At 33.2% G+C, this 63,015-nt stretch overlaps 2 protein-coding genes across 3 annotated transcripts in view; both read left to right on the forward strand.

The window, feature by feature from the left end:
- The window catches only part of LOC145269475 (uncharacterized), a 30,419-nt gene extending 17,846 nt beyond the window's left edge, over positions 1-12,573 (forward strand). Inside the window, exons 4-7 of the mRNA XM_080125190.1 lie at positions 3,178-3,333; positions 6,105-6,253; positions 10,846-10,994; positions 12,430-12,573. Coding sequence (XP_079981316.1) covers positions 3,178-3,333; positions 6,105-6,253; positions 10,846-10,994; positions 12,430-12,514 — 539 coding nt within the window. The 3' untranslated portion in view covers positions 12,515-12,573. The remainder of the gene's footprint in view (positions 1-3,177; positions 3,334-6,104; positions 6,254-10,845; positions 10,995-12,429) is intronic.
- Positions 12,574-24,959: 12,386 nt separating this feature from the next.
- Positions 24,960-51,792, forward strand: LOC145269476 (uncharacterized). 2 transcript variants are annotated; one of them, XM_080125192.1, is made up of 8 exons: positions 24,960-25,393; positions 30,730-30,800; positions 38,337-38,410; positions 40,644-40,703; positions 41,820-41,975; positions 47,257-47,396; positions 50,484-50,623; positions 51,638-51,792. In XM_080125192.1, exons 2-8 carry the CDS (start codon positions 30,739-30,741, stop codon positions 51,762-51,764), a joined length of 759 nt encoding a protein of 252 aa, XP_079981318.1. In that variant the 5' UTR covers positions 24,960-25,393; positions 30,730-30,738; the 3' UTR covers positions 51,765-51,792. The 2 variants fall into 2 exon arrangements, with proteins under 2 accessions (XP_079981318.1, XP_079981317.1); XM_080125191.1 differs by lacking the exon at positions 24,960-25,393 and adding an exon at positions 25,409-25,594.
- The last annotated feature ends 11,223 nt before the right edge of the window (positions 51,793-63,015 follow it).

Consider the following 63,015-nt stretch of genomic DNA (forward strand, 5'->3'; position numbering starts at 1 on the left):
TTTTCGTCGTGATTATATCGTGGGTGTGGCGTTCGCACCGGGGTCGCTACCCAACTTAAGGAGAGATGTCTCTGAGGATAGGGAATTGAAATAATCTGAATTCTTGTAGATCATAAATAGCCAGTATGAAGAGAGTTTAGCGCCATATTTGTTTATTTTTTGTTGTTTTTTTTATCCACGGAATCGGCCTCGGGGTTCGTCTGAGAGGGAGGGGGGCCTGTCACTGCAATGTGTGCTGGGTGGTGACCGGTACGGGCCCGGCCAGGGGTCATCCAGTGGCGGAGGTGGCCTCCTCACTCCCCTCCGGCACACTTCATCAATGTGGGTGTGGTTGGGTCTGGTGTACGGGAACGGAGGTATGAATGATATGTATGCTGCTGGTGATGATGGTATGCGTGTTGTTGACTGTGAAAAAGGGACGAATGTAATGAGAAAACGAGGCGACAAGCATCTCGTGGCTGGTTGCGTGGATAGCAAGAGAAACTCTGGTCCGAACCCGCCTATAGTTCCGGAGGAGGATGCAGTTCCTGATGCCGACACAAGAGAGACCAATATGCGCGCCGAAAACCTCCTCGACGCCGAGATCCAGATGCACTAAAGGACGACTTGGATATATATATATATATATATATATATATATATATATATATATATATATATATTCTCTTTCTTTTTTTTCTTTCTATTTTATGCGCCGAAAGAAATCCCAACTGTAACCAGTTGAAGTGAGAGCAATCCCCCTAGCTAAAAAAAAAGCGGTTGCGGAAGTACCCTGATTAGGGTTGTACGCCTTCTATTGTGAAATCTGTTGTTAATGAAAAGAAAAGGGAATCTTGTAAATTGTGACTGAAAAAAAGGGAAATAACTTTTGTAAACTGGAAAAATTCGAGTAATTATTCTGAAAAAAAAGGCCCTTGAACAAGTGAAAACAAAGAATAAGATTTTAAACAGAGGTGAGATTTATATTATAGAAGACTCTTTCGGGTAGTACACAATATCCGATCTGTGTTCTCGTCAAAATAAAGTGCACCATACATCTTCTCTTGCCCATAACCTAAAGAGACACCAGGTGCTTAGCATTGTTTTCTGACTACGGAAGTGAATGCCGTTCTTCGGCCCCGCATTATTCCCATCCCCTGAAACTATGACACATTAACATGACTGGACTGGACAGATTTGAGAATACCAGTTTGACAGTTTATCTGGCTGCTGTATTCCGACTGAGATGCTCTAATTCTTTGGTAGCGGTAAGAGCAGCTGTTGTATAATTTTGGGATAGTTGTACTGTCATGTGGCGCATGGAAATGGGTCCTACACCCATCTCCGGTTGGCTTTCCCAAGGTCACAATCCTGTGGATGAATAGTCGGCAAACGGTCTACTTGTATTGCATTTGGTGTTTATGTACATCCACTTTGTCCAGCATCTCTCACCCTAAAACTGAAATTATTAACTAAAATAACATCCCAAACAAAAACTACAGTCGAACTAGGCACAAACTCAAATAAAACTAAACCGTCTCCTTCCTTGATTTTTGCATTCACAGGTATCGGCGGACTTATAATTAATTTAGATAATGTAGAATCACATTTCATAGCAAACTCCCCGGATATCTTAGTTTTAAGTGAAACTAACTTACACTCCTCCATCCCTTCTAACCAGTCTAACATGCTTGGTTATCTCCCCATCTGCCGTAAGGATTTAGACAGAACTGCACGGACTTGGACTCTATATTCGAAACCCACTCCTTGATTAGAGAATCCAAGCTAGAATCAGACGACCCGACCTTTATGTTCTTTAGACTTAACCTGTAAAAATAGCTACTTATATTTTCTTTACAGCATAGATGAAACACTCTTTCTAGACATTGGTGCCCAAGTACATGTATTTGGTGACTTTAATGTCAGCCAGAGTAATTTGGTTAGTTTCTCACACATACCTTTTCCATATCCCATTCCCTATCTAAGACAGTCACGTTCCTGACCCCTCTCCCAGATCGACATGATCAGCAAGTCTCACTTATAGATCTATTTCTGATGACAGTTTACGGGAATTATGTAACAAATGCTCATAGTTCACTCCAGAATTCCGCTCACGTTGTGATAATTACGCTAAACTTTCGACCCGAAGCTTAAGGGACATTATTCAAAACGACAAAGTACTATATAAAAAGGCCGATGCTCCATGTAATAGTATCTTTTCTCTTTTCTCTTCCTGCGGAACAGTTTGCAAATGAGGCTACTGAATCGTTCAAAGCAGCAATTGAAGCATTCTCATGAGAAAGTTCTTTTGCAAACCACACTTTCCATAATAATTCACTTCTTATTGTGTGGTTGCAAACTAGGCATATTAGATATAATTCCCATGCAAATACACAAAAGTCTGTAGAAGCTAGTTTTGAATTGATATGCAGAAGTTCAAGTGTAATGTGAACAACAATCTCGGTGTCCAACTCCCTATAAAGTATCCCTGCAAATCTGATCCCAAATAAAGTCCCTTATGAGTTAGTGGGTGAAAGAAAAATAGTGACAAATCTAAAAAAAAAAAAAGAGTAAGAATCGAACTGTATAGAATTGAATGTTCTAAACTGCCGAGCAAATCGCAGATTTACTCTTAAACCCAACGTTTTATGCACAAAACAAATTAGGCTGAGAAAGTATCGTGCTATTTAAAAAAAATAGTATTTTCAAGTAAAATCCAGGTTTTACTCTATCTTTCAAATAAATTGTTAGGTGAAAGTAGAGAATAGTTACAAAACACCTTTTTCTCTTCATGTTAAGAATGGTATGTACGACATAATCACGTTGCCACACCGGTTCCTGCTGTATCACCCAAGTTAAGCACCATTGAACCTGGTCAGTACTAAATGGGTGACCATTTGAGATCAAGGTGCTGTATGTGCTCTCTGCTTATCTCGGCATTGTTTCCAGTCGCTCTGGTCTTCTCCTTGTCACTGGACTCAAACAGTGCCGATTTAGGAGAAGTGTGGCTGGGGGATTGCGTAACTCTTGCCTCACAATTACACTCGCAGCGGCCCTTACAGGGGGTATCCTTTGTCTTTCGACTGAACGGAGACATCGAAGAATGGGTTTCTACATAATAACATTATTATTTCAGCACGGTATCGTCTCTGCATAAGTACTTAATTTTAAAGGTTTTAATTATTTTTCCTTTTTCAGTTAACGAAGAAGATTTTGTGTTTGTTGATCGAGGAAAAGTTATTGACGGGGAAAGTGGACAGAAGATGCCTGTCACACTTCTTTTCCCCGGTGGTCCCAATTGGGTACAAGCCGCAGTATATTCTAAGAACACCAACAAAGCTTACTTATTTAAAGGTAAATGTATTTCTAATTACATCTTCCAGGTATGACTCTTATAAAATACGAAATACGGTTCCCTCTGAAAGTTTTGTAACGTTTATAATTAAAATCAGGAAGTACATAGTATATTAAAATGTGGTCTAATATTTATTGCTTGTACGTATTGAAATGAGTTTGAATTATAAATGGATGTACGAAAATATAACTAAAGATTTATTCATCATACGTTTTTTTTTTCATTTTCATACAAAGCTAGGCACAGTGTCACTTTGATGTAGGGGTCTACTATCTGGAGTATAAATTGTAGGGATACTATGGAAGGAGTTGAGCAGCAAGATGTGTGTTTGCATTACAATTGAACTTCAATTTAGTACAGTCAGGGAAACAGGGACCCGGACGGAAATTCCAAAGTCTAGTATGTCTGGGGTAGAAACTATTAGAGTAGAAGGTTTTCTGGCATCTGAGGATCTCTAGTGTGTAGGGGTGGATTTTGCTGTTGTCGAGTCTGTTAGGTGCTATTTACGACGAGGTGGTGCTAGAACTTGAACTTCATCGGAGAATCCACGATTAAAACATTTGTAAAACAGGCCGAGGGATGCAACGTTTCGTCCATGGAACAAAGGCTGAAGCTTCAATATGACTTAGGTGTACCAACTTGAACCCAACGTGTTTACTCCAAACAAGTTAAGAAGTTTTAATGAGTAGAAACATTGTTATTTTTCTGTTCTTTTTCGTTCTTTTTATTTTCTTTTTAAATAAGTAGAAAAAGTGTTATTTTTATTTTCTTTTTAAAAAAGTAGAAAGAGTATTGTTTTTATTTTTATTTTTTTTAAATAAGTAGAAAAAGTGTTAGATTTAATTTTCTTTTAAAATAAATAGAAAAAGAATTATTTGTTTTTTGTAAATAAGCAGAAAAAGTGTTACTTTCATTTTCTTTTTACATATATAGAAAAAGTGATATTTTTATTTTATTTTTAAATAAGTAGAAAAAGTGATATTTTTATTTTCTTTTTAAATAAGTAGAAAAAGTGATATTTTTATTTTCTTTTTAAATAAGTAGAAAAAGTGTTATTTTACTTTTTCTTTTTAAATAAGTAGAAAAAGTGTTATTTTTATTTTCTTTTTAAATAAGTAGAAAAAGTGTTATTTTATTTTCTTTTTAAATAAGTAGAAAAAGTGATATTTTATTTTCTTTTTAAATAAGTAAAAAGGTGATATTTATATTTTCTTTTTAATAAGTAGAAAAAGTGATATCTTTATTTTCTTTTTAAATAAGTAGAAAAGTGTTATTTTATTTTATTTTTAAATAAGTAGAAAAAGTGATATCTTTATTTTCTTTTTAAATAAGTAGAAAAAGTGATATTTATATTTTCTTTTTCAATAAGTAGAAAAAGTGATATTTATATTTTCTTTTTAAATAAGTAGAAAAAGTGATATTTATATTTTCTTTTTTAGTAAGAAGAAAAGTGATATTTTTATTTGCTTTTTAAATAAGTAGAAAAAGTGATAGTTTTATTAGCTTTTTAAATAAGTATAAAAAGTTATATATTTTTTTCTTTTATATATGTAGAAAAATTGATATTTTAATTTTCTTTTTAAATAAGTCGAAAATGAGTTACTTTTTATTTTGTTTTAAATAAGTAGAAAAAGTGTTATTCTTATTTTCTTTTTAAATCAGGAGAAAAAGTGATCTTTTCATCTTTTTTAAATAAGTAGAAAATAAGTTATTTTTATTTTATTTTTAAATAAATAGAAAAAGTGTTGTCTTTATTTTTTTAAGTGGTATTTTTCTTTTATTTTAAAATAGGTAGAAAAAGTATTATTTATTTTTGTAAATAAGTAGAAAATGTGATATTTATATTTTCTTTTTAAATAATTAGAAATAGTGATATTTATATTTCCTTTTTAAATATGCAGAAAAGGTGATATTTATATATTTTTTAAATAAATAGAAAAGGTGATATTTTCATTTTCTTTTTAAATAAGTAGAAAAAGTGTTTTCTTTATTTTTTAAGTGGTATTTTTCTTTTCTTTTAAAATAGGTAGAAAAAGAATTATTTGTTTTTTGTCAATAAATAGAAAAAGTGATATTTATATTTTCTTTTTAAATTAGTAGAAAAAGTGTTATTTTCATTTTCTTTTTCAATAAGTAGAAAAAGTTATATTTTTATTTTATTTTTAAACAAGTGAAAAAGGTGAAATAAAAATAACACATACAGTTACCCATGTTTGAGGGATTCTGTTGTAGGCAATCTATGACATTGATTTCTTCTTCTTCTTCTTCTTATTTTTATTATTATTATTATCTCATAAGCAGCTTTCACGCAGGTCATCAAATATATCTCCCTGAAAACAGCGTGTGGGTTTCCCTGGAGGCTAAGTGACAACAAGTTTCCCCAGATTTCCAAGACTCCCCTCCTCTTTCAATAACCTTTGCAAATGAATTTGCATTATCGCAACAGTCGCTTCCCATCGATTTCTCACTGGTAGTGGCCATTGGTCCCCACTGGGATTTGAGTGGCAATAAGCCTTCCCAAGGTTCCAGTTCTTTTCTCACTTGTCCAGCGGAGGCTTGGTCAGTGCTCTCTCCACTGTCTTTCCATCCTCCTTGACCCATCTCAGCTATTTAGTATCACTCTTTGGGGGGCGGAGATGCGGAGGGGGGGGCGGATAAAGAACTTATAGATATGCAGCGTTTATGTTCTATTATTTTTATTATTATTATTATTATTATTATTATTATCATTATTATTATTATTATTATTATTATTATTATTATTATTCAGATGAAAAGGTATGGGCATTTTCGGCAAATTCTACATGGCCATTCAGGTTGTCTGAAAATTCTCCAAAAAAAATTGCAAACGAAAAGAGCTACAGTCCCGAATGTGCAATTCAGTATAACGATGGCACTGAACGCATTTTTCTTTACAAGGTTTGTACAATTTTACACACACACACACACACACACACACACACACGAACACACGCACACACGCACGCACGCGCACACACACAGGGGACGATTCCAATATTTCTCGATTCCGATACAATTACCGATTCCGATTTCGATTTTTTATTTAACTATAACATGATAATTTCCCATGATTTTCGTAAAAAACACATGTTAAATATGCAGTAATTTTCCTAAACATCAAAATACATTTGTGGGGGGATGATCTATCGATTTTAGGTTCACTGACAATTTAAAATCAATAGATATTTATTTTTGTTATCATTATTACCAGTAATGGAAGATTGCTTTAAATAAAATCAAATAAAAAATGCGTATAAGCCTGAAGAATCCTAAAGTGGATGAAACGCGGAATATTCAGTGTAGCTTAATCGGCATATATATTTTATAACTTCGTGTATATATATATATATATATATATATATATATATATATATATATATATATATATATATAACACGGCCGTTGTAGGTTCGATCCACCGCTGGGAAAAGATGTATGTTTAGCTGCACTGATCAGTTGTGATACAACGAAACAGTACTGTAGGTTAATAACTAATAAGCTCCACTCTTTGGGTTGAGCACTTTATAAATATATTTCCACCCGACCCGTATTTAAGCAAATAAGCAAAGCCCACTGTTTGTTTGTAAACAAACTGACAGTTTGAGCACTGTGCGACGGGCAAATGCTAATTTAATAGGCATTTGAGGAGAAATATTTATGGGCACTGATTCGTGGTCCGATGGTTAGGGCTGCCGACTGTCAACGCGAAGGGTGTAGGTTCGATCCATAGTATATAAAAACGATAAACAACCACAGAATTCGCGCATAAGCCTGAGGAGTCATAGAGTGGATGAAACGCGGAATATTCAGTGTAGCTTAATCGCCATATATATATATTTTATTATATGGAAAAATGCGCGCATGAAAAGTAATATTCTTAAGGTTTTATTAAATCTGGAAAAGTAAAGGACAAGAAATTCAACCTGGAAAAGTAAAGAACAAGATATTCTAGTAAAGTAAAAAATAAGAATTTTTTAGACTTAAAATATTGCAGCTAAAAATAAAATTTGAATATTGGTAAATATTTTATTTATTATTGGCATATGTTGTTGTTTATTGTTGAGTTAGAAAGGGTGTCAGTCGCTGGATTGAACTTATTTCCCCCCTATTATTTGCATATATTTATTTAGTGAAAATTGTTTGAATAGAATTAATTCATTAGTTAGTTAGTTAGTAGATGGAATTAATAATTTTATAATTTACATAAAAATGAATTAAATGATCCTAATTATGATATAATAAAATTATTAATTTTTATGTAAATTATACCTATACAGTATTTCCTAGTAAGTTTAAATAAAGTTGTGTTGTTTTTTTCTTTCATTTCTTCTAATAAAATAAAATAAAAACTAAACCTTTTATTTTATCCATTTTTTTCTGGCTTCTTCTGATTGTCTCTGCCACTCTCACTAGTATTTTCTTCTTTTTAGTCTTTTAAGTTCACATGTATTATTCGACTTATTTACTTCCGAAACTAGGCAAGCAGGTTCACTGCTGCTGATGATAATATGGACAAGACACGATCTCACAGCAGCAGCAGCAGCAGCAGCAGCAGCTCTAAGAGTAGTAGTTATAATAATAACTTGGAACCGGCGAATTATTAGCATATTAATAGTTCGATTTTCATCGGTTTTTGATTTAAAAAAAAACCATTACACGGGATTGAACCTAACATCTTTCCACCAATCCCGGCTCTATACCCGTTACGGTAACATATAACATTTTCAATTTAATTTCGAATCACAGTAGTTGTTATGAAATGACTACATTTTTCATCAAATGTGATAACGAAAAATTTGAGTCCATTCAAAGAATATGCATATCATAGAATTCACTAATATTTTTAATCGACAAATTCACCATTTTTTGCTATAAAATCATTAGGAGAGTTAAAAAAATTAGTTATTAAAAAAAAAGTTCGGTTTTTTAATTATAAAAAAAACGATACACGGGATTGAACCTAAAATCTTTCCACCAACCCCCGGTACTCTAACCGTTACGCTAACATGTCATATAGGCAAAATCGCAGTAAAAAATATTTATATACAAAAAAAGTTATGCAATATAAAAAAAAGCGTTAGTCACTTATGTACTTACTCTCCTGTTTGTGAACCCACATATTTTGTTGTAACTTTTTTTCTACTGAACAAATTTTCGAAATTTATTTTTCAAAATGTAGCTAATGAGGTGTTCTATCCAACTATATAACCTGTTTGAAATTTGGTTGCGAACGGAATTAGTGATGGGGGTTTGAATGTGTCTCGATTACTTTCAATTTCGGACTTAAGTATATATTCAACCACTACCGTGGTTGAATGACAACCACTACCGTGGTTGAATGATAAATTACTAACTAGCTCTATCTACGTATTGAGCACTTTTGAAGTAAATACTTAAAGTTTACGCATGAATCTATACTTTCGTATATTAATTTTATGTGAGTAAATTAAGTAGTTTATATATATACACATATATATATATATATATATATATATATATATATATATATATATATAAAGAAAGAGAGAGAGGCCGAGAGAATGTAGTAGAGAGGAGGAACATTCTTTTATTGTTTAAATCACCTGAAAAGATGCTCCCCGTTGACATCTATGCATTTCTGAGCAAATTTAATGTTTGCAGATATTGCCTGTAAGTTTTCTCAGGTGATACTCCCGATAGCGTTGGTAATGTTCTTCCTTAGTTGATTTAGATTGTGAGGATTATTTGCATAAACTTTTTGTCTTAAAGTCCACCAAAGATTTAATCACATGAGGTCAAGTCCGGGGAACGTGGTGGCCATAACCCTTTGCTCTCTCATTTATGTCATGAGTTCGTATCAGTGATCTGTGAGACGTGTTAGAAAAAGAATTGGATTTTGTCTGGTGGTGTCAGTGTGTCGTTAAGAGTAAAATTAGATAGATCGGGCTACTTTTAAGTGGGCCAATCTTTATATGAAAGGAGAAAGACGGACGAGATTACGTTGCTTACGAAGTCTATACATAGGCGTAATTAAAGAAGGATAATATGTGACCGATGGTAACACAATTTTATAAATTGACAGCCGATAGAAGCATAACATTAAACAGAATGCTCGCTACAAACAAAGAGGAGAGACACCACAAAAAATAACTCAGCTGAATATACTACAATTATGGTGTTATTCACCAGATAACGGTGTGGGATGGATTCTTACGATAATCAGAGTTTATTCTACAACTGTCGAGTGAACTTGAACACGTCATGACACATCTCCAGGCAACTGCAATAAGCACCATTTCATCAAAATATGATAATCTACATCTATAATATAAACGTGTCTGTTTAAATGTATGTATATGTGTATATGTATGTATGTATGTATGCCTAAATCTATCGACAGAGGCGACAGATTTTACGCTCAGTCCCTTGGACGAAAAATTAATTTCTTCACCCTCAACTGGGCACTTTTAAACAGGGAGGAGTCGCCTTTTTCGCCGATATTTTACAAAAGTTACTCCGTCTTTTCGATTGACTAGCCTTAATTTAAACCTACATTACAGTATAGCCATGGGCGTAACAGCAAAGACGTCACTTTTCTATGTTGTTTTCCTCCTTCAGGGTACGGGTTCGAGCCTGCCTGCCTACTACAAATTTTTTTTTTTTTTTTTTTGCTCAACACACACCTCCAAACACCGGGCAACGCCGGGCACCCAGGCTACTTATAAATAAATAAATAGAAAGCTACAAGTGTTAGAGTTCGGCCTGACAATACCGAAAGGTATTCTAATCGACGAATATTATGATAATTATTAATATTTGTAAAAATAAAATGTCAGAAAAAATGTCATCTTGGCGAAATAAATATTTCCAGATGAAATTATTCATGTTAAAATGTTTTAATAGAAAAGGAATGTTAGTTTTCATAACTAGCACAAATAAAAATGTTAACTTGATGAAAAAGAATATTTGAACATGAGGAAAATGGTGTCACCAGATATCTTAAAAATACATATATCAGTTAGTCAAGAATTGGGAGTCAGAGAGAGCAGACCTAGTTGGTGGGCAGAAGAAAGACGGTCCACAGGCCGTAATGGCTCCGACTAGAGGAAACATCGATAGTAAAAATCTAATGGGCAGTGTTACAGCTTTCCAATGAGGGAAACATAAAAAAATAAAGCTGCTGAAAATCTAATAACACTGTTACAGCTTTCCAATGAGGGACACATCAAGAGTAAAGCTGCTGTAAATACCAACAAGACTTTATTTTCCGAGGATCCGTCAAATGAACATGAACCCAGATGGATAAGGTATGTTTCTTTATTGACCGATGTGAACCCTAAGAGACTGTTATTTGTCCCTGTTTGTTATAATTGTTATAGACGATCAAATATATCGATACGTAAGCAATATATACTCGTTTATATATACCCCCGACAATTTTTCACAATATTAAAATGTAGAAATGTAGGCAGTTTAATTAATTTAAAAATATATTTTTTGCATTTTTGCAGGAGGGGCATTTTTACATATTCTACCCGTATGAAGAGGACGTCGAAAGGAGGTTTAGGTACCCAGTAAATCAATATTTCCGTGGTATTCCCAGCAAAATAGACGCCGCAATTTCTTCCGATGAAGAAATAAACTTCATAGTGAACAAGCAGTAAGTAGCCGTGTGGTATAATTACGGATACTATCTTTGCTCATGTACAAGTTGAGTTAATAGTTTATACACCTACACACACACACACACACATATATATATATATATATATATATATATATAGTAAGTTGTAAAAAATATATATGGCAATTAAGCTTCACAGAATATTCCGCGTTTAATACACATAAAAGAACGGTCCACTGAAAATGCTATCATTTGACTCGCTTCGCACCTCTCTGTGACCTTGCATCTCCTCCGAGATGTATTCTGTAAAAATGGCGACAGACAGACAGACAAACATGGTGAGTTTTATAAATTAGACCATCTTTGTCTACATGAGCTACGTCTGTAATTGAAGATAATAAAAAAGATTCGTGATTAAATGCATTTTTCACGATTTGTAATTATTAAAAATACGAGGCGCCTTAAATAAGTTTCCAAACCTTTTGTACAGGTACTTAAAATTGTTATAGATTCTTTAAAATTCGATATGTTATTGCTATATATATTATAAGATGACTGATCAATTTTTATGATTTAAGGTTCAAATGAACAGCTACAGCAGGAATTGGAATACACCCTACTAAAGCTGGATTGTCACAGTTGGTGAATTTCAAAAATGTAAGCTAAACATGAGGACACTTTCGAAGAACGTTATGCAATAAAGTTCTTATTTAAACTTGGTAAAAAAAATGCCACAGAAACGTATGGAATGCTTCAGACTGCTTTTGGACAATCTTTTATGAATCGAGCATCAGTTTTTGAGTGGCATAAGAGAGTCAAAGAGGACAGGGAGTCTGTGATGGATGATGAGAGGAGATGGAAGAGTAAAGAAGTTAGAAGATTAGAGTTGATTGGCCAAATAAAGAATTTCATGGATACGGCCGTCGTGTGTCTATAGAGACAATAAGTGCACAGTTTGATATCAGTGTGGGAACTGTACACACAATTATTTGCGGGAAACTGAAGATGCGGAAGATTTGCGCGAAATTTCTCAGAAGGATGTTCAGAAAGAAAGAAAGACGTTGCCATGACAGCAGGAAGATGGCCGAGTTGATCAATTCAGATTATCACCCTCCCTATAGTCCAGACCTTGAACCGTGTGGCTTTTGGTTATTCCCTAAGCTCAAGGAAACTTTAAAGGCTGTCATTATGAGATAATTGAGGAGATGAGAGTGGCTGTGAGGAGGGTGATTGACATACACAAGAGGACTTCCATTGAGCCGCGCAGACGTTATTGGAACGGTACAATAACTGCATTGCAACCGGGGGAGATTACTTCGAAGGGGACTAGAGTTTAATGCATGCACTATCAATAAAAGTTCACATACGAAAAAAGTCTAGAAACTTATTGAAAACATCTCGTATAGTTACACGTTTGTAATGAAGACATTGTTTCAGATTTATAATTGTAGATATTTTCCCTTTGTTGCAGGGCGTTCAAAATGCCAATCCACACGCGTACTGTAAGCAAGGAAGGAAAACCAGTGGAGTCGGTTTTCAACAAATGCAAATCTTGATTGAATTTTAATTTAAAACAAGATGGTTCCATGAATAAATGAGTTTAAATAAAAGAAAACTTTAGTTTAATTTTATTTGATTTTGTGTCATTGATTTTTTTTTGAAAATTATTTTGTTGTAGAAATTCTTTGAAATTGTTAACTGCTTTATTATTTTTGTGTGTTACAAACAGTAAAAAAGTCAATATCTTAATATTTCATCGAAATGAATGTTTTGACGATAATTACGGGTTTCAAAAGGCGAACAATTAAACGATACATCTGCCTTACTTAAAAATGCTAGGTTTATTCATGGTGTCTTTTATATATATAAAAAAACAATACTTTTGCTGATGAGGAGACTTTGTTTTAAAAAAACTATATATCAAGATTTTTGTTCGTGGTTTAATGTCTATCCCAATAAAAACATCGTTTCCGAAACGATCGTACAAATTATTGACTTTGTTGTTGTTCCTTCTTATGAAACAGATTTTTAATTCTAATTTGAATTTTAAATTATCAATCACGTTACTAAATATATATATATATATATATATATATATATATATATATATATATATATATATATATATATATATATATATATATATAAATTATAAAGAATATATATATAAATTATAAAGAATGCAGTTTAAATTCCCGGAAAAAAAGAAACAAAAATTAACCTGTCGCAAACTTAGAACCTACATAAGCTGACTTCTAAAGGTTTATCATTACAAAACATATATTAGGATGAAAACTGAACTATAATTGTGAAAAGGAAAAAGACATAGCACTTGCAAAAGCCGATTTCTCAAAAGCCTTCAATTGTAAAAGAGAATTTAACTATATAAGGATAGAAAAGAAAAGAAAACCTTAACTAAAATACAAAACGAGAATCCCCAGTTGCCCACCATATAGCTGTTTCGGATATTCAAAATATAAAAATAAAATAAAAAATAAAATATTAATAATATATATAAGTAAAATAAGATTACAACAAGTGAATTATTGTCCAAACACGGAAATTAATAATTGCCATTTTTTTATTGCCCTTTTATTGCCGCTTTTTGTTTTTTGTTTTGTTTTTTAATTCTTGCTTGCTTTTTCCATTGTGAACCCGTGCTAATAAAGAAATTATGGCTAACTCCGTGTTAAAAGACCGTGTAGACAAAATGTCCGCGTATTCAATCACCGCGAGCGGATATTTTGTCAACACGGTCTTTTAACAAATAAGAAATAATATTTTTATTATGTTTGAAACAACTTTAATAGTTTATTTTGGAAGTATATTCCATAAAGAAAATAAACAACCCACTTTAAACACAGAAATTACGAGTTTTTTTATATTTTATTCGCAGTTTTGTCTTAGTGGTGTCAAATTTGCAATGGCGATTTTCTCAAAGATTCTGACACTGCTACTGGAGTGGTACATTTTTCGAACACGGAAAATTGACAATTTCAACAATTTTGCAAATAATGTTCAACTTCGTAAGAAAAACTCCCGCTACAGGCTCGGAGAATGTCATAAGCATTACCTCCTCCCTCCCAAAAAACGTGTGTTCAGTGGTGTTAATATTGCAGGGATGTATGCTCCAGTAAAATTATGAAAGACATGGAAATGCTATGTGGTCCGGGACATGTTGTGCAAATAGATGAAAGTCTATTGTTTAAACGAAAAAAAGAAAGCAAAAAAAAAACAACAACGTCGGCCGAGTTACCAGTCAGATATGGGTTGTAGGCTTTTACGGGGTGATGGTTGTACAACTCCGCCAATTTTTATTTATATTCTCCACTTTTCCCTTATACATTTTGTCGATTAAAAAAATTCCATTATTCTTTGTTTGAAAATGTCAGAAATAATACTCGAGGACAAAATTAAATTAGATGAGTACATCCTATGCTGGAAAATGAAAAAAATCTTATAAGACAATTAAAAAAATATGAATTAAATAAACAAAATTTGAATGCTATCAGAACGCCTAATGACAAGTATTCGTCGATAGTGTATTTTTTTGTTTTTACAAGGTGTTCACCACTTATCAAGGCCCGGAAGCCACTTGGGGGTAAGGGTTATTGCGTGTAAAGTACGTTAGTATTGGAGATTTGATAAAGTGTCTTACTTAAGGGGGCGGTTCATCAGGAATTTGTTTATGTTGGACTTGAAGACATCCAGGTTGTAGTCAAGTGGGAAACAGGAAAACGGAAGAGAGTTCCACAGGCGTGCACTTCTAAGAAACAAGCTTTGTTCATGGAATCTACGTTTTGATTTAGGCACAGATAAAGAGTGAGGAAAATTATGACAATGGTTTCAGCTAGATGGGTGTTTTTCGGGAAAGATTGGCGAGGGGGGGCAAAGATTGGAGCTCAGACGAGCACTTGTCATGGAAGTAATGATAAAACAAAGATAGGCTCGCAACGTATCTTGTGTGGGAGAGAGGTTGCAGGGAAGAGAAAAGGGCATTCCCCACTAAGCCACCAAGTCTATTTTGTACTCTGTCCAGGCAGGATAGGGTGTTTTAAGCAGATCCTGCCCAGATATGGCAGCATGTGGGTGCGTGTGTGTGCATGCATGCGTGTGGGGATGTATATCTGCAAATATGTGCGTATGTGTGCATCGATGCACATCAAATTATTAAAAAACCTCCACTAATGAAAATATTGTGTCTATGTATTTGCTTCTACTGTGATTGTGTGTGTTTGTGTATCCATGTATATTCATATCTACGTTTAACGAAAATATTACGTCTATATATCCATGAATGAATTTTTGTCTACCTCTATGTAGGCTGATATGTCTATACCAATAACTGTCTGTATATCTGGGTACATGTATATATACGTATGTGGGTCCGTGTGTATGTTCGTATGTACATGAGGGTATCGGTATATATACGTACCTATGTATGTGTATGTATATGTGAGGGTATATGTGCCCATTATCTGCTGTTCACCTATGGATATATGCATGAGTATGCGGCTGTGTGTATGTTTTATTGGTATAAGTATCTGTATGTGCACGTATACTTACGTATATGCGTGGGGATGCATGTATGTCTGGATCAATATATGCGTATAAGCTCATATATACGCATGCATGGGTGTGTGGGTGTCTGTATGTGTGTGTGTATGTACGCGTTCGTGATTACACATGCGTACTCAACTTAACACTTTAAGGTCAATTGAGGTCCACGGAAACAATGCGGATGTATATGTATGTATGTATGTGCGCGTGTGTCTACATATTGAGATGGGGATGTATATATACATGTGCGTGACTTTTATGTGTATATGTGTGTGTATGTGCGCGTTTGTGTGCCTGCGCGTACGTGGCCAGGCTAACCTTCTCAAAGCACTCAACAACAAATAAAATCAAATGGATAAACCTAATCGTAGCCCCCCCCCCACCTCTCAACCTAAACGAACACCCAACAGATCAAAACATACTTATCAAGAAACCATCTCACTAACTAGACACATGCGAAATCGCCAATTAATTATCCACTGACACGCGTTTCGTCGTCTACGAAGATACAGCCACTCTGATGAGTCGTAGATGACGAGACACTTGTCAGTGGATAATTATATTTAAAGAATATTATATATATATATATATATATATATATATATATATATATATATGTGTGTGTGTGTGTGTGTGCCACGCCCCTCGTGGTGACGTTAAGCAACTGACTTCTGATCGTCTTCGGACTTTGGCTCGTGATGTCTAGTTCTCCGAGAGGTTATCACATTTAATTCTGCACGCCTCTGTGTAGAATTCTCTGGAAGCGGAAAGCGAAAGCGGCATTCACCAGAAAGAGAAGACAAACAACTAAAAATTCTATTCTGCTTTTCACAAAAATTACAATCTTTTTGTCGGGAAACTCATTAATAAATATTAGGAATGATAGAGGTCCAAGGATAGACCCCTGAGGTACTCCCGTATTTATATCATATTGTTTAGATGTACGACCGTCGAGGACAACCTAGTTATTTCTCTTATCTAAGAAGGATGTAATTATGCTAAGTATTCTACCAGTGATACCGTATGATCTAATTTTTCTGCGGAGACCTTTATGCCATACAGTGTCAAAAGCCCTCCCCCGCTTTGTCCAGTGAATGGTATATACGTTCAGTGATTACAGTTAGGATGTCTGCTGTGGAACGGGCTTGTCTAAATCCATATTGTTTGTCAGTCAGAAGTTAAACAACTGTATGGTGACGGACTAATGCATGGTTAATTATGGTCTCAAATATTTTGAGAAAAGTGGGAGGAGGCTAATGGGGTGATAATTTGATGGATCAGTTCTTTCGTTCAGTTCTTAGCGCATTTTTAAATTCACAATCTCTCTTCTTCGTAGATGGCACTCAGGCGGAATGGAGAGGGGGTGGTCAGGCGTTGGGAGCGATGTTATTATCCCGAGATGATATCTGTTCTCATGATCTCAACGCCTGTCAATTTTCCTTGCCTAAAACTCAAACACCGCTCCGTCCTTTCCACAGTTCGCGCCTCCCTTATGAAGAATTCTTGATAAAATTATTTATAAAAATTAAATAGATTACTGGAATGCCATCACTTATAATCGAAACCGAAACCAAAACTAATGAAGAATACTTGGTAGAATTATTTATGACAAGAAATGGCAGTACATTCTAATTAAACGACCCGGATATAAATGCGACACAGAAAAAGCACACACGCTATTGTATTAATATATAGATTATCTGGAGTATCCCTACCGGAGAGTACATTCCAGCCCATTTACGTTGATTTTGTGTCGGCTAGAGTCTACACGCATGTTAACAAGAGTTGTAAAGCTTTCGACATATGCTTTAAAAAGGTGCATGACATTTGCTTTATCTTGAATAGCAAAAAAGCAACAAAAAATGAAACTTGATAAATTAATTGTAATTCAAACGTTAAAAAAGATCAATGATAAGGAATAATTCTAATTAATTACTATTCAACTCAACTTATTAATCGTCAAATGTTTGATCTGAATATATTAAAATGAGACTGCTCGTATAGTCAGTTCTTATAACAGGATGAATTACTGATGTCAATAGCACCTGTGCTACCACAACTGAAAATAACTTTCTTTCCTTTTTTTACAAGGTGGTCACCACTTATCAAGGCCTGAAAGCCACTCAGGGATAAGGGTTATTGCATGTTCGGTACGTTAGTGTGGGGATTTAATAAAGTGTCTACTTAAGGGGGAGGTTCATCAGGAGTTTGTTTACGTTGGACTTGAAGACATCAAGGTTGTAGTCAGATGGAAAGCATGCAGACGGAAGAGAGTTACACAGGCGTGCAGTTCTAATAAAGAAGCTTTGTTCGTGGAATCTACGTTTTTATTTAGGCACAGATAAAGTGGGGAAAATTTTTGACAGTGGTTTCAGCTAGACAGGTGTTTTTCGTGAAAGATTTGCGAGGGGGACCTGAGATTGGAGCTCAGACGAGCACCTGCCATGGAAATAACGATAAAACAAAGATGGGCTCGCAACGTCTCTTGTGTGGGAGAGAGGTTGCAGGGAAGAGTGTATCACAACTCATAAGTGCCGCTAGACTAGCACCTCTCACAAACCAAGGATTGAACCTAGAACCATCGCGTTGACAGCCAGCAGGTCTACCGATCGACTCTCGGGAGCGGTCCCCGTAAATAATCTCGCCGAATGTATATTTAAAGAAACATCCGTCCACCACTTGTACAGTGCTTTAACCGCTTTGTTTATAAACAAAGAGCGAGCGTCAAATTTTTCACCCAATTAAGCAGAGGGTGGGATTACTTACGACAGTGTTCTACCCAAAGAGGGGGGGCTTAAAATATTTGTAGTACTACTCACATACTCACATATATATATATATATATATATATATATATATATATATATAAGCTGTACCCGGACACGCGTTGCTGTGGCTCAGTTTGTTAAAATGGAACACATGTGAAAGTAGAGAAAAGTTTGATTCTTTTTTCAAGAGAATGTACAAATTATTTTTTTTAACAGATGTCAAGAAAATAAACAGAAAAATACTTCCATCATTAATTATGCAAAAATATAGATAAAATGTTGATTTAGTGTTTCAATATGCTTATAAATTACGATAAAACTTGCTGAGTATGCACTGTTTTACGGTTGTTGTAAAAATGGAACGGAAACTTAAATTTCGCTTCATTTTAATCTTTCTTAATTTTTTAATTGTGCCCCCTCAAACGAATATAATCAAAACAGTAACATTCAACAAGAGTACTTTATGTATATAAAACACAAAATATTTATTAAAAAAAAAAAAAAAATTTTTAAGTTAATAACGAAAGGGAAATAATTCCATTTTTAAACGAAAAAGTCAGTTTGGTATATCTTTTTGTTATTTTTTACATAAGTCCAGCTTACCATTCACATTGGAAATGTCGACATTTATAGGTTGTCGGGTACGTTTACAATGAATAAACACTCCAATCTAGTAGATGTATCAGAATTTTTGTAGGAATTTTTTACACCCCTCACGAAACTGCGAATAAAATATAAAAATCTCGTAATTTCTCTTTTAAAAGTGGGTTGTTTATTTTCTTTATGGATTAATATAATAAACTATTAAAGTTGTTTTAAAAGTAATAGAAATATTTTTTATTTTTTAAAAAACAGTAATGAATTTTACGAACTCAATATTTTTCATTTTTTAAACTTTAAAAATCTATCAAACTTTTTCTATTGATTCTATTTTTACGATATTTTCAGGGTCAATGTGAAATTTTATGCTCTTTCCAATAAACCGAATATAATATTTTAGACAAACGTTTTTTTTTAAGTGTCTAGTAAAAAGTAAATAATTAATTTACACACCAAAGTTTTATATATCACAAATTGAGGAGAAAAGGTCAATAAGTAATATATTCAAATTTAAAACAAAAAAGTAGTGTGTTTTAGAAATTTACCTGTAAAGTTCGAAGTTTAAAACCTTTTTTAAACCACGTTGTTTGTTTTTTCTTTTTGTTTTTTATGAAACCTTGGTCCTTGTTCCTTTAATTGAAAAAAAATTAGGGCTTGAATTACATTTTTCGAGTAGTTATAAGCTTGGAAAGACAGGGGGTAGAATAATTCACGCCTCCCATTTTGAAATGTTTATTAAAAAGTAAATAATTTATTCACCAAAGTGTTATGCATCACAAATTAAAGAGAAAAGGTCAATAAATAATATATTCAAATTTAAAACAAAAAAGTAGTGTTTTTTAGAAATTTACCTGTAAAGTCCGAAGTTAAAACCTTTTTTTTAAACATGTTTTTTTTTGTTTTGTTTTTAATGAAACCTTGGTCCTAGCTCCTTTAATTGGAAAAAAATTAGGGCTTGAGTTACATTTTTAGAGAAGTTATAAGCTTGGAAAAACGGGGTAGAATTATTCACTATGTTTCACGAAATTTCTTACACACCTACCAATCTACCCATGTTAAGAACGGCTTTCGGAATAGACACCCCTAACCTTGCCAGAATACCCGAAAAGCTATAAAAGTTGACGTATCGAATGTGAACGATGAGTTGGACGTAATGTAAAAATGTACCGAATTTAAAAGGGAACGAAATTCAAATTTCTATTCCATTTTTGCAACCGTAAAGCAGAGCATTCTATGCAAATTTTACCTAACTTACTGTATTAAAATTAATTAAGCAAGAAAAAAAACCTAACTTACTGTATTAAAATTAATTAAGCAAGAAAAAAAGGTAAATGTCCAGATACGCTACTACAGAACACCGACCACTCTAATTTGTTTTTTTATAGGTAATTGAGGTCGCTGACAACGAATCTGATAGTCTAACTTTGGGAAAATTTACCGTTTGCATGGTATTTACCCCTGAACCCACGAACTTCTTTCCACCGTTTTTCAGCTTCCGTTTATGCTACGCGCATGCACGGCTTCACCAAGCAAACTACGTTGGGGGCAGGGGATTTTTTTTTTCCAGGACATAGAATTTTCTAATTTTCAAAAATACATCATAGCGCTTTTTGGGTGGAAAATTTAAAATTAGCTGAAAAAGAAATAAAATAAGAAAAGGAAAGCACACCAAGTTGAAGTAGGGGGGGGTTAATTTATCTGTTTTTTTTTTTACCTGGAACATCGAATTTTCAAATTTTCCGTAAGTAACGCACCGACATTTACCAATTAGAACACAATTTAACATTTTCCGAAGATTTTACTTTGTACATTGGTGGCGCGAGCGGGGGTGACGGATGTGATGTTGGGGCGAGCGCGCGCCCTAACATCACCCCCCCCCCTCAAACAAATTAGAGTGGTCGGTGTTCTGTAGTAGCGTATCTGGATATTTATCAAAAAAAATATTTAGGTTGGCTATAAATTCTTAAACTCATTTCACCCTAAATAATTTAGGTGACTGAACTAGGAATCTAATTGAATCTTTAATTTCCTGAATAGTATGCGAGAATTCATTTTTCGTAGAGTTATATCGAATTCATTAATACGGACTTTAGGGGCTTTTTTCGTAATGTTACTGTAAAAATTATTTTTTATTGTTACAAATTACGATGCTTTAAAAAAAGCAAAAATAAATTCTTGCGTTTTTTATTTACTACTGAAAACCATAACTTTAGTAAAGGTATTTTTTGTTTAAACAAAATAAAACATTTTCACTAAGAGTTAAGTAAACATAATTAGTTCATTATATTCTGCGATCATTATTTGAAAAATACTGCAATTTTCATTAAAATTCGTTAATTTCCTGATTTTTGGTGAATTTTTAAGTAAAGGGAGGAGTCAAAATGTGTATACACTTTGAGCGTCGGCATTCATTTTGTGTGTACCTACCAAGCGACCACGTGTGGTTAATGTAAATTAAAGTTAAATCACATGGTTACATTATCAATAATCATGTAATTAAACCCATTGAAAATTTACCGATATTGTAAACACATTCTGTTTACATTAAGCCTGTAGTGTTTCTTTAGTGATGCAATGTAGTCAACTGAGATTTTAAAAAACCCGCGAGATCAGGAGAAAGAAATGTCCAGAAAATCGCAAGATTTTTAACTTTTATCATTTGAAATTTTCAAAAATCGCTAATCCCCCCCCCAAAAAAAAACTCCCTATGTTCACTTCCTACCATAAAAAAATTACAATATATAAAATGTTCCGTGTTTTCTCACTATATGTTTCTGGAATTATATTGAAGCGGTTAGCTCCCGTATTTTATCAGCTAGTTTTACCTGTTTTTTTTTCAGAGAGGGTATTTTTTTTTTGCAGGAAACAAATAATTAACTCAAACTTTTTATAATAAAAGTTAAATTGAAATATACTGCAAATTAAACATCACAATAATGGTGCAACATATTTTGAAATTAGAAAAATAAAAACAACAACAAAAACTTTGATTTAGCATGTTAAAAGTATTTAGGTTGGTAGATAATTAAATTCTACTGTATTGATATATTTTTTTTGCTGTTGTTTCTTGCTTTTTACAATTTTCGACTAAATACTTCTAAATTTCGTATTTTAAACTAAACTTCGAAGGTTATAAGGCCCCCCACCTAAAATGTACTTGGAAAAATCGATTTTATAGCGAGATTTAAGAATGGTTAGCCGAAAAAAAGGTGAAAAACAAAACAAATAACCAATAAATAATTGTTACCAAAGGCAATAAATGCTACTTTTTCTTTACTTACATTAATGAATTTATTTTATGTTTTAAATATTTTCAAGCGCTTGCGGGTGTGTGGATGCGAAATATCTCCAGATTTTCTAGAATTTCCCGCTAAATTGTAAACGAAATCTCCAGATCTAGCAGGAACACCGCTAAATTAGAAACAGTGGTCACGTGACAGGAAGCGGTAATAAATAATTGTCCCTTAATAAAAAAAATCGCCTATCGGTACAAAGAAAAAGACCTATTTATCATAGAAAAATTAAGTATAATGTTATAATTAAAAAGAAATATATAAAAACACATATGGATATAGTAAACATATTATACCACAACGTGGAAGTCATACGTCCAGTGGTTTTTTAGACAATTAATTGCGAACGAACCAAGAGTTACATTTATACATATATATATATATATATATATATATATATATATATATATATATATATATATATATATATAGTAATTTATAAAATATATATGGCGATGCACTGAATATTCCGCGTTTCATCCACTCTAGGACTCTTCATATTTTTTATAAATTACTAACTAGATCTACCTACGTATTGAGCACTTTTGAAGTACATGCTTAAAGTTTACGCATAAATCTATACTTTCGTATATTAATTTTATGTGAGTAAATTAAGTAGTTATATATATATATATATATATATATATATATATATATATATATATATATATATATATAGTATTAATAATTAGTATAAATAGTGATATTTACAACTAAAAGTATATTCAAGGCTCCCAAAATCTGTTTTCGAACTGTCCGCAAGTACGCGTGGTGCAGTGGTTAGAGTAGTTTGGAAAATCAATTGTAAAAGCAATATTCTCCTGAAGGTTGAAGGTTCAATTCTCAATGTTGGTGACCAAAAATACAATTGCGAATTATTTAGGGCCTCTAACGAGTTATGGCTGACGGAACAAGAGCATGCTACCCCCCGTGAAGTAAATAAAGGGTTCCGTTCGAAATTTCATCGAAATTCGCGAGTTCTATAAGATGCACCCGAAGGGCTTAGGTTACATCGACTGGAACGTTTTGAAAATTAAACTCAAGATGAGAACAATAGTCCGATGGATCCAAATAATACGAATAACTAATCCTCATCTATTTTTTTAAATTCAGAAACGTAATTTAGATAAAGTTCTGAAAAAAGAAAAAGTTTAATGTTCCGTAAAGTTTTAAAAGTAAATGGATAAGTTTGTACTAAACATAGAAAACACAATGTTTTACTAATGTTGTAATAGGCAAATAATGAATAAAATTCAATTTGGAAATAAGTAATAAAAACCATTTCGAAATAGCAATTTAATCTATAGAATATTTTAACTAAACATCTTTGTGGACACATGTATTGACATTTTCTGTTGTAAGACCAATATCACCTTGAGGAGAAAAGTTAATTAGAAACCACAATACCTGTATTACTAATGTTCTTAATAATAAATAAAATTCAATAAGTAAAACAAATAAAAATCATTTCGAAATTTAAAATTTTAATAATGACCGATGTTTTAATAGTAAAAGAAAACATTCAACTATAATTCGAAAATTATAATTTTCACTAATGTTCAAAAAAAAAAAAAGAAACACTTTCGTTAAAAATATTCTACATGTAATTAATTTGAATACGATTCAGTATTTAAAAAAATAATCTTTAATATAAATCTCACCTGTAATAATAAATAAAATTCAATAAGTAAACAAATAAAAATCGTTTCGAAATTGAAAATTTTAATAATGACCGATGTTTTAATAGTGAAAGAAAACATTCAACTATAATTCGAAAATGAAGTATAATTTTCACTAAAGTTAAAAAAAAAGAAACACTTTCGTTAAAAATATTCTACTTGTAATTAATTTGAATACGATTCAGTATTTAAAAAATAATCTTTAATATAAATCTCACCTGTAATAATAAATAAAATTCAATAAGTAAAACAAATAAAAATCATTTCGAAATTGAAAATTTTAATAATGACCGATGTTTTAATAGTGAAAGAAAACATTCAACTATAATTCGAAAATTATAATTTTCACTAATGTTCAAAAAAAAAAGAAACACTTTTGTTAAAAATATTCTACATGTAATTAATTTGAATACGATTCAGCATTTAAAAAAATAATCTTTAATATAAATCTCACCTGTCTGTTTAAACGCATGTATGCATGTATGTTTGTATGTCTACCTAAAACTTTCGATGGAGGCGACGGATTTTCACGAGATCGGTTGGTGTTGTTTTGAAGGGCGACCCTTCGGATGATAAATATCGAAAAATTGGCTAAAAGCATTAATTCTTTCACCCTCGACTGCCCACTTTTCTACAAGGAGGGATGGCTTTTTTCGCCGATATTTTCGAAAGTCATCCCTCTTTTTTTGATTGACCAGCCTTAATTTAAAACATGTTCTTTTCCTCCTTCACGCTACGGGTTTGAGCCTGGCTGCCTACTACCACTTTTTTGTGTTCAACACATACATCCAAACATCCGGGCAACGCCAGGCACCCAGGCTAATTTATCATAAAAAGTATCGTATTTTCTATTCATATTCTATTATTTTATTATGTTAAAATATGACCTGACAATACCAAGCAATTGCAATAAACCAAACATTGAGTTGGTAATGCCTTGGACTCTGCAACTTAAAGGACTATTCTAGACGAAAAATCATCCGATATCGTGGCGTATTCTAATTGGATAATCACGTTGAAGTTATTAAAGACACACCTCCTGATCGATATGTCTATTATATTATTAATCTTATGAGGAAAATCAATTCCACGCCCATTTTTAAATGTTCTTATTTTTGTACATAAGCAAGTTGACTAAATGTGGATCGGAGAGAGAAATCTTGAACAGGAAACATAAGGCTGGGAATTTAATATTTTTAAAATTATATTTTTTAAGAGTAACAGGCTTTGACGAAAAAAAAAACAACTAAACCATTGATTTTCTTTTCAAACTTACATAGATATTATCAAGGAGGTCATTTATGAATATCAGTAATAATAATGGTCGAAGAATCGACCCCTGAGGCACTCCCGCATTAATGTTATGCTGTTTAGATATACGTCCGTCAATTACAACCTGTAAACTTCTATTTTCTAAGAAGGGTGTAATCATATTTAGTCTACGTCCAGTTATAACGTTCGATATAATTTTCACTTTTTAACTATTGAAACGAGAAATAATTTTAAAGAAAAAAAAATCATACCTATAACCAAGGGTAAGAAATCGCATTAACTACCCTTATTATTATTATTATTATTATTATTATTATTATTATTATTATTATTATTATTATTATTATTATTATTTAATTTTGCAAAACTTAGGAGAGGCGACCATGAAAAAAAGTGAATCGGTCTGTGTTTTAGCGTTCGCTCTTATTTTTATTGGTTCAATTTGTGATCAATTAAATGCAGAGGTGAGTATATATATTTTTTCTTACTAATTTTATTAACTAGCAAGGAGGCCCGGCGTTGCCTGGAATCGAATGAGGATCAACAAATGTTCCGCACTTCCAATATTTAATTTCAATCGAAATTGGTAAAATCGTCCATTTGTCAATCAAATCGATTGATTGCCTACTCTAGCTCAGGACGCACTGCGGTGCACCTAGAGAATTCTTCGCATACCTTTCGCACTGATTAAGTTCACAATATATTGTAGTCTATATTGCAGATGTGAGTAGATATTTAATTTCTTCTCTATCATTTTTTAAAATTCTTTTTTTCCCTCCTGATCGATATGTCTTTTCTATTGCTTTTAGGAGGAAAAACAATTCTACGCCAACTTTTTAATGCTTCTATTTTATGTACATAAACATGGCGACTAAATTAGATAAATCTTGAACATGAAATATAAAGCTAGGTATTCAATCAGATCACCGAAGTTAAGGAACGTTAAATTTGGCCAGTACCAGATGGGTGACCATTTGGGATGGCGAGGCGCCGTATGTACCGCGAGGTAAAATACAAGCCTGAGAAACTGGCGCGGTCTATCCTTCTCTCGAGAGTAGATGGGACTCTCTTAAACCATGGTAGGCGCCCCGTCTAGTGTTGACGTCACGATAAAAAATATCCTTGATAGCCCTGGCAAAGCATCAAGTATTCAGCCACCGACAAGATTTGAATTACACTACAAATTCGTGTAGTGAGTTCAATCTCGGCTACGACCGAGCTGGATGGATGGATATTTTAAAGAGTATCAGTGTTTGACAAAAAAAAACGAACTCATTGACTTTCTTTTCAAACTGATAAACAGTTTTTGACTATTTAAACCAGAAATAGTTTTAAAGAAGAAAAACAATTTCATAATAATAAACGAACGATAAAAATCGCATTAACTAACCTTATTGTATAATTTAATATATAATTTTTAAAACTTAAAATAAAGTTAGGTTGTACAAGGCGTTAACTCTGCTGAAAATTAGGTGTACCTTCTTTCATTTGATTATTTCGATTATCGATTATCAATTATCGAGTCTTATTGAATACATTTCGATAGTAAAGCTATCTAAGAACACTGCCACATTCCTGGAGTATATTTGTGTGAAATGTCAAAGAAATTTGCACAGCCGTTGTGGAATCCATATAGAAATAACTCACAGAGACACACAGATGAATTTTCTTTCATATAATACTATGTTGCTTTTATATTATCATGTCGACATTTTTGGAGTCATATAATGCCGTATCCAATAATTACTCTGAAATAATTCATTTTAAAAGTCTTAACAAAAGTATAGTTCGTTTCATTTGGTTTTGGAGTTTCCGAATCGACGTTTAAGTATGATGGACGCGGATGCCTATATTTAGTGGTGATTTGGCTAGGGTATTTCGGTATCGGTATTTACGCGAGCATATTTACATTTCAAACCATGAACGTGTTTAAATATGCTTTGAGATTTCCTGACGTGCAATCATAGACGGGAAGACTGTGTGTGTGTATGAATCAATTTACTTGCGCACGCTAGTTCCATGATATAAGGTTTTCAGTAGTTAACTGTCTGCTTTTGAGCGGTTATTTATTTAAAAAAATTTTCTTTTTGTTTTTAGCACTCGCTAGTGTGCCCTGTGGATAGTGACAGAAGAATAGGTAATCGATGTAGGGAAATCTAAGTTTTTTTTATCTGTGAATGTCTGTGGCGTTATATGGTGGTAGCAATATGTAATTGTTTGATTCTAAGTAATTAATAATCGCTAATTTCTGTTCGTTTTAACGTTAGTTCATGTGGCGGCAACGCCATGTCTGATAACTCATTCTGGAATATGAGAATATCTGGTTTCGACCAATCGTAAAGGCCGGAACATTCTAAGGGAGAATTTATTAATTTTGATGCGGAAATGGGAAATGGGAAATGGGACTATGCATGTTATTTTCCAGTTACGGAGAGTGTAATCTCACTGTAGTAGAAAAATGCAGAATCGTTCCGGATGTAAACTGGTAGAAGTGGTAGAAAAGTAAGGACTCCTTCCTCTTATAATTTTGTTCTCCAGGGATGGAATGTAGCATTTTAATCTCACGATGTGCAAAAGTTACATAAGATGGTCGGTAATAGTTTAGACATAATAAATTTGTATGTGGCATCTGTTATTATTAGGCATTTTCCTGGAGCAATTTTCCTTTATTTATATAATGGGTCCGATAAAAAAAAAATTTATACATAGGTCCAATGGATCTGTTTATTAATAAACATATAAATTGATATATTTAATATTTGTTATAATTATAGAACACGAGCTTAAATTCTACTCTAAAATAACTTTCAAATTGTTAATAAAATTAAAAATTAAAACCGCTTTAGAGGACATGGCCATGAAAAATGAGAGGAACTAAAGTGATACGAAAAACGAAAAGAAAAGGACAGCAAAATGATTACGCGTAATAAAAAAAGCGGGTATAAGAAAGATAAAACGAAATCCATAATAAAATTAGATCCACCGGATTTATAAAAAAAAAAACATTTTTACCGAACCCATTATATAAACAAAGGAAAATTGCTCCGGGAAAATGCCTAATTCGGATCATTATATTGTGATGTGGATTACTCAGAATACAGTTTAGATCATTTTACCACACGGCTTTCAAAAACATTCACTTCAATTTGGATGTAAACTTTTATATCTTTTTCTTTAACTTCCCTTACTCTATGACTTTTAATTACTCAATCAATTTTTTATTGTGATTTTCCATGTCTTATTGACTTTAGCAAATAATGTGTAAACCATTATAACTATTTGCTAATATTTGCTCCTCTGAAGAGATGGTAGACATCGAAATTCTATAGGATAAGGAGTAATAATATTTCAAATGTATTCTTTGTCTTACACAGAATAATAAAAATCTTTTGATCTGAAACTCAAACATTTCACGTCATAAATTTTAAAATTTATTGAATGACTAAAATTTTATATATACATATATATATATATATATATATATATATATATATATATATATATATATATATATACTTTCATTTAAATGAATTAAAACGAGATTATTAATATTAAGAGTTCTCAATAAAAAAGAGCCAAATATATTATTTTACTTTTATTTATATAGACAAGTATTACATACTCGATACACTAAACATGCCAATGTTTCGGCGCGAATTGATTTAATGATTTAGCGACAAGATGCTCTGAATAACAGAAATAAATTCCATTTCCCTTGACTGATGAGGAACGATTGTTTTTTATCAATTCGCTCCAAAACATTAGCATGTTTAGTGTAGCGTGTATGTAATACTTGTCTATATAAATAAAAATAAAACAATATGTGTGTGTGTGTGTGTGTGTGTGTGTGTGTGTGTGTGTGTGTGTGTGTGTGTGTGTGTGTGTGTGTGTGTGTGTGTGTGTGTTGTGGATCCGTGCTAGCGGTCACAAATGAAACAAACCTAATATAGGACAAGCATACAGGAGAAGGAAAAATCATTTGCTATCTACTGTATGCTCTGTCTTGTGGCAGCCATTGCATAAACAAAGAGCAGTAGTAATACTTTGTATGTATGTCTACATATAGCTTAAAGTAAAAGGAAAAGAGAACGTTCAATTCCACAAAGGAGACTTACCCGGATAATGCCAAGCTCAACAATAATTATTGGAGCTTATACAATAGGACAACAAGAGTATGAAATGAAGACACAAAACTATATATTGGAAGATATAGAATGGATCATTTATTTAATAATGAAATACAGGCAAAAGTTGGGAGATAGCAGAGACTCTTTATGCCAGGGCATTTCGAAGCCTAATGCTTCTCATCAGAAGAGTAGAAAAGATGCTAGGTAGCATGGAGAAAATGCGGCGTCTAGCGTAAGGTTCATTAGGGATGAAAAAGATTAAGAGGAATTATTAAGAGGATAATAATAATAACAGCAATAATAATAATAATAATAATAATAATAATAATAATAAACAATAATAATAACAATAGTAATAGCGTTAGGGGTATGAAAAGTGTATAGATATAATACAGAGGCCACTAAAGTGGTATGAGAAGAACGTGTTCGTAGTATGCGATAAAACATGGTATGAAGGTCTCTATCTAGTCACTGAAACCAATGGCCTTCATAGGACTGGTTTATTCTACTTAGTTCTCAAATAGGGTGATTTGTACTCCCACAAGAGTATATATATATATATATATATATATATATATATATATATATATATATATATATATAAATTCATCCATTGATTGTTATTCAAAGGAGAAACACCATCGCCGATGGTCAGTCTAACTTAAAAAAAACATATATAAAATATAAATAAAACACACGTGAGTGTGTAGCACAATGTGTATGTGTGTGTATATACATACATATATGCGCTTATGTATGTAGATTAAGAAAAACAAAGTCACGCGAATATCTTCTTGTCAATCCAATTGAGCCGCAGTTTTTGAGAAATTACCAAACAACGGACGACTAGACTTGCAAAAAAAAAAAAAAATACAAACCCAAAGGAGGAATATATATATATTAATATCAAAATCCGATCCCGCATTTTGCTAATTCCTGCCCTCTGATGAGAAGGAGAGTATTTCTTCGAAACTCCGCGGATTAAGGACTATCCACTTATCTTTTGCTTCCTTTTTTAAAATTAAATATGTTTTTAACTCTTTTTCAAGATGTCTTTTAACATGTTTTATTAATCATTTGTTCATATATATATATATATATATATATATATATACATATATGTATATATATGCATATATATATAAACAAACACATATATACATATATATATTTGTATATGACTCTATCACTGTGATTGTGATTGTGATTCTCTCTAACTTCGAACCGTCTCTCAATATATTGTGAATATCCTTTCTTTATGACGTCAGAAGTGTGCTGTTTCACGTGAATAAATTCAACGTGGATTACTTTTTACCAAATTACAGCTGAAGTGGTTTGATGTACATAGTTTTCTTCCACACAGACATAATTATCTTTATTAAATAACTTGTTTATCTTGAATATTTCAGATGTGTTATCGGTGCCATACGTTTCGGTTTAGATAATCAATAGATTTTTTCATTGCCGTATAGGGATATTATATGGCAACAGAACCTGGGACTAACACGTCCATCGTAAAACGGGCGGGAAATGCAATTTCAAAGTAAGTAAATTCTTTTTTAACTTGTTTATATATATATATATATATATATATATATATATATATATGCATGTATATAAATTCGTATTCCGATCTGCTTGTTTGTTTGTTCACAATTTGATAATATATATAAACGGTTTCCTACTTTACTCTCTCATTTATTTCTATATATACTATCATTTTTGCAAACTAGATACAATAAAGAGATTATCGCATTTGCATATTACATTAAGAAAAATCGATTTTATTAAATAACGGTATCTTAGTTAATGTTTCTAGCGAGATACTTGTTATAAGTGTTCTATTTAAAATCGTTATTTAATAAAATTTAAACAATAATTATGTTGATAACATATTTAATTAACTTTATTTTGAATTATTATTCCAACATCGATTTTTTTAATCTTTGTTTTAGAGTTATTTGCCCCTTCGGAACAAAAACAAAAAACAAAAACTATCACCTAATAAAATAATTTGATAATCTAAATAAATTTCTAGCTTGAAAAAATAATTCCGAGTAGAATTTTGGCTTTTATTGTTTGTTTTTTAAATATTAAAAAAAAACACACACGAAAAACGGAAGAAAAGATTTCATGTGTTTGTTTTTATTATTCTATAAACGGCTATACAGAAATCGGTAAATAAATATCTACTTATTTGCCTAAATAACCTTTATAAATAATATGAAAGAAATTTTGAAAAGAAAGAAAATTAACATTTTAGAGTGGTTGATCACTTTTCGATATTAATTTAACGTAAAATGAGCACCCACTTTTTGGCCACCAAGCGTTCAACGAGACATGTAACCTCTAGCATCTTTTTAAGTTTGGCGACCGAACGAGGAACAAAACATGAGAAATTCAATTTTTTTTTGTGGTGGTGGAGGCGGGAATTACATTTTAAACCTACTTAATTACATTTTAAACATACTTCTTTTTTGGGGCGATGTTTTTATCCGTTCTTTTATTTTTGGGAATTGTTGTGGGGGTATCCATGTTGCCCATGATGAAAATGATAAGATTAGCAGAAGTGTTCCAAACGGAACTTCATGTCGACCCAGGCAACGCCGGGTGCCCATGATAGTATATATATATATATATATATATATATATATATATATATATATATATATATATATATATATATATATGTATATATATATGTATGTATCTATATATATGTATGTATGTGTATGTATGTATGTATGTATGTATATATATGTATGTATATATATGTATGTATATATGTGTCTATATGTATGTATATATGTATTTACATATATATATATATATATATATATATATATATATATACATGTACATATGTATATATATACATATATATAGAGAGAGAGAGATAGAAAGGGAGAGAAATTTATATGTAATATACTGAGTTCGTAAAATTCGGTAAATTTTCATGTACCAATGGTTTTTAAGCCAAAGATGGTTGACTTAAAGAGTAAGCTACAAAATTATCAAATTTTATAATTGCGCATTAATATACTGTGTAAGCAAAATCAAGACTTCGAAACAAGGTGTTGATGGCAACAAAAAGTGTATTCGCATTTACGTTACAATTGTTTCCATGTCCAATTCGACAATTTCAAGCATTATATCGTTTAAATTTTTCAAAAACCAGCATTTCTTCAGACTTTATGAATAAACACACTTTTGGCAATGTAGCATTTTTTGAAGAGAAAGAAAGAAGGGGAAAATCCCTAACGGGAAAAGCCTGCAAGAAACATTTACCTTCGCTGTGGTTACGGAAAGGCATATTTAAATATTAATATATCGCGTAATTTTCGTATCATTTTTTAAGAACAGAGTCATGACAAGTTTCTGCAGAGATCCCTTAGCCATTAATTTTTTTTTTTATATCTCCCATTCGTTGGTTCTTAAATTAGATCTTTCTATTTCTTTTTTTTTCCAATAATTAATTTTTTATAAAAAGAATTTTAAATTTTTTTGTTTTTATATTTATATTATGGCATTTAAAAAGGAACCCGAGACAGAAACTAATAGAGATGGCGTAAACGGCAACAGGGTGGTGGGTACAAAAATAAGCATTAAAAATAAAAACAAAAACGGAAATACAACTGCATTAGGTGACTGGATTAGGGAACTTAACAGAAATAATGAAAATTTTGAATTAAAATGGTCAGTTGTGGACAGGGGGAGGAAGTACAGCCCTGGGAAATCAAAAAGGTGCAATCTATGTTTATTGGAAGCCTTATACATTGTGAATTCGAAAGAGGAAATTTTGAATAAAAGACCTGATGCCATACAGGGATGTCTTCATAGAAATAGATTTCTGCTATCACGCCTTAAATGTAACTGAGGCATAACCTTTTTACAACAATAAGGATCATCGGATGCCAGGATTAAATTTTAATGTAGAGTTAAATAGCTAGAATTGTTACAATCTAAATTAAGGACCCAAATCTAACATGCGAATATAGTTTCTATTATTCTAAACCGGGTAAAAAATATAAATAAAGTACATAGCTCATCTAACAATTGGAATTTTTCTCCATAACGGTGAGCATTCTTGTATTCAGTCGTAGCAGTATGGACGGTGAAATAAGTGATACCCTCTTCAAATCGATAAAACAACTTAGCAATTAAACTAGTTATTATCAAAAATTAAATTAGCAATTTGGGGACTGTAAATTTATTTAAACATTAATTCAATGGATTTTGTCATCTGACACCCTAAGTTGGTAGAATCCACGCTGACTACTTGTTTACCTACTTCACTCCTCGTTCTAAATGTTTTTTCGCCCATAAATGCAGGAGTAGACATCTTCCCATCGGAGTGAAACACACCTGTAACCATGGGTGGTCTTGCTGTCAGAATAATAATTAGAGGATATATAACATTTTATTTATTCAGACACCTAAGAATACAACGCATGAATTATATGACATGAGGGGCATAAGTGATTAATAACAGATGCGGGTTAAACCCATGAGTAAAAAACATTCTCTAAGATGAAAAACAAAATTTATATACTTAACCTGTTAAATAAGCTAAAGTAGCACTTCTGGGCAAATCTGATTAAATTAATTATCAAATCATAGACGCCTTCTAGTAATCAATGAACCAAAAACATAAAACGGCCTGAATTACCTCCCTTTAACCGTTATTGGAAATAAAAATCGACCCAGTTTCAAACAGAATCAAGTAGCAGTACTTATTTTTTTACATGGAGGTCACCACTTATCAAGGCCCAGAGGCCACTCGGGGATAAGGGTTATTGTGTGTACAGTAATCAATGGGGTAGTGTAGTAATAGTATTGGAGAATTGATAAAGTGTCATTACTTAAGGGGGCGGTTCATTAGGAATTTGTTTGTGTTGGACTTGAAGACATCCAAGTTGAAGTCGGGAGGGAAACAGGCAAGCGGGACAAGGTCCACAGGCGTGCAGTTCTAAGAAAGAAGCTTTGTTTATGGAATCTACGGTTTGATTTAGGCACAGATAAGGAGTTGGGGAAAATTATTGAGAATGGTTTCAGCTAGTCGTGTGTTTTTCGAAAAAGATTGGCGAGGGGGTGGGACCAACGAATGGCGCTCAGACGAGGACTTGCCATGGAAATAACGATAGAACAAAGATAGGCTCGCTACGTCTCTTCTGTGGGACAGAGGTTGCAGGGTAGAGAAAAGGGGATCCCCCACCAAGCCACGAAGTCTATTTTGTATTCTGTCAAGGCAGGATAGGCTGTTTTTAGAAGCTCCTGCCCAGATGTGGCAGCAGTACTCAATCCTTGGACGTACTTGGCTTTTATATAGATAGAGAATTGCATCATTAGTGAGATATCTTCTGGAGCGGTAGAAGGATTCCACCATTTTCCCAGCGACCTTGGCCACAGACTTTATGTATGTGTTCCATTTCAGATCAGGAGTAAAGGTCAAACCCAGAGGCTTATCAAAACATCGGGCCTCCTCAAGACGAGAGCCATCCATTTCAATTGATGTCAGATGGGGATCAGAGCGTTGATGATGTAAAGATAGAAGCTTGGTCTTAGATGCATTAAAGGTAACCAGCCACCTCTTCTCCCACTGTACCACGCGCTCAAGATCAGAGGAGAGAGAATCAGAGAGAGCATCGTCATTTACGGCATTTGATGTGTTGCCATATATAGTCGTGTCGTCAGCATAGATGTCAACGAAAGATTTTAGTATGTGTTTTGGCAGATCATTGATGTAGATCAGGAAAAGAGTTGGGCCCAGTATGGACCCTGAGGGACTCCAGCATTAATACTGTGGGCCTCTGATTTCTGCCCATCAACCACTACTCTTATGAGCCTATCAGAGAGAAATGATTTAATGAGCGAGAAAACATTTCCAGTTATGCCAAACCTTATCGAAGGCCTTTGATATGTCAAGAGCAATTGCCATAGAAATTATGCCTTTTTCGAGAGATTCGCTAATCCTATGAGATATAATCGTTAGCACGTCTGCTGTAGATCTAGCAGAACGGAAACCATATTGCGTGTCGCTAAGAAGGTTATTTCTGCTGAGGTGGTTGACTATTTCTCTATTTATTATGGATTCCAGCAACTTACTCATGACACACAGGAGACTTATTGGTCTGTACTGAGAGGGAGATTACTTATCACCTGAATTCGTAAATACAGGGCATGGTGATGAGGTTTTCCAGGGTGTTGGAAAGCACTTCTCCTTAAGGCAACGCTTAAACAGTTTTGTAAGTATGGGGGCAAGTTCTGGTTGTAATTTTTTTAACACTATAATTGGAATATTGTCAGGACCAGTTGCTTTACTGGAATCAAGGTTCTTGATTAGTTTGGCGACCTCATGCACAGATATTTGTATGTTGCATAGCGTGTTATGTGTTATAGGAGGGAATACGGGGAGTTGATGGCCTTCGTCGCATAGGGTAAAATTTGCTGCAAAGTTCTTGGCAAATAGTTTGGCCTTGTCGGATGCTGACGAGATGACCTCTGGTCCATTGATAATTGATGGGATAGAAAACACGCTTCTGTTCAGAATCCTATTTGCTATTTGCCAGAACTGGTGGGAACCAAGCCGCTGCTCAGCTACTTTGGATTTAACGGATTGAGCATATAGTTCCCTTGCATTTTTTATTACTCTTTTACAGTGGTTGCTGGCGATTCTGAAAGCAGCTTTCGTCTCAGTGCATCTATTACGTTGGTAGCTATGGAAAAAGTGATTTCTGTGCGCGATGGCAGCAGCACATTCAGGGGAGAACCATGGCTGGCTGTTAGGTTTTTGTTCGAATTTTTTGGATTGTATGAATCGGTCTATGCCTACAAGTAACCATTCGGTCAGGGCTGATACTATAGAGGACACATAATTTTTAAACATGGAATGGAGAGGTAGATCAGATATGAATGTATGGAAGCTATCCCAGTTCGCCATAGAATATCGGTATACAGTACGGTGGAGAGGTATGTCTGTAGATTTATTATATTTCATTTTTATCTTAACTGATACAACGCAGTGGTCGGAGGATCCCAGAAGAGATAGAACGGAACATGAGCATAGCTCAGGGGAAGTGGATAGAAAAAGGTCTAGAAGACTTGCGTACTGACCGGTAGTATCGGGAACACAGGTGGGCACGCGAACAATCTGAGTGAGGTCATAGGCAATGGCCAAATCATGACAGAACCTCCCCTCATCATCAGTCTTATTTGAGTCGGTCAGCCATTCCACATTATGGGCATTGAAGTCACCGCAAATGTGAATGTTAGCCAAAGGATGAGCAGACAGGATGTGGTCAATTTTCTCTTATATGCTCTTAAAGACAGTAATTCCGCTGTTGTGGGGGAGATAGAGGGCAAATATAAATGCGGCGGTGTAAGCAAGTGCAACACGGAAGCACATATAAGGTAAATTAGGGTCTTCTCTAGAGATATCCCTGCCACACGGGAAACCATCTTTAATGTAGGCACATATTCCATGCCCGTGGCGATCTTGGAGGTCAGATTTAGATGTTAAGTTAGAGTATCCTTTAATTATGAACTCATCTAGGGAGGTGGTCGGCCCTATTCCATTTTCGCTTAGAAAGAATATGTCATCTTTCGTCTCCTATAATTAGGTGTTAACCTCTAGAAGGTTAAAACGTAGACCCCTGATGTTGGAGAAGGAGACATGTTAGTGCGGGTCTACGTTGGAGGATGGGGTTCTAGGTTTATTCGTGTTTTTTTTTTCTTTTGAGAGATTTCATGTTGAGGATTTTGGGATTTGTGGAACAGGGCAGCATACTGGGTAAGAGCAGGACAGAGAGGGAAATGAGAGAGAAAAAGACGGGAATTTTTTTTGTAGCACATGATAAGGTAAAGCCGTAACTATTAACCATTAGTATGGCATCGAGATGCCCCACCAGAGACTACTGCATGGTCCAGAATCCATTTACCAAATGGCAATACAGAAGCCCCAGTACTTTGCACCTGCTGATAGGACAGCCTCCTTAGTGGTTATTCCAAGGTTCGGATCCCTGACTATCAGGCGGATAACGTCAGCCCAGATGAAACGTTTACCTCCAGCATCCTTACTAGTGGCATGGCCACAAGGACAGACATAGAAACAGAAAATTTCCGACACCTTAGGCTACTTTTCACAAAGTACTACTTACCTTGAAAGCAGATTTTTCTTCACCCTTAGTCAGAAAACTCACTCATTGGAAATGAGGACTGAGAGGCAAAAAAGGAGAAGCGAGAGTTTCTGAAGCTGCCGATAACACATCCACATGCATTATTTACTCTCCATTAAAAAAAGAAATAAAGGCAAGAGGGACTTAATATAATATATGCTCCATTCCAAATTTAGGACGATATTTGAAAATAGTCTCCCCTCCCATATAAATGCGTGGATGTTTTTGGCTTTATCTACCTCGAGTTAGAATTCTTTATTAATGTAAGTTATTTTTCTTTGTTAATATAAGTTATTTTCTTTATTAATATAAATTATTTTTCTTTATTAATATAAGTTATTTTTCTTTATTTATATAAGTTATGTTTCTTTATTTATATAAGTTATTTTTCTTTATTCATATTAATTACCTTTATCTATGTAAGTTATTTCTCTTTTTTAATATAAGCTATTTTTCTTTACTTATATAAATTATTTTTCTTTATTCATATAATTTATTTTTTTATTAATATTAATTATTTTTCTTTATTTATATAAGTTATTTTTCTTTATTTATATAAGATATTCTTCTTTATTTACATAAGATATTCTTCTTTATTTATATAAGTTATTTTTCTTTATTAATATTATTTATTTTTCTTTATTTACATAAGATATTTTTCTTTATTAATATTATTTATTTTTCTTTATTTACATAAGAAATTTTTCTTTATTAATATTATTTATTTTTCTTTATTTACATAAGATATTTTTCTTTATTAATATAAGTTATCTTTAAGATCTAGACACACAAATATAGAAATTAAGTGTTTGTAAGAAGACAATAAGTTGATGTACATATTTTACAGATAAAATTCAGACATCTGCAACATTTTTGATTGCTTTTTGACTTTATCTTCGTCACAGCGTACTCCTAGATTTGCACAGACGTTTGCTGCATGGAATAGTAGAGCTAATCAAGCCGAAAACACCGAAAACACGTAAGTGAAAAACTGAAAATCAATAATTATGTGAAACGTATGGATAGAAAAAGGGCAGAGGAACTGGCTAGGAAGAAAATGCATGGAAGATTCTTCCCAGGATATAGCAGAAGTGGTTCATGAAATGGCTTAGAGCTGGGTATCTAGTAAGAGTACTGAATACGTTAAGTTTGGAAAAATGAGTTAAACCTTAAAATCTATACAAAGTACTGTTAAAAACCCCATAGAATATATATTACCGTGAAAATATATTCGGTGGGTTTCTAACAGTATTCTGTATAGTTTTTTTAATTTTTAACTCATTTTCCCAAACTTAACGTAATCAACAATGCAGAGACATCTTCAGTGAAGACCCTAAATTTTTCTATATGTGGTTCCAGGTTGCACTTGCTTACAACATGCGTTTATATTTGCCATCTATTGGCCGCACAACAGTGGAGTTACTATCTTTGAGAATGTATCTGAGAAAATTTACCACATCCTGTCTGCTCATACCTTAACTAACAATCACGTTTGTGGAGACTTCAATGCTCAACATGGGGAATGGTTAACCCACTCTAACAAGACAGATGATGAAGGGAAGTTCTGTCACGATTTCTCCATGGCTTACGACCTAACTCAGATTTGTCACGAAGCCACCCATGTGCCCGACACTGATAGTCAGTATGCAAGTCTCCTAGACCTTTCTCTGCCCTGAGCTATGTTCATGCCCTGTCCGTCTCCACTGGGATCTTCTGACCACTCGGTTGTCTCAGTTAAGATAAAAAACGAAATGTAATAAGTCCTCAGACGTACCTTTCCATCATACAGTATATCGATACTCTGTGGCTGACTGTGATAGCTTCCGTACATTTATATCAGATATCCCTCTGCGTTCCATGTTTAGAAAGAACGTGTCCTCTATAGTATCAAACCTGATGGAATGGTTAATTGTCTGTAGAGACCGCTTCACAACTTCCCCAAAAATCCAGAAAAAAAACTAACAGCCAGCCGTAGTTCTCTCCAGAATGTGCTACTGCCATTGCGAACAGAAATCATTTGTTTCCATCGATTTCAACGTAACAGATGTAGTGAGACTAAAGCCGCCTTCAGGAATTCCAGCGATAAATAACGCAAGAGATTTGTATGCACAGTCCGTAAAGTCCAAAGTAGCAATGCAGCGGCTTGGTTCCAAGTTTAGGCCAATAACAGAGTGCTGACCAGAAGCGTGGGCTGTATACAAATCGTTATAAATGGAACTTGATTAATCTCCACACATCGGGAAAACTCAAACTATTTATCAAGAAGCTTTTAGCTAATTCCACGCTACGCGATCAGAGACCCCCCCCCAACTCTCGTTTTTCTTCATATTCTCTTCGGGAGTTCATATTGGGAGAAGCACATCTAACGGGTTCATGTAATACAGGGATTACGATGATGATGACAATACCGAGGGGGCTTCAACCGGCCGAGCGATGAGCTCAGGAACCCAAGCCTTTTCAATTACATAGTCTACACTAATCCCTTCGTTTCTAAGGAGCTTTCCTCTCGGCCTCTCCTGATTCTCTCTCCGGCTCTCACTGACTCTCTAACTTCGAACCCTAGATCCTTATAATGAGAAATCTCCTTCGTTTATGACGTCAGAAGTGTGTTCCCTAACGTGATTAATTTCCACGCGGATCCATATATGTCTGTCCAACACACTTTTGGCAAACAAAGAATCCTCAATTCTAATTGTTTAATATCTAACCTATTTTTAAACAATATTTTTTTAACTCGCATTGCCCATTCTTTAACTGACATATTTCATATCCATATTTCTAAAAGAATCGACGGATTTTCTGACATAAACAATATTTAACTATTTCTAATAGAATTAACAATGGACTGAAATCCTAAGACTTCAGTTTCCATTATCTTTAACACTTGCCTTCAGGGTTCGATTCTAGCTTTTTCCTTATATCATTTTCACTTATCTAGTTGGTCTTCTTACTTACATGAGAAGGGGACAGCCCTTTCATGTAACATGTAGGAGGGACACGAAAAAGATAGTCAGAATGAAATATCGATATTATTATTATTAATATTATTATTATGATTATTATTATTATTATTTACATATTACAAAGTCATCTATGACATATTGAAGAATTGTTCATTTTTATACGGGGATTTTCAATTTACACACGCTTTTCTTTTTTAAATATTCACACGTAATATTAATCATCACGTTTTTTTTTCTCTCTGCTTACAGATGAGGAAGCAGCTAGTTTTTGCGATCAGACATTTAAAAGCATCGACGCGGCCATGAGTGGTAAGTGTTCGTGTTTTATACAACCTTCTGGTGATTAGAGGTTTGTACAGTATAAATAGAATGCTGCAAAAATATGAGACTAGAAGTGTGACCCAACGTTGCCCGGGATTGAATGATGATCATCGAATATTTCACGTTCCTATATTTTTATTGTCATCGAAATGTAAAAAAAAGTATTTTAATGGTGAATGCTCTGACGAACTGCAAGCACGACATAAATACTCTCGACAAACCCGACAAGCAGCTAAATCCCACCACTACTCATTAGAGATCCCTAGATGTAAGAGCTTTCTACTCCAGTAGTTTCTTCCCCAGAACCGCTAGACTTTGGAATTCCCTAACGTTTTGATTTAGGCACAGATAAAGAGTGGGGAAAATTACTGACAGTGGTTTCAGCTAGACTAGTGTTTTTTGTTAAAGATTGGCAAGGGGGGTAGAGATTGGATCTAAGACGAGCGCTTGCCATGGAATTAACGATAAAATAAAAACAGGCTTGCAGCGTCCCTTCTGTGGGCGAGAGGTTGCAGGGAAGAAAAATCATTATGTTTTGTAAGTGTTGTCTCGATATAAAAAAAATTTTGATCGAGTTTTAAAAGAATTGTCAAAAGCAACATTGAAGACGAAAACATGCGCAATGTGTAAGGAGATCCAGATATCAGACTTCTAATGATTGAACTTTTAAATCATCTTTTCACAAATTATAACCCTTGAGCTGGAATGGTTTCCGTGGGCATGGCATTGGGATATGAGTAAGAAGCAGTGACACTGTCCATATCACCAGGCAGGACACAGCTTGCTTGGATTGAAACTTACTATATTTACCAAGAATAGCAAATAATCACCAACAGAAAGGAACAACCAAAAATCAACTTAATATTGATTTACTTTATTAGTTTTAAAACAACATAATGGTAAAACGAGTACAACATAATGGTAAAACGAGTACAACATAATGGTAAAACGAGTACAACATAATGGTAAAACGAGTAATAACTGAACCCTTAAGAATCGAATATTTTCAAATGCGTGACAAAATCGCAGCTCAAAATTTAAGCCCAATTTTTTTATATGCATAGAACAAGTTTTTAAAACGTTTTAATTATTTTTCAATTTTAGTTTACGGAAAAGTCGTTTTGTTCGTCGATAAAGGTGACGTTATTGAGGAAAGAAATGGAACAAAGAAAAGTGTCCAATCCCTTTTCCCTGGAGGTCCCGAATGGGTACAAGCAGCAGCACATTCTGAAAAGACTTTTAAAGCATATTTATTTAAAGGTAAGTCGTTTTCAAAATATCATTTAATCTTCTGGGTAAGAATATTATACAGCATGAAATACGATCACCATTCAATTTCAGTAACTTTTCGTATTCTTTTTGAAGCACATTCATAAGATTCTAAGACATTTATAGAAGTTTTTTTCTTATCATGAATAAATCTCCCGGGTATTAATGGCGTGAACTATCAAATATGATTTGAATTAAACTTCTTACAATTTAATCGAAGTATACATATTTTTACTACTGTTCCTCTCAAACGAACAATATTATATATATATACATACATACATACATATATATATATATATATATATGCATGCATATATATATATATATGTATATATATATGTATACATATATATATGCATATATATATATGTATATATATATGTATATATGTGTATATATATGTACTCACATATATATATGTATATATATATGTATACATATATATATACATATATATGTATATATATGTATGTATATATATATATGTATAGTGATTGCGACGTATTGTCAGAGGAGTGCCAGTCTTTCAGTCATTGAAAGTCCATGTGCCCGAAGATGACTTTTTAGTCCTGCCAGCGACTTGCACACCCCCAAGCAGACAAAACATTGAAGGCACTCATTGGTATATATATATATATATATATATATATATATATATATATATATATATATATATATATATATATATATATATATATATATATAAAGTCAGTCCAGCCTTGACAGTCGTGTGTAAAATCAATTTCTTTTTTTCTACTCACATCTTATTTTTCTTTTAATAATATTATTTGAACTCCTTCACTTTTTTCTTGTGAAGTTGTGAATTATTCCATTTCATTATTCTTTTAAAGCATATTTATTTAAAGGTAAGTCTATTTCTAAATATCATTTAATCCTTTGGGTAGGAATATTGTACAACATGAAACACGATCACCATTCAAATTCCAGTAAGTTTTCTAACCTTTTTCGAGACATATTCATAAGATATTTATATTTATAGAAAGTGTTTTCTTCTCATGAATACACATTCTTTCCATTTTCGCTCCTTCGCCCTTTACTTAACACCTGAGGATGATTCGTGAACGAATCGAGACCGCTCGTGACAGTAACAGCTATGGAACCTTTATTAATATTTTCGATTTTGATATGAAAATGACTTTACGGAAAATCGAAAAAAAAATTTTTTTTTAAGTCATGAAGCCAGATGTCTCCGTTGCATTCAACGTTTGCTTAGATGGGAAAATGCTGCCTAAATATGCCACTTTCATATATATATTTGACATTGGCATATTTAGGCAGAATTTTTTCATTCAAGCAAACATTAATAAATGCAACGGAGACACTTTGCTTTATGATTACTTGTTTTCGATGTTTCGATTTTCCGTATAATCTTTTTTATATCAAGATTGAAAATATTAATGAAGATTCCATAGTTGTTACTGTGACGAGCGCTTTCGATTCGTCCACGAATCAGCTTTAGGTGTTGAGGAAGCAAAAGTGCGAAGGAACGAAAATGGAAAATAAAAATTGAAAAGGAAAACATGCATTAAACCGCGTCAGGTGATTGTAAGTTAAAATCTATAAAGTCGATGAAAAGTCGATTAAAAATATAGATCGATTAAAAATTCGATTATTAAAATCAGCAAGTTCGTTTGCACTGTTGGCAAAGTCCGTCCCTTAGGCACTACGCAAGGTATTTTAACATATTGCTGCTTTTCTCGAATGCTATTTATAGTAAGGTGATGACTTCTAATATATGACGCTTCAAGAATTATACTGTTTTTCTACGCGAAGAGATAATCGAGAAGTCTATTCATATTGCATAGAAACTTCAGCATCTTCGTTCAGCCAAGGAAACAGGACACAGAGAACAGATTTTAATGGTTACAGTCCGTGAAAAGATAACTCATGATTTTATGAACCTAAAAATATCGCTTATAAACATTAACATGTGTGTTTGTTTTTTTTATTTTTTGTAAGGGAACTTTTTTCATTGGCATTTTTTTTTTATTTTGTAAATAAAAGAAAATTGACATCCCGAAGTGTAGATTTCGTTTCTGAATGCAAATTAAATAGTGAGTGACAATAAGTATTCCAAAATTGTCAGCACAATTTTATTCGATAATTTTCTTCTTCTTCTTCTTCTTCTTCTTCTTCTTCTTCTTCTTCTTCTTCTTCTTCTTCTTCTCACTTTCGGTCGACGAATAATGGTTTTCTCTAGAATTTAAATAAAAACATTGTTATTTCGGAAATAAAGGAACAGTGATCCGTCCCACGTTTTTTGTATTCTTCCGCATGATTCCAGCAAAGTTTAAGTTATTAGTCTCATCATCAGCCTTTCCATCATTCCTGACTTTTTACAATTAAATTTTCACCCCAAACAAAGCACAGGTCCATTTTGAAGTAGAAGTGTTATATGTTATCTTCCATTATTATACTTAAGATGATGAATGTTCTTTTGTAGTTCATGTTATGAAGGATAAGTGTCTTAGAGTGATAGACAGTCTTAGGAGAGTTCATGTGTGTGAAGAGATGGGAGATATGGAGACATTAACATTATTAGAGATGTGGACATTAACACGTAGATGTAAAGAGAGAGAGAGAGAGAGAGAGAGTGTGTGTGTGTACATATAAATAAACTTTGAGAGGTGATTCGCTATCTAGATAGACAGACCGATAATTGAGAGGTTTGCATTTATGCCGATGGATTTACATGTTGGCATTTATGCTTTGACAGTTCGTATGAACGGGAGTGTTTGTATAACATAAATAGACACATTTTCTTTCTAACACATATATTTTTTAGATGATGAATTTCAAATAGTTTGTACACATAAATAGACAATACCTTTTTCATGTAATGATGGACACAGGAGACGGCAGTTATAAAAACACATTGAACATTTATTCTTCCCTGACCGGTTGGGGGCTTTGCGTCCAAGAATTCAAAGCTTCACATATTAAGTTTCAAAGTGACCGTCTCGCTTCCTAGACGTTCGAATTCCAAACTCCAGACTATCGTCTGTCGTTCTCAAACTCCCTCTCAGTTTCTCACTAACTCACTAACTAACTAATTCTCTCTTCCTATATTGAGAAATCCATACATGTCCGGCCACGTGACCACAATTCACATGCCATCAACATGCGCGAGTCGCACGTTTCCGAACATTCTGATTTCTCAATAACCTATTTTTTCTTTGTTGTTTTCACAAAAGAATTCAACCTACATATCTAATTCATTTAACCCATATTTTATTATCCACATTCTTTTAACAATGAATAGTTTATTTATTATTTATTTCATCAGAATTAACAATTTACTGGACATTCCATTTAAACCTATTGTTCTTTAAAACTTATATCCAGGGTTCGATTTCTGCTTTCTCTCATTTTATTTTCATTTTAACTAATCTCTCTATTTTTATACTTACATGAAAAGGGAACAGCCCTTATCATGTAACAGAAGGCTACTATCGGGGACGTAAGTTACAGGGGTATTATAAAGGGAGATAAGTAGCGAACTGTCTGTTCACATTACGCTTGAACGTTGGGAAAGCAGAATCCCGGAAGGGAGTTCCAAAGTCTAGAAGTTCTGGATAAGAAACTACTGGAGTAGAAGGCTTTCTTACACCTAGGGATCTCTACTGTGAAGGGGTGGGATTTAGCTGTTTGTCAGATTTGTCGCGGTATTTATGTCGAGGGGGTACAAGTGCATGTAGTTCGTCAGAGCTTCACCATTAAAATACTTGTAAAACAAGCAGAGGGATGCAACATTCCGTCGATGGGATAGGGGCTGAAGCTTAGATGACAGTTCAAGACCTATCAGGCTGGCGACTCTCTTTTGCATCCTTTCTAGGAGCGAGAGACTAGCAGCAGATGCAACAGCCCAAATGTGAGAATAATACTTTATACATGGACGAATGGTGGCCTTATAGAGGCACAGGATACTTTCAGGCGTAAGTAATTTTCTAGCACGGTAGAGAGAGCTTACCTTATTCGCAACAGCCTTGGCAAGGCTCTCAATGTATTTGTTCATGTTCCCTATGAACGTTATGCCGAGGAGATTAAAGGAAGTACTTCAGGTAATGTGTTGTTGGCCAATAGGTGGTAGAGGAGGTTTCTTGCAATTATTGACCAAAACAAGTTTACTCTTGGAAGCATTGAATGTGACCATCCATTTTTGTCCCTATTCCACAACAGATTGGAGGCCTTCCTCTAGTGTTTCTGCAATTTCCTTAGATATGTGTTCATTTGTTTTCCCATAGTGCCTGTTATAGAGCGTGGGGTCATCAGCAAATATGCCCATCTTAGAGACGGTTTTATCAGGGGTAGATCATTTAGGAATATTAGGAATAATAAAGGTCCTAGGGTGTCTGTATACAGGTTAAATCTTCTTCTTCTTCTTCTTCTTCTTCTATTTCTTCTTTTTTTCTTCTTCCTCTTCTTCTATTTCTTCTTGTTTTTCTTCTTCTCTATTTCTTCTTTTTTTTTCTTCTTCCTCTTCTATTCCTTTTTTCTTCTTCTTCTTCTATTTCCTTTTTTCTTCTTCCTCTCCTCCTCGTTTTCTTCTTTTTTCTTCTTCTTCCTCTTCTTCTATTTCTTCTTTTTCTTCTTTTTTCTTCTTCTTCCTCTTCCTCTATTTCTTCTTTTTCTTCTTTTTTCTTCTTCTTCCTCTTCCTCTGTTTCTTCTTCTACTTCTTCTTCTTCTTCTCCTTCTTCTTCTTCTTCTTCTTCTATTTCCTTTTTTCTTCTTCTTCCTCTTCTTCTATTTCTTCTTTTTTCTTCTTCTTCCTCTTCCTCTATTTCTTCTTCTGTTTTTTCTTCTTCTTCTTCTTCTTCTTCTTCTATTTTCTTTTTTGTTCTTCTTCCTCTTCTTCTATTTCTTCTTTTTCTTCTTTTTTTCTTCTTCTTCTTCCTATTCCTCTATTTCTTCTTCTGTTTTTTCTTCTCCCTCTTCTTTTTCTTCTTCTTCTTCTTCTTCTTCGTCTTCTATTTCTTCTTTTCTTCTTCTTCCCCTTCTCCTATTTTGTCTTCTTCTTCTTCTTCTTCTATTTCTTCTTTTTTCTTCTTCTTCCTATTCTATTTTTTCTTCTTCTTTCTCTTCTTCTAATACTTCTTCCTCCTTTTCTTTTTTCACATTCTTCTTCTTCATATTCTCTTTATTATTATAAATTTCGGTCGGCAGTAATTTTTTTTTTGCTGATAACACTAAATAATAATGGTTTTCTGTAGAATTGAAGTAAAAATATTTCGTCTTAATATATTTCAGATGACAGGATATGGGTCTATTTTTCATCTTACAGAGGGATATTTCTTCCACTTTCAAAAATTAAAAATACCAACGAGCATATGTACCAACCCGAATGTGCGATATGGTACTATGAAGATGACATAATATATCTCCTGAAGGTTTGTAACAATTTGCATACGTATATATATGTATATATATATATATATATATATATATATATATATATATATATATATATATATATGGGGAGCGGCATGTGTATTATTTTAAAATATAATTATCCACTGCAACGTGTTTCGTCGAATCATCAGATCCAAGCACTCTGATGAGTCGTAGTGGATAATTATTATTTTAATTATATTTTAAAAATAATATATATATATTTGGCCAATAAATATGCTGTTTCAAAAACTTTGAATCTGACCTGATGTATATATGACTTTTAAACGAAGCTGATACTGTTCTAGTTAATATAACCTGACAGAAAGTGAAAACCATCGTTTAGTATCTTGATTTGACAATCGATTTCCATCAATCAACGAAGGATAGGGATCATTATCATCGGCGACCAAAATCAGTAGAAATCAGACCACTCCTGTAATGACCTGATCCATGTTGTTACGGTGAGAAGACAGTTCTGTGCAGTTCTAGGAGGTCCGTCCTGCCAAGCTTCGCCTTCTCTCTTTTAGAAGGGGTTAGTTTATTTCTAATCGCCTGTGGCACTCTTATCGGGGAATGCCGATCAGACTTTCCAGGAACCTTGGTTTCTAAGCTCTAACTAGATTTATTATTTCATCAACTTACGAAGGCGAGACATGTAAGATTTGTTCAGGTTCTCGACGTGTTTGGCGTGGGTGCTGATAAAGATGGTAGAAAACACAGTTGTGTGTAAGTAAGGCTTAATAATAACCACCCTCATATTTGTCTATTTTTCATTCATTTTGAGAAAAAGGAGATTTGTATTTTGGAGCTCGATTAATGTTTCTAAAAATATCGATATAAGAACTTTTTAATCAATCAATTAAAATCTGTTAATCCTCGAAAAATGAAGTTGTTGCCGCGTTAGTCGCATTTAAGAAAACAGTGAAAGTGAATGAAGCTATTTGTAATTCTGAATTTTGGAGATGAGGTATGAACGTTTGTATTGCGTTGATTGTTCGAACAATTATTCACATCTTAGGTGTTATTGGCACAATGTTTCAGTCGTTGAAACCTACGACCTTAATCAGGTTTGAAATCCATGTTTTGCATTGAAAGAATTTTGACACTGGGTTTGAGGATGTGCCCGGACTGTTTTTTGTTTTTTTTTACACACATGAGATGTCTATCAACGGTTTCGTAAAACATTTTTTACACTAATGTTGATAATTAGCGTAGTGATTCAGTAAAAATTGGATCATAGGAACGTCTTAAAAAATATCCTTGTAACCTTTGAGGATTTATCCTATTTTTTTCTTTATAATTTACGGAACACCCTACAACCTGATGAAGGCCGTAGGTTTCACCGACCGAAACATTGTGCCAATAACACCCAAAATGTAGATAATTGTCCAAACAATTAAAACAATACAAATGAAGCTATTTGTTATGAACAATGTCCGTTAGTTTCGTATAAAATTTGAAAATGCCTACTTATTGTATAGCTAACGTGATTTGTGAAAAAGATAATTAGAAATATGATTAATAATATTATGATGGCTAATAAAGATGAATGAAAAATTGTGATTTGTAAAAAAATGATAATTAGAAATATGATTAATATTATGATGGTGATTAATAAAGATGATTAAAAAATTGTGACTTGAAAAAATGATAATTAGAAATATGATTAATAATATTATGATGGTTAATAAAGATGATTAAAAAATTGTGACTTGAAAAAATGATAATTAGAAATATGATTAATAATATTATGATGGTTAATAAAGATGATTAAAAAACTGTGATTTGAAAAAATGATAATTAGAAATATGATTAATAATATTATGATGGTTAATAAAGATGAATAAAAATTGTGACTTGAAAAAATGATAATTAGAAATATGATTAATAATATTATGATGGTTAATAAAGATGATTAAAAAACTGTGATTTGAAAAAATGATAATTAGAAATATGATTAATAATATTATGATGGTTAATAAAGATGAATAAAAATTTGTGACTTGAAAAAATGATAATTAGAAATATGATTAATAATATTATGATGGTTAATAAAGATGATTAAAAAACTGTAATTTGAAAAAATGATAATTAGAAATATGATTAATAATATTATGATGGTTAATAAAGATGAATGAAAAATTGTGATTTGTAAAAAAATGATAATTAGAAATATGATTAATATTATGATGGTGATTAATAAAGATGATTAAAAAATTGTGACTTGAAAAAATGATAATTAGAAATATGATTAATAATATTATGATGGTTAATAAAGATGATTAAAAAATTGTGACTTGAAAAAATGATAATTAGAAATATGATTAATAATATTATGATGGTTAATAAAGATGATTAAAAAACTGTGATTTGAAAAAAAGATAATTAGAAATATGATTAATAATATTATGATGGCTAATAAAGATGAATGAAAAATTGTGATTTGTAAAAAAATGATAATTAGAAATATGATTAATATTATGATGGTGATTAATAAAGATGATTAAAAAATTGTGACTTGAAAAAATGATAATTAGAAATATGATTAATAATATTATGATGGTTAATAAAGATGATTAAAAAATTGTGACTTGAAAAAATGATAATTAGAAATATGATTAATAATATTATGATGGTTAATAAAGATGAATAAAAAATTGTGACTTGAAAAAATGATAATTAGAAATATGATTAATAATATTATGATGGTTAATAAAGATGATTAAAAAACTGTGATTTGAAAAAATGATAATTAGAAATATGATTAATAATATTATGATGGTTAATAAAGATGAATAAAAAATTGTGACTTGAAAAAATGATAATTAGAAATATGATTAATAATATTATGATGGTTAATAAAGATGATTAAAAAACTGTGACTTGAAAAAATGATAATTAGAAATATGATTAATAATATTATGATGGTTAATAAAGATGAATAAAAAATTGTGACTTGAAAAAATGATAATTAGAAATATGATTTATAATATTATGATGGTTAATAGACAAATAAATAAACTAGATGGCTTGATTGTGAATTTCTTTGTTGGTGTTTTTCTCTTTTATTTTGTTTTTTTCAGAAGGGATATCTTTACGAATTCAATCAGGACTATAAAGTTGTTGTGCTGGGGGAAAGTAAGCACCGAAGTCCATTAGACAATATTACATGCGCTGCTGCAATATCCTCTAAACAAAATCTTTACTTCAACATCGAAGATGCGTACGTATTTTCATGTTTTAAAATGCATAGCAATTATACGCATGTACCTGCTGACCTGAAACACACGTTCTGGGTTCGAATCTCATGATCGGCAGAAATTGTCACCCCTACACTGATGATTACGTAAACATGAAACACTAATATCTGTTAGTACAAAAACTATTATCATTTAATAATAATTATATATATATATATATATATATATATATATAATACTCTCTCCCCTCTCCCTCTCTCTGTATAAATTGGTTAATTTTGATACCTTGACAGCCAAATTTCTGGCCGAAAACCGATGAAAAATATTTTATCAAATCTCAATACCCCTATGTAAAATCCTGAGTGTTTAGACAGAAATTTTAATTGATAGAGTAATTTGATAGGAAAATGTACAGACGCACACAGGCACATAGACTATTATATATATATATATATATATATATATCGTCTTATTTGTAGTATTCCGAATTTTACTGGGTTTATATAATTGAAAATTCCGTAATCGTTCATATACCAATAAATTTTAAGCCAAAAAGAGATGACTTAAACTGTAAGCTACAAAATTATCATATTTCATAATTGAGCATTCATATATTGTTTTGACAAAACCAAGCCATCAAAGAATGGATGGATAGCAACAAATAGTGTATTTCATCGTTAGTTACAATTGTTTCAAGACTATTCGGACAAATTCAAACATTATGTCTTTTAAAAATTTTCACAAGAAAAGCTGTTCTTCAGACTTATTGAATAAAAAACACTTTAACAATAAAACATTATGGAAACCATTTCCCTTATAAGGAAAAGAAAACAATCGAAAATATTTTATCTGAGTCTCATCCTTGGAAAGTATTTTTTTTAAGATTTATATATTTACCTATTTTCCTATCTCCATTTAAATATATATAACTAAATTTTATCAATAATTCTGACAATATTTTAGACGTTTGCATGCCCTAATGTCTTCATTGAATTCGTTTTTATTTATATTTAATTTTGTATTCTTTTTTTTTTCAGGGTCGCCGTAATGCCAAAACATGAGGGGAGAATCAAAATTTACCGCAGATATGACTTTTTCAACAAAAAGTGTAAAAGTTTACCTGACGGTGGTCACTTATATTATGATTTTGAAGAACAAGTATAAATAAAAATTCTCGTTATTAAAAAAAAAACATGTTCAGTTTCTTGTAATTTTTTTTATGTTAGCAAATACATACAGTTTCCTGTCGCCTATTCTTTTTTTTTTAAGTCTGGGAGTATGATATCATACTTAAGGAACATATACTACATTAACATGAAAGGGGGAGATAATGCAAAGGCTGATTATTTATGGAGAGTAGAAGTTATTTTTTATGTATACTAGCCTGGGTGCCCGGCGTTGTCCGGTGTTTGTTGATGTGTGTTGAGCAAAAAAAAAAGTAGTGGTAGTAGGCAGGCTGGCTCGGACCTGTACCGCGAAGAAGGAAAAGAATGTGAAAAAAAAAACGTGACGTCTTTGTTGTTGCGCTCATCGCCAAAACCGGAAGTGACGTGGGTTTAAATAAAGGCTAGACATTCGAAAAGAGGCGATGACTTTCGAAAATATCGGCGAAAAAAACGACCCCCACCTGTAGAAAAGTGCCCAGTTAAGGGTGAATTAATTAATGTTTTTTAGCCAATTTTTCGATATTTGTTGTCCAAAGGTTGGAGCTTCCAAACGATACCGATCTCGTGAAAATCTGCCGCTTCTGTCGAAAGTTTATACAAGACATACATGCATACGTACATACATACATACATTTAAACGGACAGGTGAGATTTATATTATAGATGATTATTTTGATTATTTTTACATTTCCGGATAAAAATTAAAAATTAATTAAAACGTAATTAAATATGGAAAAAGGGTGACATTCGGATATAGTTCTATCTATCTACCTACATATATATATATATATATATATATATATATATATATATATATATATACGTTTTATTATATATATATATATTATATATATATACATATATATATATAACTTTATTATATCACCAGAACAATAAGGAAAATAATAAGGAAAACTAAGAAAAAAAACTTTAGACCATGGCATTTCGAAGCTAAATGCTCCTTGCGAACAGAGGAGAACGGTCAGAACTTGGTGCAATTACCCCAAAGTGTGGTATATATATATATATATATATATATATATATATATATATATATTTACCGTATTTTGTATATATAAATTTTCTCTTTTTTTTTGTCTCACCACCCCTTTCCTTGATTTCATTTGGTATCTTCATTTTAATATCCTTTTTTCTTCCTTGATTCGTTATTTAAAAAAAAAAAACTTGCATATCTTGATTTCCCCACAACCTGATGATTTTTCTTGAAGCTCCATTTTACCCTGGACATTTATATTTACATTTTGTTTTCTCATGGATTACCAATGCATTTCAACAGATTTACAGATGGATTTTTCCTGTTCTGGATTTTACCACCTCTGCCATTGGATTTTAATCATATACTTTTCTCCCCTTTTTCCGTTTCTTGCTTTCCACTAGTATCCCATTAGATTTTTATCATATTCTTTATCTCTCTCCCTCTATTTTATATCTATCTATCCGGTACTTGTTTTCTCAATCTCCCAGAGTCCCTATAAACTGTCTTAAACTGTTAAATGACTTTTTTATGCAAATACCATACACTCCAAATAATTTGTGTCCTGTGATGCATTTCATTGCAAAATTTATTGTATATTTTGCAATTTTTTTCCCTCAGAGGAGAAGAATTGCATTCTTCGAAACTCCATGGAATCAGATTTTTTTTTTTGTTTTATCTGTATTCCTTGTTGAATAATAAAAATTTTGTAGAACATTACTTATAGGTTTTTAAGTTGTTTTTTTTTTACTTTCGAAAAATTTTCTGTATCAATTTTTTAAATCTTATATATATATATATATATATATATATATATATATATATATATATATATATATATATATATACTAACATGGGTACCCGGCGTTGCCTGGGTTGACATGAAGTTCCAATTGGAACACACCTGCTATACTAATCACTTTCATCATAGGCAACGTGGATATCCCCACAACAATTCCCAAAAATAAAACATCGCCCCAAAAAGGAAGTATGTAATACCCTCTCCACCAGATATCTCGGCAGAAGGAGTACAAAGAGAATAAACTATTCTCCGGATATTGAGCACTGGAAAGATCCCCCCTCAAAAAAAATAATTACAAATAAATAATTAGCTGATTAGGGAATTTGATTTTCAACTTAGGGTCACTATCGTTCCTTCAGCGAAGAACAGAGCAGATGTGATGAATAATAAAAATTTTGTAGAACATTACTTATAGGTTTTTAAGTTGTTGTTTTTTTTAATTTAAATAGATTTTCTGTATCAATTTCTTAAATCTTATATATATATATATATATATATATATATATATATATATATATATATATATATATATATATATATATACTAACATGGGTACCCGGCGTTGCCTGGGTTGACATTAAGTTCCAATTGGAACACACCTGCTATACTAATCACTTTCATCATAGGCAACGTGGATATCCCCACAACAATTCCCAAAAATAAAACATCGCCCCAAAAAGGAAGTATGTAATACCCTTTCCACCAGATATTTCGGCAGAAGGAGTACAAAGAGAATAAACTCTTCTCCGGATATTGAGCACTGGAAAAAAAAAAATTAAAAATAAATAATTAAAACTTTCGTTTCAATAAAAATAGCAGCAAAGGCCGTGCGATCGCAAAAAAAATTAAATAAATAAATTCCAAAAACAATTAAATGAAATCTTTCGTCATTGTAATGCCCCTCCCCAAAGTGGGGGTTCATTTTGTTTATGAAATTGTTAGATAAAAGTACAGGGTTGTCTCATAAAAATGAATTAGATTTATCGTTATTTTATGTTTTAAATTCCCGTCTCCCTCACCCCTCCCACAAAAAAAAAGCAAATTGTATTTGTCATGTTTTTCCCTTCCCCCCCCCCCTCGATTGCCAAACTTGAAAAGATGCTAGGGTTGGCATGTCTCATTGAGCGCTTGATAGCCAATATGTGGGTGCGCATTTTACGTTAAATTAATATGGAAAAGTGATCCCCGACCCTAAAATATTAAATAAAAAGATTCCCGAGTCAGAACACAAATAAAAAGATTCCCGAGTCAGAATACAAATAAAAAGATTCCCGAGTGTGAACAAAAAATAAAAAGATTCCCGAGTGTGAACAAAAAATAAAAAGATTCCCAAGTCAGAACACGAATAAAAAAGATCATTCGGTACGGGCTTTATTTTAGATAGTTTCACATTAGATTCAGTTTTTATGTTTTATTAAATTTCCTATTTGTTGACTATTCTTCCGTTTTGTTTTATTGAATTCGTAATATTCGCCGTGGCATTTCCACGGGTCTCGATTATTTCGTTTTATTAATCTTAAGTTTCATAGAATAACAAGTTCAGATACAACTTTGCCGAGCCATTTGTAATCTATTTCATTTAACTTCCGTTCGACCCCGCACCCTGGCACGTGCAAAGGACTCGACCCTTCCTCCCTTTCCCTTCCCCACCTCCTCTCTTTCTCTCTTCAATCGATTCTTTCTTTCTTCTTCCTGCTCGGTGACAAGACAGCAAACAACTTGTCGGCACGTGTAAGATTCAAGTTGTCCGTTGAAATAGACTTTTCGCCGCTCGACCACGAATTAAAAAGAATTACTTCAACCAACGTCGTTAAAGTTAAACATATCATTTTTAATCACTAAGTTTTTATTTTAGCGAGCTTTCTTTTTTTTTTTTTTTTTTTTACATAGGCATCAACACATTATCAAGGCCAAGAGGCCACTCAAGGATAAGGGTTAAAGAGTGTACAGTAGAAATTGGACAATATAGTAATCATTAGTAATGAAAATTTGGTAAATTTGATAACTTATATGCAACGGCTCATCAAGAACTTATTTACATTAGACTTGAAGACAACCATATTGTAGTCAGCCGGAAAGCAGGAAAACGGAAGACAATTCCACAGGCGTGCAGTTCTAAGAAAGAAGCTTTGTTCATGGTTCTACGTTTAGGTTTAGGCACAGATAAAGAGTGGCGGGAATTATTGATAGTGTTTACAGCTAGACGAGTGTTTCTTGTGAAAGTTTGGCGAGGGGGATCATAGATTGAAGCTCAGTCGAACACTTTCCATGAAAATAACGATACATCAGAGACAAACTCGCAACATCTCTTCTGTGATATAGAGGTTGCAAGGAAGAGAAAAGGACATCTCCTACGAAGCTACGAAGTCTATTTTGAACTCTATCAAGGCAGGCCAAGTCCTTTCTAGCAGCTCCTGCCCAAATGTGGCAATAGTATTCCATCCTTGAGCTTATAACAAATATATATTTTTAAAGCTCATAAACGATATAAATATATTTAATCATCTCCAAACAAAAATCAAAAGCTATGTCATTTTACTGCAGTTACACAGTATTATCATTGTTTTAAACCAAGTAGAATTGGGGCATTAAGGTTTACATCGATGTCGATTAGCTGGTTGTAAATTCGATAACTGGCTGTAATAAGTTTAGTCTAGTCACACATAAGAAGTGTGATACAGCGGAACACTCCGTAAGAGTTTCGAATGTCGAATTAGCTGGTTGTAAATTCGATGACTCCCTCTGATAGGTTTTAGTCTAGTCACACTTAAGAACTGTGATACAGCGAAACAGTCCGTCTGTGGACAATTAGCTATAATAGCTTAACTCAGTAAAAGTGTTGGATTTAATTACCTGGGTGTAAATTCGATGACTCCCTCTTACAAGTTTTAGTCTATTCAAACTTAAGAACTGTGATACAGCAAAACAGTCCGTCTGTGGACGATTAGCGATAATAACATGACTCAGATAAATGCCAGATGTTGATTAGCTGGTTGTCAATTCGATTACTTATTCTTATAAGTGTTGGTCTAGTCACACTTAAGAACCGTGATACAGCGAAACGGTCCGTCTGTGGAAAGTTAGTTATAATAGCATGACTCAGTAAAAGTGTCGACTGTCGATTAGCTGGTTATCAATTCGATAACTGGCTCTGATGAATTTAGTCTAGACAAAATTCAGAAATGTGATACAGCGGAACAGTTCGTCTGTGGACAATTACCGCTTATCGCATGTCTCAATAAATGTATAGGCTGTCGATTAGCTGGTTGTACATTGGATAACTGGATATGATGAATTTTAGTCATGTCACACATAAGAACTATAATACAGCGGAACAGAACGATTCCCGAGTGTGGACACAAATAAAAAGATTTCCGAGTGTGGACACAAATAAAAAGATTCCGAGTCAGAACAGAAATTAAAAGATTCCCGAGTATCAACACAAATAAAAAGATTCCCGAGTGTGAACAAAAATTAAAAAGATTCCCGAGTGTGAACAAAAAATAAAAAGATTCCCGAGTCAGAACACAAATTAAAAGATTCCCGAGTCTGAGCACAAATAAATATATTCCCGAGTCGGAACACAAATAAAAAGATTCCCGAGTCAGAACACAAATTAAAAGATTCCCGAGTCTGAACACAAATAGATATATTCCCGAGTCGGAACACAAATAAAAAGATTCCCGAGTCAGAACACAAATTAAAAGATTCCCGAGTCTGAACACAAATAAATATATTCCCGAGTCGGAACACAAATAAAAAGATTCCCGAGTCGGAACACAAATAAAAAGATTGCCGAGTCAGAACACAAATTAAAAGATTCCCGAGTCTGAACACAAATAAATATATTCCCGAGTCGGAACACAAATAAAAAGATTCCCGAGTCAGAACATAAATAAAAAGATTCCCGAGTCTGAACACAAATAAATATATTCCCGAGTCGGAACACAAATAAAAAGATTCCCGAGTCAGAACACAAATTAAAAGATTCCCGAGTCTGAACACAAATAAATATATTCCCGAGTCGGAACACAAATAAAAAGATTCCCGAGTCGGAACACAAATAAAAAGATTCCCGAGTCAGAACACAAATTAAAAGATTCCCGAGTCTGAACACAAATAAAAAGATTCCCGAGTCGGAACACAAATAAAAAGATTCCCGAATCTGAACACAAATAAATATATTCCCGAGTCGGAACACAAATAAATATATTCCCGAGTCGGAACACAAATAAAAAGATTCCCGAGTCAGAACACAAATTAAAAGATTCCCGAGTCTGAACACAAATAAATATATTCCCGAGTCGGAACACAAATAAAAAGATTCCCGAGTCTGAACACAAATAAATATATTCCCGAGTCAGAACACAAATAAAGATATTCCCGAGTCGGACCACAAATAAAAAGATTCCCGAGTCAGAACACCAATTAAAAGATTCCCGAGTCTGAACACAAATAAATATATTCCCGAGTCTGAACACAAATAAAAAGATTCCCGAGTCGGAACACAAATAAAAAGATTCCCGAGTCAGAACACAAATTAAAAGATTCCCGAGTCTGAACACAAATAAATATATTCCCGAGTCGGAACACAAATAAAAAGATTCCCGAGTCAGAACACAAATTAAAAGATTCCCGAGTCTGAACACAAATAAATATATTCCCGAGTCGGAACACAAATAAAAAGATTCCCGAGTCGGAACACAAATAAAAAGATTCCCGAGTCAGAACACAAATTAAAAGATTCCCGAGTCTGAACACAAATAAAAAGATTCCCGAGTCGGAACACAAATAAAAAGATTCCCGAATCTGAACACAAATAAATATATTCCCGAGTCGGAACACAAATAAATATATTCCCGAGTCGGAACACAAATAAAAAGATTCCCGAGTCAGAACACAAATTAAAAGATTCCCGAGTCTGAACACAAATAAATATATTCCCGAGTCGGAACACAAATAAAAAGATTCCCGAGTCGGAACACAAATAAAAAGATTCCCGAGTCAGAACACAAATTAAAAGATTCCCGAGTCTGAACACAAATAAATATATTCCCGAGTCTGAACACAAATAAAAAGATTCCCGAGTCGGAACACAAATAAAAAGATTCCCGAGTCAGAACACAAATTAAAAGATTCCCGAGTCTGAACACAAATAAATATATTCCCGAGTCGGAACACAAATAAAAAGATTCCCGAGTCTGAACACAAATAAATATATTCCCGAGTCGGAACACAAATAAAGATATTCCCGAGTCGGACCACAAATAAAAAGATTCCCGAGTCAGAACACCAATTAAAAGATTCCCGAGTCTGAACACAAATAAATATATTCCCGAGTCTGAACACAAATAAAAAGATTCCCGAGTCGGAACACAAATAAAAAGATTCCCGAGTCAGAACACAAATTAAAAGATTCCCGAGTCTGAACACAAATAAATATATTCCCGAGTCGGAACACAAATAAAAAGATTCCCGAGTCAGAACACAAATTAAAAGATTCCCGAGTCTGAACACAAATAAATATATTCCCGAGTCGGAACACAAATAAAAAGATTCCCGAGTCGGAACACAAATTAAAAGATTCCCGAGTCTGAACACAAATAAATATATTCCCGAGTCGGAACACAAATAAAAAGATTCCTGAGTCGGAACACAAATAAAAAGATTCCCGAGTCGGAACACAAATAAAAAGATTCCCGAGTCGGAACACAAATAAAAAGATTCCCGAGTCAGAACACAAATTAAAAGATTCCCGAGTCTGAACACAAATTAATATATTCCCGAGTCGGAACACAAATAAACAGATTCCCGAGTCAGAACACAAATTAAAAGATTCCCGAGTCTGAACACAAATAAATATATTCCCGAGTCGGAACACAAATAAAAAGATTCCCGAGTCGGAACACAAATAAAAAGATTCCCGAGTCAGAACACAAATTAAAAGATTCCCGAGTCTGAACACAAATAAATATATTCCCGAGTCGGAACACAAATAAAAAGATTCCCGAGACAGAAAACAAATAAAAAGATTCCCGAGTCTGAACACAAATAAATATATTCCCGAGTCGGAACACAAATAAAAAGATTCCCGAGTCAGGACACAAATTAAAAGATTCCCAAGTCTGAACACAAATAAATATATTCCCGAGTCGGAACACAAATAAAAAGATTCCCGAGTCAGAACACAAATTAAAAGATTCCCGAGTCTGAACACAAATAAATATATTCCCGAGTCGGAACACAAATAAAAAGATTCCCGAGTCAGAACACAAATTAAAAGATTCCCGAGTCAGAACACAAATTAAAAGATTCCCGAGTCAGAACACAAATTAAAAGATTCCCGAGTCTGAACATAAATAAAAAGATTCCCGAGTCTGAACACAAATAAATATATTCCCGAGTCAGAACACAAATTAAAAGATTCCCGAGTCTGAACACAAATAAATATATTCCCGAGTCGGAACACAAATAAAAAGATTCCCGAGTCAGAACACAAATTAAAAGATTCCCGAGTCTGAACACAAATAAATATATTCCCGAGTCGGAACACAAATAAAAAGATTCCCGAGTCAGAACACAAATAAAAAGATTCCCGAGTCAGAACACAAATTAAAAGATTCCCGAGTCAGAACACAAATTAAAAGATTCCCGAGTCTGAACATAAATAAAAAGATTCCCGAGTCGGAACACAAATAAATATATTCCCGAGTCAGAACACAAATTAAAAGATTCCCGAGTCTGAACACAAATAAATATATTCCCGAGTCGGAACACAAATAAAAAGATTCCCGAGTCTGAACACAAATTAAAAGAGTCCCGAGTCTGAACACAAATAAATATATTCCCGAGTCGGAACACAAATAAAAAGATTCCCGAGTCGGAACACAAATTAAAAGATTCCCGAGTCAGAACACAAATTAAAAGATTCCCGAGTCTGAACACAAATAAATATATTCCCGAGTCGGAACACAAATAAAAAGATTCCCGAGTCAGAACACAAATTAAAAGAGTCCCGAGTCTGAACACAAATAAATATATTCCCGAGTCGGAACACAAATTAAAAGATTCCCGAGTCGGAACACAAATTAAAAGATTCCCGAGTCAGAACACAAATTAAAAGATTCCCGAGTCTGAACACAAATAAATATATTCCCGAGTCGGAACACAAATAAAAAGATTCCCGAGTCTGAACACAAATAAATAAATTCCCGAGTCGGAACACAAATAAAAAGATTCCCGAGTCAGAACACAAATTAAAAGATTCCCGAGTCTGAACACAAATAAATATATTCCCGAGTCGGAACACAAATAAATATATTCCCGAGTCGGACCACAAATAAAAAGATTCCCGAGTCAGAACACAAATTAAAAGATTCCCGAGTCTGAACACAAATAAATATATTCCCGAGTCGGAACACAAATAAAAAGATTCCCGAGTCGGAACACAAATAAAAATATTCCCGAGTCGGAACACAAATAAAGATACCCGAGTGTGAACGCAAATAAAAAGATTCCCGAGTGTGAACACAAATAAAAATATTCCCGAGTGTGAACACAAATAAAAAGATTCCCGAGTCGGATCACAAATAAAAATACCCGAGTGTGAACACAAATAAAAAGATTCCCGAGTGTGAACACAAATAAAAAGATTCCCGAGTGTGAACACAAATAAAAATATTCCCGAGTGTGAACACAAATAAAAAGATTCCCGAGTCGGATCACAAATAAAGATACCCGAGTGTGAACACAAATAAAAAGATTCCCGAGTGTGAACACAAATAAAAAGATTCCCGAGTGTGAACACAAATAAAAATATTCCCGAGTGTGAACACAAATAAAAAGATTCCCGAGTCGGATCACAAATAAAGATACCCGAGTGTGAACACAAATAAAAAGATTCCCGAGTGTGAACGCAAATAAAAAGATTCCCGAGTCGGATCACAAATAAAGATACCCGAGTGTGAACACAAATAAAAATATTCCCGAGTGTGAACACAAATAAAAAGATTCCCGAGTCGGATCACAAATAAAGATACCCGAGTGTGAACACAAATAAAAATATTCCCGAGTGTGAACACAAATAAAAAGATTCCCGAGTCGGATCACAAATAAAGATACCCGAGTGTGAACACAAATAAAAAGATTCCCGAGTGTGAACGCAAATAAAAAGATTCCCGAGTCGGATCACAAATAAAGATACCCGAGTGTGAACACAAATAAAAATATTCCCGAGTGTGAACACAAATAAAAAGATTCCCGAGTCGGATCACAAATAAAGATACCCGAGTGTGAACACAAATAAAAAGATTCCCGAGTGTGAACGCAAATAAAAAGATTCCCGAGTGTGAACACAAATAAAAATATTCCCGAGTGTGAACACAAATAAAAAGATTCCCGAGTCGGATCACAAATAAAGATACCCGAGTGTGAACACAAATAAGAAGATTCCCGAGTGTGAACACAAATAAAAAGATTCCCGAGTGTGAACACAAATAAAAAGATTCCCGAGTCGGATCACAAATAAAGATACCCGAGTGTGAACACAAATAAAAAGATTCCCGAGTGTGAACACAAATAAAAAGATTCCCGAGTGTGAACACAAATAAAAAGATTCCCGAGTCGGATCACAAATAAAGATACCCGAGTGTGAACACAAATAAGAAGATTCCCGAGTGTGAACACAAATAAAAATATTCCCGAGTCGGAACACAAATAAAGATACCCGAGTGTGAACACAAATAAGAAGATTCCCGAGTGTGAACACAAATAAAAATATTCCCGAGTCGGAACACAAATAAAGATACCCGAGTGTGAACACAAATAAGAAGATTCCCGAGTGTGAACACAAATAAAAATATTCCCGAGTCGGAACACAAATAAAGATACCCGAGTGTGAACACAAATAAGAAGATTCCCGAGTGTGAACACAAATAAAAAGATTCCCGAGTCGGAACACAAATAAAGATACCCGAGTGTGAACACAAATAAGAAGATTCCCGAGTGTGAACACAAATAAAAATATTCCCGAGTCGGAACACAAATAAAGATACCCGAGTGTGAACACAAATAAGAAGATTCCCGAGTGTGAACACAAATAAAAATATTCCCGAGTCGGAACACAAATAAAGATACCCGAGTGTGAACACAAATAAGAAGATTCCCGAGTGTGAACACAAATAAAAATATTCCCGAGTCGGAACACAAATAAAGATACCCGAGTGTGAACACAAATAAGAAGATTCCCGAGTGTGAACACAAATAAAAAGATTCCCGAGTCGGAACGCAAATAAAAAGAATCCCGAGTCGGAACACAACTTATTAGATTCCCGAGTCTGAACACAAATAAAACTATTCCGGAGCCGGAAACAGATATAAAGATTCCCGAGTCAGAACACGAATAAAAAAGACGATTCGGTACGGGCTTTATTTTAAATAATTTCACATTAGATT

Source organism: Euprymna scolopes, chromosome 45 (genome assembly GCF_053919585.1).
Source record: "Euprymna scolopes isolate OS-2025 chromosome 45, ASM5391958v1, whole genome shotgun sequence".
NCBI classification, from domain to species: domain Eukaryota; kingdom Metazoa; phylum Mollusca; class Cephalopoda; order Sepiida; family Sepiolidae; genus Euprymna; species Euprymna scolopes.

Coding starts and splice junctions, on each gene's coding strand:
- LOC145269476 (XM_080125191.1), top strand. CDS start 25,514: ATGAAAAAAAGTGAATCGGTCTGTGTTTTAGCGTTCGCTCTTATTTTT. Junction 40,704..41,819: donor CATCGACGCGGCCATGAGTG/GTAAGTGTTCGT, acceptor TTTCAATTTTAG/TTTACGGAAAAGTCGTTTTG. Junction 47,397..50,483: donor ACATAATATATCTCCTGAAG/GTTTGTAACAAT, acceptor TGTTTTTTTCAG/AAGGGATATCTTTACGAATT.